Here is a 72,089-nt window from a genome sequence, read left to right as displayed (position 1 = left end):
ATTTGTTGTTGTTTAGTCACTAAATTGTGTCCGAGACCTTTATGACACTGTGGACTGTCACGCCTCTACACAGAGGAAAGACCGTGTGAAGACAGAGCGAGAAGGCAGCAGTCTGCAAACCAATGGACCTCTGGAGAGTGTATCACACACCTTCAGGGCCCCAACTCACACACTCTTGCTCCCTATTCATTTTTAACCACAGGGATAATGAAAATTTCCAGAGTGGGTTTCCAGTAGCTTACCCCAAGTGTCCACAACGGCCTTTGATTCCTACCCCCAGTGTTTCTCTGACACCCCTGACATCAGTGGGAACTGACTCATCAAACACGCATGCTCAGCACAGACGTGGGGCAACCCAACCAAGGGTTTAGGAGCCCATAGGTATGTGCTTCCACGTTGACCTCGGGTGGGCCATTCTGGGAGGTGTCTTACACACTCCTGAGTAGCTCCCGGATGGAACTGAGCCCCAGATGCACATGGCAGTGACCTCAATAATATGCCCATGGGTGGGTTTCTCCTCCTTCCCTCACCATCGTGGGCCCCTGACTGCTGCCCCCTGAGGTTCTCTTACAAGTCAGCTACCCACACCCCAGGCTCTGTCTTTTGGGGAACCCAAGCTAAGACAAGAGGTGACGGGATGCCCCGCAGTGGCCTCATCTCAGCTGTGTCTCAGGTTCAGCTTCACTCTGTTCTTTGGCAGTCACTGGGCACTTTACTGGGGATTGTCTGCTTCCCATTCTCGACTCCTGTGTCTCTTCCCCTGCATTAGACCCTGGTGGAGGTGGGGTAGAGTGTTGCCCTCCTGGTAATCTTTATCAGATACTAGGACTGGGAAGATTCATAGTGACCGAACCAGAGGGACAGCACCCCCTATAGAATTCTGACTTAATGATATTTGTTTCAGTTGAAGGATTTTTGTTCTATGTTATATATACATGGCCCCAAAGGCATTCCATGGCATTGAAACACCACACTGGACTTGAGTCACTGTGTTTTAACACTTTTGTATACAAAAAGATTTCATTTCGCTTAGGTTTATGGGAGATGGAGTTGTGGAGTCATACTGGGCGAGAACAGAGCCTGTCAATCTAGGTCTTTGGGATCCATATGGTGTACGTGGGTGTGTGTTCCTTTATTTTTTAAAATCCTCTTCCGTAATTAATTACAGTAAGAAAATGAACTTTCACCCCGTTATTGTCTATCATGTGCCTCTTGCCAATTAGCACGGTTGCACTTCACAGCTTCATTTAGTATCAGTCATGAAACTTGAAGAAAGATGGCACCGTTTCGGAATATTAATTCAAGTGCATTTCCCTGGGGCGTTAAACCTTCTGACATCCTGGACTCTTTCTATTTGGGAGAAAGTTTTTGGATTTTCAATTCAAATAAAGCTTAGCTTATAGAGACAATCTTCCCTCTTTTTGCTGGAAAAGAATCCCTGTTCTCATATTAGCCCATTTCCTGCCAAGGGCAAGAGGCTGTGTGTGCGTGTGTGTGTGTGTGTGTGTGTGTGTGTGACAGTCAGTCAGTCGTGTCTGACTCTTTGTGACCCCTATAGACTGTAGTCCTCCAGGCTCCTCTGTCCATGGGATTCTCCAGGACAGAGTGGGTTGTCATTTCCTTCTTCGGGGGATCTTCCTGACCCAGGGATCAAACTTGGGTCTCCTGCATCGCAGGAGATTTCTTTACTGTCTGAGCCACCAAGGAAGCTCCAGGAAAAGAGGCTACCAAATCTTTAAGAGATCACGATTCCTGAGCAGCCCAAGAGCTCCTTGGTATTCCTTCCCAGATCAGGCTTCCTGAGATTTCATTGAAGGTGAACTAATGCGTTTAGAAACTCATCAGCACAGGAAGGGCTTTTGGAGATTTAGCCCTCAGTCCTGTGCATGGTACGTGATGCAGGCTCAGTAAGTCTCTCTGTGGATATTGAGGGAATGATACCTCATAATTGCCAGATGAGGCATCTTTGAGTGAATTTCTGAGAAGTGCTGATGTGCTTGGGCTTGAGAGTGTGCCTGGTGCCCAGTGATGGGATTCCCCCTCTGCTCTGCATCCTGGGTGGGGGGGGACCCTGAGCATCCCCAGTGTTCTGTGATCAGACCCAGGGGCTCCTAGTGTGCCCAGGAAAGAGCCATGCATTTCCTGGGAGACCCAACAGTTCTTGCACACACAGTTTGCTCAGCCAGGAAATGCACTCCCTTCACAAGAATCCCAACATCTCTAGAGCAGGAGATGCTACCCTTCAGCAAGGCCCCTCCACTGGGTTGCAGGGAACCTGGCTCTTTTCCTCATTGGCAATTGCTGTTTCTTGCCCATTGGGACCTCTTGAAATAAGTCTCCTGGACACAGTTTTGGTTTAATCCTGTTCGTCCTTTTTGATTCATTTCATGCACAGCTTGAGCCAAACTTGGTTGATAGTTTTTCCATATTCCCTTAAGCCATGTTCCCAGCCAGCAGCCATAGTAATTGCTGGACCTGGAGGCAGGAGTCTGCACTTTGACCTGTTTCTTTCCACCAGTTCCTTATAAACATCTTAGTTTATTTACTGGGAAAAGTAAAACACCTCCAAGGCCCTTGCAGGCATACCACGTGCCCTGTTGCCCTAACTGAGGTTCTAGAACCAGCTTACCTGCCTATGGATTCCTCAGTCTCTCTCTCCCCCAATCCCTTCTTCCACAAGGATCAATTCACTCATTTGTTCATCAAGCATTTAGGGCCACTGGGCTTTGTGAAGCATGAGATGAATCAGGCAAATGTCATGCCCTTGAGAGGTTCACAGTCCAGGGAATAAGAAAGACACATATACTGAAAAATTATAAATCCATCAGTGTGATGGAGCTGTAAAAGTGGGAAGGCCAAGGGTCATGGAGCAGAGAAGGGGCTCTGAACTGGGGTGCTGGAAAGATCCCCTCTAGGAAGAGGGGTTTTTAGGGCAGAGAGTGAGCGGGAGTAAACTATCTGGAATAGTGGGGTAGGGGAGACTTCCTAGGACATTTCAAGCTTGTGAGATGTAGCTTGGGGAGATGATGGCAGTTGAGGTGTGGAAGGCTTAAACTTCATGAAAAGAGATTGTATTTCACAATCCGCTGTACTCTAGACCAGGGGTCCCCAGTCTCTGGGATCTAATGCCTTATGATCTGAGGCAGAGCTGATGTAATACTAATAGAAATCAAATAAAAGTGTTAGTTGCTCAGTTGTGTCCGACTCTTTGCAATCCCATGGACTATAGTCCACTGGGCTCCTCTCTCCATGGGATTTCCCAGGCAAGAATACTGGAGTAGGTTGCCATTTCCTTCTCTAGGGGATCTTCCCAAGCCAAGGACTGAACCTGGGTCTGGTGAATTGGAGGCAGATTCTTTAAAGTGCCCAATAGATGTAATGTGCATGAACCATCTTGAAACCATCCCCTCCACTGCCGGTCCATGGAAAAATTGTCTTCCATGAAATTGCTTCCAGGTGCCAAAAAGATTGGGGACCACCACTCTAGACAGGGGAACCACTGGAAAACTTCGTAGTAAGGGAGCGATTGTAAGTCTCTGGTTTGGAGTCTGGCTTGGAGGGGCTGAGACAGAATGTTGCTCGTCTCCTGATGGTGAGAGGGCAAACAGCATAAACTGTGAGCAGAGCAGGGCAGGGAGAGAAGGTGGGGAGAAGGTGCTGGTTGAGAGTGCTTGCTGGATGATAGTTGGCTCCATCAGGGGGTTGGGGGTGGTGGTGAAGACAGTGGCTGACTGTTCAGTGTCTCTGAATTCAGTGTCTGGACTCAGATGTCTCCCAGGTAGCCATGATGACTGCTGCTTCTAGTTCTTCCAAGACTCCCTCTAGGACCATTTTCCCTGTCCCCACCCTGTCTCAGCCCCTCTCAAAGGCAAGCCCACCTTCCCCTTGGGCCAGTCTCTGAACTTCTCCCAAGCAAGAACACTAGAGTAAGTAGACATTTCTTTCTCCAGGGGATCTTCCTGACCCAGGGATCAAACCCAGGTCTCCTGCATTGCAGGCAGGTTCTTTACCATCTGAGCCACCAGAGAAGCCCCCCACAAACTCTAGAGTGTCCTTTCTCTTAGACTCCAGAGCTTTCTTTCTATACAAGTATTGATCTTTGGCAGGGTTGAGATTGCTCTTTACATTAAGAATGAACTTGTTCACCAAAATATAATTAGCACAAGAAGACGGAATATTATTACGGGCCTCATTAATTTCACCAAGTTTATTTAAATCGCAGCAGGATGTCAAATCAATAATGATGGCTAATTAAGAAAAACCCATCTGATTTCCTTAAAGTACATGGAGGGGGCACCACAAAGGCTGCAGGGGGCAGCAGGGTGAGAAGTTTCTGGTAAACAGAGATGGTACCTCCTCTCTTAAATGGAGGGGACCAAAGGTAAGCTAGGTAGGTGTCCTTGCTGAACTAGGGAAAGGGTTGCCTGCAGTAGGTGCGAAATTTGAAGTGATTAACTCCAGAGACATTAGTGGCCTGAGACCCCATGTCATCATGAGACGTCCCCCTTCCCCTATCAGATTTCATTAGAAGACTGTGAATTAGGGTGAAAAATAAGGAATCAGAACCAGCTGGTTTTGAATCCTGGTCCTTCCACTTATCCCTGGGGCAGGAAGATCCCCTGGAGTAGGAAATGGCAACCCACTCCAGTATCCTTGCCTGGAAAATCCCATGGTCAGTGGAGCCTGGCAGGTAACAGTCTGTAGGGTTTCAAAGAGTCAGAGCACACCTGAGCACACATGCACCCTCTGCTTATATCTGTGCACCTTTGGGCAACACCTATAATAAGTCGGGGACCATAAGACTCACCTTCTAGGATACTGTGGATTTTAAAGGAGATGCCTTAGAAGGGCTTGGTTGCCTGATGTAGGATGCACTCAGGAAGTGTCCTGTCTTCCTACCTCTTCTTTTGATTCCATCCCTCCCCTGGAGAGGGACCAAATGTCCCGCTGCTGACTTTGCTCAGCAGGGGCGAGGCCATGTCCCCCCTCAGAGGGACCCCAAGTCTTCCCTTTACGTTTCTCTGCATGTTGAAGCTGTGGAAGAAGCCCTGAAAAGTGAAAGCGAAAGTTGCTGACTTTGTGTCTGACTCTTTGCGACCCCATGCACTATGCAGTCCATAAAATTCTCCCAGCCAGAATACTGGAGTGGGTACCTGCTCCCCTCTGCAGTGGATCTTCCCGATCCAGTAATTGAACCGGGGTCTCCTGCATTGCAGGCGAATTCTTTACCAGCCGAGCTACCAGGGAAGCCTGGAAGAAGCCCTGGGCATCCGCAATCATCTATTAGAGGTGATTTTATTACTTCCACCCTGTTCTCTGCTCAGTAACAGTGGCAAGCTTTGGGAGCTCCCATCATCAGGATGTTTGGGCAGAGTCCACCAGCTTCAAACAGAACAATTTGTTCTGAGCACACAGCCCCAAGTGATTGCAGAGGAAAGAGTGGGAGGCTTGATCTACAAAGGAGCATCCTTTCCTCTGCTCTCCGCCAGGGAGGGAGGGAGCTGTGAACCACATGAGCAATCCACCCATGGAGAAAATGCTAGTGTGGCTTTTCAGCTCAGCTTGTGTGTTTTGTTTGTATTGTTTTAAGGGAATTTTTTCTTTTGGATATTTGAACTGATTCTTTGGAAAGCCAGGTGCAAAACCAAGGAACACTTAGTGGCTCATTTTGAAGCAAATTAGAGGGTTTTCCTCCTTGGTATCAGGAACTTGAAGTGACTTTGTACATTGAGAGCACTCCCACATTAAAGATGGGTAAACTGAGACTTGGGGTTTCTCAAGGGACTCAGTGGTAAAGAACCTGCTAGCCAATGCAGGAGACACGGATTTGACCTCTGGTCCGGAAGATCCCCTGCCATCCAGGAAATGGTTACCCACCCCAGTATTCTTGTCTGGAAAATTCCATGGACAGAGGAGCCTGGCAGGCCACAGCCTATGAGGTTTCAGAGTCTGACAGGACTGAGCCATTGAGGATGAACACACACAGACTGAGACTCAGGATGTTCTTGCAGTTCTAAGTGGCAGAGGCAGGTGAGACCCAGAAGGAAGGCTGATGGGGTTGGCGACTGCTGACACGTGCTCCTCTTATGGCCTCTCATTGCTCTGTTCCCATGTCAGTCTCCCCCTGTCAGGCGGGTGCACTTGTCTAAGAATTAGGAGCGTGTCCCACCTATTTCTGGGTTGCTGGTGCCTCAGGGCATGCTCGGCACATGGCAGAGACCAGCCTGTGTCCATTGACTGAATAGAGGAATAATGGCCATAGGGGTCCATTCCCATTGGTGGGAAGATTTTTTTTTTTTACCACTGAGCCACCAGGGAAGCTCTGCTGATGGTTACCCAGGGAGAAAAAGAGGAAGTCAGGTTGCCCTCTTCAAATCCCATGTCCCAGTTGCCAGTTCTGCTGCAGAAATGGAATAGAATGATAAGGAAGGAACCATGGGACAAGGGAGGCAGTTTACAGACCTCTTAGGAAAGGGCTCTTCTCTCTGGGGCTAGTCGGGGAAGAGCTTTCCTAGTTAGGTTAGCTTCGTTAGGTGCAGGGTGCTGGCAGCTCTGATTTGGTGCAATAGAAGGGAAGGGAAGGGAAGTGAAAGTGAAAGGCGTTCAGTTGTGTCTGACTCTGCAACCCCATGGACTGTACAGTCCATGGAATTCTCTAGGCCAGAATACTGGAGTGGGTAGCCTTTCCCTTCTTCAGGGGATCTTCCCAATCCAGGGATCTAACCGGTGTCTCCTGCATTGCAGGTGGATTCTTTACCAGCTGAGTCACAAGGGAAGCTCAAGCATACTGGAGTGGACAGCCTATCCCTTCTCCAGTGGATCTTCTTGACCCAGGAATCGAGCTGAGGTCTCCTGCATTGCAGGCAGATTCTCTACCAGCTGAGCTATCAGGGAATCAGTGGTTAATTTCTAGCAGGAAATGCTGAGCTGAGAACCACAGTCAGGCTGGGAATGAGCTGGGTGTGATATTAGTATTGGGGCATCATCAAACAGTGTATGGGCAGGATGGTTTCAAAGGCAGCAAGATGGGGGTTCCAGAACAGGAGTAGGGGTGGGGGCTTCATTCCCTTGGCCGTGAGAGGTTGGAAACCAGAAGGAGCAAATGGATGGGCACTCTAGTGCTCACAGCTCTCGTACTTTGAATGATGCTATGGGACAAGCAGGGGCTCCATAAATATTTTTTAAGGAATAGATAAAGAATTGGCAACCCTCTAGTTATGAGTCTCATAGAGGGGTGTGGTTGGATCTCAGACACAGAGCAGGACACTGCAGGTGACCCAGAAAGTTGAGATTTGAAGGCCATTCTGGTAGGATCTGGGGCCTCAGACTGCTTGAGTTCTTCCTGGAAAACTTTCATTAGGTCTGGGGACTTGGAGGGAGTGGAGCCTGACACAAGGTCACCAGTCTGCTCAGGGGGACGGAGAGAGAGCAGGCAGGTACCAGGCGCCATCGACACCATTTTCTCTGGATCTTCTCTACTTTGCATCAGCTCTAGTGGACAGCTTGGTAGCAAGGTCTCTTTTCTTCTATGTTCTGTTTCCTTTCCCTAGGGGCACCTCTAGCTTTTAGCTTATGGTCAGAGTGGAGAAAAGTACCACCCAAAGAAGGTTCTCACAGCTCAGATGTCAGCTCCAGCTTCCGCTCCCTCATCCAGATGGATCTTACCTCCAGCATGCTGCCAGGAACCGCTCATCCCAGTTTTATTAAAGCAGACACTGACCAAAGGGATCACTTCTTCCAAGAGAAAAAAACATTAAGGAATTCTTTCCCAGACCCTTTGATTACAGAGACCTGGGACAGTCACCCTCAAGAGAGACTGAGCTCAGTTTTCTGGATGCTCCTCTTAATCAGTTTGAAAGATAATGCTGGCACAGAAGATCACACTTCTGTTTTAATAAAGATCACAGAAGGATGGCACAATCCTCCCCAAAGCCATTCCTTGTCCTGAGGCACCGATCCCCTAGACCCTGGCTGTCCTTCCAGATACGGGGACACCTGCCACCAACATAGCTAAGTTGGGGTGAAGTTCTGTTTCATAGGAAGGCAGTGCAAAGAGCTCTGGGGGTTTAAGTCTCCTGCCATTGGCTTTGCTCTGACTCTGCTCTTGCTTGTCCTTCAGAACCTGCAAAAAGCCCAGTTAATGAGCAGCCAATCTGTCCTCACCAATTGCAGCTCAAGTTTCTTCCTGCCTTTGGCAATTTCACCTGCTGTGTTCCCTTCAATGGGGCCCGGATAGAAACTGCAGCAAGTTGGGATAAGTTTAATTGGGCCCCAAATGTGATTAACCAAGACTGGCTCACATATGCTCTGCTGGTGTTTAGCATGCCACAAATTCTAGAATTACCCAGTGGGTCCTAAAAGCCATTCTCTTTTTAATGTTCCTTGCTTAGTTTACTCAAGTTGGAATTTAAATCAAAGGGTAACATCTATATTGGGGATAACTTTATAGTTTATCTTAATATAATGGCTAATAAATGTCATGTTTTAAAGGAGCTTTATAAAAACAATAGTTTTAACAATGTTATATACTTTTAAGGAAATCTGGTAAGCAGTTGACTGAATCTGGTACACTGTAATTTTACGCATTATAAGAACAGAACTATAAGAATAGCAGGTGATAGGCTCAAAGGTACCGAACCAGAGCCAACATGGATATTGGGATGTCCACAAAAATAGAAATGGAGCATCCTGCATCTCTCCAACTCAAGTCCAAATAGGTCTCCTTGGAAACAGGGTTTCTTCATCAGCTTCTTTTAAATTGGAAAGATGTAAGTATGGCTCAGAGGTAAGGCACCCTCCTGCCATTGCAGGAGATGTGGGCTCAACCCCTGGGTTGGGAAGATCTCCTGGAGAAGCACTGGGGTCCTCGGGCTGGGGTCCAGCCCCGGCTGATCCAGGGAGTTCGAAGCGGGGACGGCGTCGGCGAGGATCAGGATACAATAGCTTCAATTAGATATTAATTAGACATGTAAAGAGTAATAGAATGAGGATAGCTCAGTAGGAAAATTCAGTGGAGAAAAGAGGCTGAGTAGCTTGGTTTACGCGGGAGACCAATAAAACTTCAAGACAAGAAGCTTGCACCAATTATGTAGGCCACAGGTGTCCTTCTGTTCTCCTGAAGGAGAGGAGACACTGAGGCCTCCCCGGTCGGATCTTAGAAGCCCAGGCATAATTAGTAAGCATGGCGGGTTCTGCGCTCCAGATGGAGACTCAGCCAGAATTTGAGAGAGAGAGAGAGACATGGGGAGACCAGTCTTTCGAGGAACTGATCCCAATTCTTTATTTTCCATGGTCTACTTTTATACACTGAGATGTTATGCAAAAGTCATGCAGGGTCAGCAGTCCTGACTTTTATCAAAGTCAGGTGCTTCATACAAATGTATACAGAGGTCTTAGGGGTGTTACATCATCTTCTGGCCAGGGGGCCTGCTGACAATTTATGACCCTCTCCTTGTGACAGCGGTCAGTCAACCAGGACACTTATTTCTCCAGGGGTGATTATTCTCAAAACAGACGCCACCCAAATAAAGTTACATTCCTATAGGGTGAGGGTATAGTGGATTTTAGTTAAGGAAATAATTTACTTAGCCTAAGGTCTAATGTGATTTATATCAAAGGTTAATACTTATTTCTTCTATATATTCATTAATGTGTGTAAGGGCAGGGGATGTGGAGACTTAGCAACAAACATTGGCTCAACAAATGAAAAACCCTTCACCAATACAATTTCTAATCAGCCCATTATACCTATACTAATAGTTTTCTAACTTTTCTAAGGAACCTGTTTTTAGAAGGTTTAAAGCATCTCGTGCCTCTCACGGTTTGGAGGCTGTGAGCAATCACATGTGGCCGGACAAGCCCGTCAGGCAGGCTAGAGAACCTACAGAGGAGTTTGTAGGTTAAAACACTCTTGTCATGCCCAGGAATTTTTATTAACTGGAGCTCTAGGTTAACTCCTTCTCCGAAAGAGGTGGTGGGGGACAGCCCCCCGTAAAGTCAGAAGTGTAGGTGAGAGCACAAAGTAGTAAAGCAGGCAGGCTCTGGTTATGGGGGTAGATGCTCGAGGATTTCCAGGGGGACTCCCGAGGCTCGATCCCGCCTTTGCGTATGTCGAGCCTCCTTCCTCATGACCTTTGCCATGGGTGGAGTGCCTCACACCGGCCCCCAACAGACAACCTACTCCAGTATTTTTCCCTGGGATATCCCATGGACAGAGGAGCCTTGCCGGCCACAGGCCACAGGGTTGCAAAGGTTTGAAGACAACTTAGCTACTAAAACAACAACAAAGTATTAATGCATGTTTAGGGGACCTTCTTAGAATCAACATTTCTAATTCTAGAATGTAGGGAAAAACCCTTCACTGACTCCATCTTGGTCGAATGGGATCATGGGAGATCACGTGAAAGGATTTGATAGTTTTTATCTTGCCCTGGCCATGCTTCTGACATGACCTGCAGCTTTAGGTGGATCCCTTAATCTCACAGAAGTTCATGCTCTTCGTCTGTGAGATGAGGGATTTGGGCAAGGTCTCTGAGTCTGGCTCCATGCTTGTATGACTCTATCCCACGTTCTATTTGAAGAAGAAAGACTGTGGGACTTCTCCAAAGCCCATTCTATTTTCAGAAAGGAACAAAACACTCACCAAAAAGCATGTGTCATCCGGCTGACTGTACACAACATCCTGGGCAAAACAGGCGTGTTCTGGCAATTCTGTTAAATGTCATCTCAAAAGACGTGAGTTTCTGATGAGCTCATAAATACATCTTTTCTGTCTGTTCTAGAAAAGCTTACTGATTTTTTTATTTACTTACTTTTAACAAGTCAAGTTATATAAGCTGGCTGCTGCTGCTGCTGCTAAGTTGCTTCAGTCGTGTCCGACTCTGTGCGACCCCATAGACGGCAGCCCACCAGGTTCCCCCATCCCTGGGATTCTCCAGGCAAGAATACTGGAGTGGGTTGCCAGTTCTTTCTCCAATGCATGAAAGTGAAAAGTGAAAGTGAAGTTGCTCAGTCGGGTCCGTAGGCCACTCCAAATCAGCACCAGGATATATGGGACATGAGGGCATTGACAAATTTCCAGTACCTTTATATGATTTCTGAAATACCTATATTAATAATAGTGGCCCAGATAAATATAACCTAGGGAAGAATAAGCATTTCTTAGTTGACAGTGTTTTTTCTGCAATTGAACATAACAAATAAACCTAATTACTTTTTAACATTTTTCATTTTAAAAAGGGAAAGAACAAACTCTTTGAGATTTTCCAGGGACCCTCTGGGAAATATCAAACTCAGTTTGAGAGCAAGAAGATTTCATTTAGGACTTGATTTGGGAAAGGCAAAGTTGTCAAAAATGTCAAGAGGTTTGAACACTTGACTAAATAGAATCAAAGGTCACTGGGAACAATTCTTGGCTATCTATTTAGCCAAAGTAACAATAAAAGGTTTCCAAAGTGAAGGAAATAGCATCGTTATTTAAAAAAAAATAGTGCAAAACAAAACCAACAACACACCTTATTGTTGCTGTTGTTGTTCAGTCGCTAAGTCGTGTCTGACTCTTTGTGACCCTATGGACTGCAGCATGCCAGGCTTCCCTGTCCTTCACCATCTCCTGGAGTTTACTCAAACTCGTGTCCATTGAGTCGGTGATGCCATCCAACCATCTCATCCTCTGCCACCCTCTTCTGCTTTTGCCATCAATCTTTCCCAGCATCAGGGTCTTTTCCAGTGAGTTGGCTCTTCACATCAGGTGGCCAAAATATTGGAGCTTCAGCTTCAGCATCAGTCCTCCCCAAGAATATTCAGGGTTGATTTTCTTCAGGATTGACTGGTTTGATTTCCTAGCTGTCCAAGGGATTCTCAAGAGTCTTATCCAGCACCACAGTTTGAAAGCATCAATAAAGGTCCAGCTCGCACATCCATACATGACTACTGGAAAAACCATAGCTTTGACTATCTGGACTTTTGTAGGTGAAGTAATGTCTCTGCTTTTTAATATTCTGTCTAGGTTTGTCATAGCTTTTCTTCCAAGGAGCAAGAATCTTTTAATTTCACGGCTGCAGTTATAGTCTGCATGATTTTAGAGCCCAGGAAAATAAAATCTGCCACTGTTTCCAATTTTACCCCATCTGTTTGCCATGAAGTGATGGGACTGGATGCCATGACCTTAGTTTCTGAATGTTGAGTTTTAAGCCAGTCTTTTCACTCTCCTCTTTTACCTTCATTAAGAGGTTCTTTCTTTTAAAAGTAAGAAGACTGGATTCTCTTACATAATCAAAGACGTGATAAAGACAGCATAAATCACAAGAAATGGCTTTGATAAGACACAAAAGCTTTGTTTCCTAGGCAGATTACTTAAAAGGTAAAGAAAAAACTACAGTCTCTTGTTAGGAACATACTAATAGTCCAAGAAAACTTTGCTGTTCCAACAGAGAAAACTAAACTCTAGTTTTATGTAAGTATCAGTACTAAAGCTCATTAAAAAAGCCTCACATAAATAAATTTACCCAATCTAGCTAATTTTCACTTTATGCCATAAGATTTCATTTTCAAGATTTTCTGCAGACCTTTTACTATTTGATTGTGAATTACTGAAAAGACCCTGGAAACTGTTTTAAGGCAGTTATTATAAAACATAATTATTATTATTTATTATTTTTAACATACAATTTAATAAGAATTGTACCATTCCTCTCTTAAAATTGACTGCTTGAGAAGAAAAACAGAAAAGTCATGTTGGAAAAATGTTTTAGAAGGGTAGCACCTATGTATTTTTTAGGAAAATGTCCAAAGTATACAGAAGGCAGAAATCTTACTCAGACTGTTTTAGTTTATTGAATTTTCTCTGCCTTGAAAATCATAGCATAGTTCTCTCGAGACACTTCTAAGGGTGTATTACATCATAAAGTACACCAAGGATAGTAACCCATATAAAACATAATTATTATTTAAAAGTACATTCTTTAAGCTTTTATTCCACACATGGTAGGGCTTCCCTGGTGGCTCAGTGGTAAAGAATCCGCCTGCCCATGCAGGAGCCATGGGAGCCAATAGTTTGATTCCTGGGTTGGGAAGGTCCCCTGGAGGAGGAAGTGGCAACCCACTCCAGTGTTCTTGCCTGGAGAATCCCATGGACAGAGGAGCCTGGCGGGCTACAGTCCATGGGGTCACAAAAGAGTCAGATACGACTGAGCACTACATCTATCATCTAGGAAAGGAGTACAGATGTCAAGTCAGGGAAGGGAGAAGTGTGGATAAGTGGAAAAGGAGTCACTGAAGCAGTGGCGGGAAAACCAGGGAGATCAACTCAGAGAAGCCAAGAGAAGGAAGTGTGGTCCCAAAGGATGGAGAGAAATTTCTGCAAAGGGTCTCAGAAGGTAGGCTAGGAGACTAAGAATGTGACAATTAAGGTGTCATTGTGAACTTGTGGAGGAGCAGTTCTGGGAGAAGATGTGGAACCAGGATTGCCTGTGAAGCATGCTTGGGCAGCCCTCTTTCCCATACTCTACACCAGCCATTCACCATCTGACTCCCATGGAGCTAAAACACACATTGTATCAGTGCAGTTTGCCTGTGAGGACCAAATTGATTTATGCCTTGTTTCTGGGTCTTCTTCTTTAATTAAGGATATGAAAATAAAACATTTCTTACAAAGAAAAAAAAAGGTGTTTTATAGCAGCTTGGGGAATGGAACTGTTTATTAAGGAGAAGAAAAATGCAAAATAGAGGCTAAATACAATGAAATTACTCTTAACCAAACAAAGCTCTCAGACATATGAAAAAATGCTCAACTTGTAATAAAAGGAATACGAAGTAGTGAGATATTCTTTTTCTTTCATTGATTTGGCAAAGATTTAAAAAAACGTTTATGCATGATAATACCCTGTGATGGTGAGGCCAGATGTACTTGGGCATTTCAGCACAAATATGGGAGTAGAACCTTTGGGATGATATTTTGATGGGATATTTAAGAGCCTTAAAGATATGTATAGAATTTGGTGGTTCAGTGATTAAGAATCTGCCTACCAATGAAGGGGATATAGGTTCGATCCCTGGTCTGGGAAGACTCTACATGCCTTGGGGCTAAGACTGTAGATGCTTAGCCTGTGCACCCAAGAACTCATACTCTGCAACAAAAGAAGCCATCACAAGGAGAAACCCACGCGCTGCAGCTAGAGAGTAGCCCCCACTGGCAGTGACTAAATAAAGCCCCTGCCCAGCAATGAAGACCCAGTGCTGGCAAAAATAAATAAATAAAACTCATTAAAAAATATGTATAGATACTGATCCAGAATTCCATTTCTAGATTTTTCCTTTAAGGAGATAGTTAAACCTATATGCAAAGCTTCTATTATAGGAATGCACATTTCAGTGTTACTTATATTACCCCAAAATGAAAACAAATGAATATTCAATAATACAGACCTGGTTAAATAAGGTACAGTTATAAGATGAGACAATATAAAGTTATTAAATAATAATTCAGGAAACATTTAGAGACAGTGAAGATATTCAGAATGTATTAATTAGGGATAAAAAGTATCAAAGCAATATTTACGGAAGGAACCAATAAAAAATGTAAGTATCTGAAACAAAACTATACAAAATAATTAGCAATAGTTAACATGGAATCAGATCAGATCTGATCAGTTGCTCAGTCATGTCCAACTCTTTGCAACCCCATGAATCACAGCACACCAGGCCTCCCTGTCCATCACCATCTTCCAGAGTTCACTCAAACTCATGTCCATCGAGTCAGTGATGCCATCCAGCCATCTCATCCTCTGTCGTCCCCTTCTCCTCCTGCCCCCAATCCCTCCCAGCATCAGAGTCTTTTCCAATGAGTCAACACTTCACATGAGGTGGCCAAAGTACTGGAGTTTCAGCTTTAGCATGCATCCTTCCAAAGAACACCCAGGGCTGATCTCCTTTAGAATGGACTGGTTGGATCTCCTTGCAGTCCAAGGGACTCTCAAGAGTCTTCTCCAATACCACAGTTCAAAAGCATCAATTCTTCGGTGCTCAGCTTTCTTCACAGTCCAACTCTCGCATCCATATGTGACCACTGGAAAAACCATAGCCTTGACTAGACGGACATTTGTTGGCAAAGTAATGTCTCTGCTTTTCAGTATGCTAGCTAGGTTAGTCATAACTTTCCTTCCGAGGAGTAAGCGTCTTTTAATTTCATGGCTGCAGTCACCATCTGCAGTGATTTCGGAGCCCAGAAAAATAAAGTCTGACACTATTTCCACTGTTTCCCCATCTATTTCCCATGAAGTGATGGGACCAGATGCCATGATCTTTGTTTTCTGAATGTTGAGCTTTAAGCCAACTTTTTCACTTTCCTCTTTCACTTTCATCAAGAGGCTTTTTAGTTCCTCTTCACTTTCTGCCATAAGGGTGGTGTCATCTGCATATCTGAGGTTATTGATATTTCTCCCGGCAATCTTGATTCCAGCTTGTGCTTCTTCCAGCTCAGCGTTTCTCATGATGTACTCTGCATATAAGTTAAATAAGCAGGGTGACAATATACAGCCTTGACGTACTCCTTTTCCTATTTGGAACCAGTCTGTTGTTCCATGTCCAGTTCTAACTGTTGCTTCCTGACCTGCATATAGGTTTCTCAAGAGTCAGGTCCAGTGGTCTGGTATGCCCATCTCTTTCAGAATTTTCCACAGTTTATTGTGATCCACACAGTCAAAGGCTTTGGCATAGTCAATAAAGCAGAAATAGATGTTTTTTCTAGAACTCTCTTGCTTTTTCGATGATCCAGCAGATGTTGGCAATTTGATCTCTGGTTCCTCTGCCTTTTCTAGAATAGGGGGGGTAATGGCTGATTTAAAATTTTTGCTCATTTTTCTTCTTTGATTTTTCTTTTTTTCCTAAAATGAACATGCGTTGATTATGTGTTTGAGATGAATAAGTATTATAAACAAGAACGAGTCTATTCAAGACCATATTTAAAAGCAGAGACATTACTTTGCCAACATAGGTCCATCATCTAGTCAAGGCTATGGTTTTTCCAGTGGTCATGTATGGATGTGAGAGTTGGACTGTGAAGAAAGCTGAGCACCGAAGAATTGATACTTTTGAACTGTGGTGTTAGAGAAGACTCTTGAGAGTCCCTTGGACTGCAAGGAGATCCAACCAGTCCATTCTAAAAGAGATCAGCCCTGGGTGTTCTTTGGAAGGAATGATGCTAAAGCTGAAACTCCAGTACTTTGGCCACCTCATGTGAAGAGTTGACTCATTGGAAAAGACTCTGATGCTGGGAGGCATTGGGGGCAGGAGGAGAAGGGGACGACAGAGGATGAGATGGCTGGATGGCATTACCGACTTGATGGATGTGAGTTGGAATGAACTCCTGGAGTTGGTGATGGACAGGGAGGCCTGGTGTGCTGTGATTCATGGGGTCGCAAAGAGTTGGACACGACTGAGCGGCTGAACTGAACTGAAGACTGGGTCTGAGACAGAAATGTTCGATGCACTGAAATTTTATCAAAGGATTAACAGTGAGAGGCTCTCTTTCTCACCCACTTTATTGATGAAGAAATTTCAGCCCATTGAGGGGAGATACTTGCTAACATATGGATTTTTTAAATTCATTTTTCCTGGTGTGCAAGGTGGGATCACTCACTTGGGGAGATCCGAGGAAGCCACATGAAATAGTGGGAGAGAAGCATGAATCAAGTTCCTGATCCACAAACTGTCTGCTTTCCCCACCAATGTCCTCAACCATTCTATCTTTATATATATTTATATATCCCATGGACTGCAGCCTACCAGGCTCCTCTGTCCATGGGATTTTCCAGGCAAGAGTACTGGAGTGGGGTGCCATTGCCTTCTCCCATATATTGGAGAGTGAAGTAGAGATGGTTTTATTTAGGATATTTAGGATAGTTTTATTATTTTGCCAGGCAAAGGGAGACGCACTGGGCTTCTGCCTTGAAAAACTGCAGGTCCCTATTTATATATTTAAATTACACAGTGAAGCAGTGTATTTTTAAAGTCTTATTGAATGTGTCGCACTGTTGCTTCTGTTTTATGTTTTGATTTTTCGGCTGGGAGGCTTGTGGGAGTCTTAGCTCCCTGGCCAGGGATTGAATCCACACCTTCTGCGTTGGAAGGTGATGTCTTAACGACTGGACTGCCAGGAAGTCCCTGATTTAGTTCTTACATTTAGGATTTCCATTTTGAAAGGAGACTTCTTCCACTTCTCAGTTCATTTTTATCATTTTGGCCCAAACTAATTTCTCAGGACCTTTGAAGAATTTTCCTTCTGGAAACATTGAACATCATAGACTGCAGATGCTAAATGCTTCTTTTTGTAACCAAAGTTGTCCTCACCATTCAGGTGTAGTGATGAATCAGAACACTTCAATCCAACCAGCTACCCCACCCCAAAACAAGGGAGTCTCAAGATGAAACTTCAAAACACTGGGCAAAAGAGGAAATTTAAAAGTCCCTTATCAAAGGCAGTTAATTCCTTTACTGATGATAAGATCAATAAGAGTTGGAGAAAAACATGTAAATCTGAAGGATGAGGCAATTGTTAAAAGCCCTGGATGGACTACACCAAAAATGATCATGGTCACTGAGTGGACTGTTAACCACGATGTTTAGGAAGGAAAGCTCAACAGTAGGAAATGAACAAATGATGGAGTAGTTACATAGATCTCTCATCTGGCTAATATGCAATTAAGTTTGGCACGTAATATATAGGCACTGATTCATTTCCAACTGGCCACTTAATCTTCTGCAGCGGATCAGTTGGTTATAATTCTACTAATATCATCTTCCCTTTAGATCACCGTAATCAAATCCAGGAAAGGCTTTGAATTATGCGTTCTTTTAGCAGCTATTCAAAAAGTCCACCTTACTCTTTTTATGCCTGGAGGTAGAACTTTGTAAGCTTTGCTGTGGTTTGCGTCAAATTACAGAGCGGTGTTTTTTTTTTTTTGCTCCATAACAGGACATTTTTGTGGGTTGAAAATGTGTTGTAAATATTAACATGTACCAAGTGATGAGCTGTCTCTCCTATTTGAACTGAACTGTGGGCTGAAACTTAAAAAAAAAATAGAAATGGTAGGACTCCCCTGTGGTCCGGTGGTTGGAACTCCAAGCTTCCAATGTGAGGCATGTGAGTTCGATCCCTGGATGGGGAATGAAGATCCCACATGCCTCGAGGCACAGCCAAAAAATTGAAAAGGAAAAGAAATGGTAAATTCTAGGGTAACATGAGATAAATAAATTAACTTAAATCAATTAATTATTTAAATTAGCAAAGAGATCAATCAAAAGATTTGTTATTCTTTTATTTTCTGTAAATTATAATACCAAGTAATATCTAGATAATAGTTACATGCTAATATATTCATAAGCTTGAAGATGAGAGTCATTCATGATGTGCATGATTCAGGGTATCAGAATTGGTCTTTAAGAGAGGATGACAGAGGGATAACTGTCATCTGCATCCAGGCCTATGCAACACAGCCCGATGACCCCTGTGAGCTGGGAAGCTGCTTTGAGCCCTGTTGTTGATGCTCTCATGGCAGAAATTATGGGTCGTCAGTGACGTGCATTTGCAACACTCTTCCCTAGGGCTGCTGTGTGTGTAGGTACCCTCCGTAATGACATATGGCTGAGAGAGAGAGTGGGAGGTGAAATCAAAGCCATGCTCAGCCGTTACCCAGAGGAAGGGATCTCTTTTCCTAATTTAAATGAATTTATTCAAGAAATGTTTATTGAACACCTACAATGTGCAAAGTCTTGAGAAAACCACAAACAAATGCAAAAGCTAAAAATAGCAAAGGAGATCGAACCCTCATGAAGCACACAGCCCATTGCGAAGGGTTGGGGGCCTGTGGTTTCTCTCAGCGTGAGATTCCACATCTGTAGAATGTCAACAGTATTATGTATATGTACACACTTGACCCAAACCAGAGCTTGATGAGCAAGTATTCCTTCTGCTGTTGTTTCTGTTTTAGTTTTCCTTTGAGGGAAATTCTTCATGCTTGGTTCATCTATTTTCATCTTTATGAATTAATGTTGTTGTTGTTCAGTTGCCAAATTGTGTTCAACTCTTTGTGACCCCATGGACTGCGGCATGCCAGCCTGTCCTTCACTATCTCCCAGAGTTTGCGCAAACTCATGTCCATTGAGCTGGTGATGATGCCATCCAACCATCTCATCCTCTGTCATCGGCTTCTTCTCCGCCCTCAATCTTTCCCACCAGCAGGGTCTTTTCCAACGAGTCAGGTCCTTGCATTAGGTGGCCAAAGTATTGGAGCTTCAGCTTTGGCATCAGTCCTTCCAATGAGTATTTAGGGTTAATTTCCTTTAGGGTTGACTGATTTGATCTCCTTGCAATCCAAGGGACTCTCAAGAGTCATCTCCAACACCACAGTTTGAAAGCATCAATTCTTCAGAATTAATGGCTAAATCCAATTTGCGAGAGTTTTACTTCTTAGATGTCACACGGATCCAAGACATTTAGGCTTTGACTTTTGGAGTTGATGTATTCTGTATCTGAATTTATTCTTTGCCTGTATCATCACTGATCCTCTCTGTACACTACTGGCATTATTGAGATAGAAAAGACAGAGGAACAGAGAGTGTCAGGGATGGGCGGAGACTAGGAATTACTTATGAAGGAGGAGTCTGGGGCCTGGGCAGGGTGTGACATGCCTGTTGTTAGAAGCTAGACCGTGGCCAAGCTTGGACTGGAGACTGGTTCTCTGTTTCTCGCAAGAGTTCTCTGTGTTAACATATAACCTTGAGACTGCCTTCAGATGGTTAAGCGATGAATGTGCATTTGGAAATAACCTTGTTCTCACATATGAAACATGCTTCATGGAGCACATGCCATGTGTGTACCCAATCCTGCTTCTCCCCAGTCTAGAGAGTTCTCAAATTTCCTCTGTTCAACGATCAAGTGGCTGGGGACCTTTCCATGGTTCAATTCATTAGTTTGTGGTGGTTCCAAGCTGTAACAGAAATCTCCCCGGGGACCCATCCTGTGTCTTCTTCATTAAAGGAAGTCTTCCCTTGGTATTTCTCTCTGGCCCTGGTCCAGATATGGAGGAGAGGGATCAAGAGGCAATGGAGAGGGCTCCAGGCTTAAATGCCAGCAATCCAATTACAGGAATGTTTAACCTTTGTAAATAAAACCCCTGCTTGGCTCGCTTCTCAGATGGAGGGAGGAAAATGAACTGATTTAGTATGAAGCCCCATACTGAGCAGAGAGGACCAGAGTTTATAACATCCTTCCTGGCAGAGGGAGCTCAGCCTGCTGTTAAAAATTACTCTCCCTCGAAGGCCAACTGGCAGCAGAAACAAGAAAACATGCAGTGCAGTAAGCCACCTCCTCAGGTGCCCTTGCTGGTGACGGGGGCTCTTTACCTCTGCATTTGGGTCAAAAGAGCCATAGGAGGGTCCGGTCAGCGGCTTGGCTTCCATTAAGAACAGGAGAAATAAAACTAAATGTGAAACAGCAGACAGTGGAAAATGAGCAGAAAATAGAATTGAATATTTCACACACCCTTGGATAGGGAGGACCTCCATGGTTTAGAAGCAGTACGGGAAACCACGATGGGAAGATCAAAAAGATTCTATGTCTATGTACACACAAATATTGAAGGCAAATAAACTGAAAACTAGTTGCCACAAAGGCAGCATCAAAAGGCTGTTGGTTGTTATTATTTATAATAAATTCATTCATTTAACATTTATTGGTCTGGCTGCTCCAGAGATCAAAGGCTCAGAGCCCTACATGCCCCTTGCAGAGAGGGGATAGAATCCATCACCCTTGTTTCTACACTCGAGCTTGTGCGTGCTCAGTCATGTCCGAGTCTTTTGTGACCCCATGGGCTGTAGTCCATCAGGCCCCTCTGTCCATGGGATTACCCAGGCGAGAATCCTGGAATAGGTTGTCATTTCCTCCTCCAGGGAATCTCTCGGCCCAGGGATCAAACCTGCATCTCTTGCATCTCCTGCATTGGCAGGTGGCTTCTTTACCACTGAGCTACCTAGAAAGCCTCCTTGTTTCTAACTGTTTATTCATTCATCTGAAGTCATGGTGGGTCAGGGGACTTCTCTGTATCTATTTACACATACTTATGAGAAAAGCACTAGGATATTGTTAGGTAAATGGACAAATGTAAGAACTGACAATTTACAAAGAGGAAATATATTTAGTTAGGAAAAATATGTGAGTTCCCCATTTTGTTAATAATGATTGAAGTGCAAATTAAAATGAGGTAGCTTTAGACTACTAAGTGACCAAACTTATTTTTTAATAATACCCAAAGCTAGCACATATGTAGAGAAAAATAAGTAATATGCTCTTGTAAATAAATGGTCTTTAGACAGTATTTTGACAATATTTCAGTTCAATTCAGTTCAGTTCAGTTCAGTCGCTCTGTCGTGTCCGACTCTTTGCGACCCCATGAATCACAGCACGCCAGGCCTCCCTGTCCATCGCCAACTCCTGGAGTTCACTCAGACTCATGTCCATCGAGTCAGTGATGCCATTCAGCCATCTCATCCTCTGTCGTCCCCTTCTCCTCCTGCCCCCAATCCCTCCCAGCATCAGAGACTCTTACCGAGAGTCTAAAATGTCCTTATAATTTGAGAGTAATTGCACTTCTAGGAACTTGTGTAAAGGAAATCATCAAAGATGCAGGCAAAGATTCATATATAAGAATATTCATAAAATATTCTGGAAAACTAAAAAGCAGTTTTAATGTTCAACAATAGGCAAGCCATGGGGTCGCAGAGTCAGACATGACCAACCCACTAAGCACACAATAGGCAAGTGGACAATAAATTTATTATATAAATAATTTATTTATTATATAAATAATTTATTATATAAATAATAAATTTATAAATATAAATAAATATAAATATATCTATATATTTCCTGGTGCCTCAGATGGTAAGAATCTGCTGCAGTGTGGGAGACGTGAGCTCAATCCCTGGGGAGGGGAAATCCCCTGGAGGAGGGCATGGCAGCCCACTCCAGTATTCTTGCCTGGAGAATCCCCATGGACCAAGGAGCCTGGTGGGCTATAGTCCATGGTGTCGAAAAGAGTCAGACACGACTAAGCAACTAAGCATATATATATATACACATATGTGTGTGTGTATATATATAAGTGTGTATATAAAATAGTTTATTTTGAGTAAAACTCATATTGAAGAATATGTAACAATACTACATATGCTCAAGATATAGTAGAAAGTAAAATAAAAATAGAGATACAAACTCTACAGGAATAGAATCTAAAGAAAAATTAAACGAATGAATGTAACAAAACAGAAACAGACTCACAAACACAGAGAACAAGCTGGTGGTTACCAGTGGGGAAGCCGGTGGGGGTGGGACAAGTTAGGGGGAGGATTTTAAGAGGCACAACTGCTGCGTGCGAAATAAACAAGACACAAGGATTCACGTGGAGCATGGGAAATGTAGCCAATATTTTACAATACTTTTTTAAATTTATTTTTGGCTGTGCTGGGTCTTCCTTGCTACTTGAGGGCTCTTTCTAACTGCGGTGAGCAGGGGCTACTCTCTAGCTGTGGTGTGTGGGCTTCTCACTGCGATGGCCTCTCTTGTGGAACACGGGCTCTAGAATGCCGGCTCAGTAGTCGTGGCACACAGGCTTAGTTTTCCCACCTCACGGGGAATCTTCCTGGGCCAGAGATCGAACTTGTGTCCCTTGAATTGGTAGGCGCATTCTTAACCACTGGACCACTAGGGAAGTCCTGTAGTGAGCATATGATTTTATAAAGACAAAAATAGTAAACTTTAAACCACGCCACCCTCCCACGGTGATGGTTAAGCCATGTGTGAGATTGTCCCACGAGACTGAAACCCAACTTGCCTTGCAGGTAACCAGGAGGGTGTGTAAGTCCTTCGATCGGGTAGAGGTTCTCTCTTTAAGGATCTGAAAATGGGTGAGGGATGTTGCCCCACTCCTGGCAGACTCCCTGGCAGCTTGACCTGGATCTTAGGGGGCCATGTCAGCAGCTTCTGGGGTGTTGGGAAGGCCTGTCAGATGCCTGTCCCTCCCCCCGCCCCAACTGATATATATACAGGGTCAAAGTGTTTCTGATGTTCATGGGCTACCCCTGAGCTTCTGGATGGCTCTGCACAGAGAAATTTTAATCCCAAAGCAACATACACCCTTCTGTACCCCAGGCATTGAATAAATCAGTGGCGATCTCCAGCTCCATAATTCTAACAGAGCCATCTCTGATGGCTGTGGCAATTTGCTCTCTCGTGGGTTAGCGACCGGCTGTAATTGATGAGGAAACTGACAGCTCTTTGTCTTCCTTCACCACATTTGTCATTTGGCAGCTGGCTTATTCTTTATCTATTGCCTGTGACTCTCTCTCTCTGTGTCTCTCTCTCCCTGGGCACTTGTGGAGCAGATGTATCTCCTCCTCTCCCTACAGACAAAATCTATAAAGCCATAACATGTTTTTAATGCAATTCAGCTTTTTGAAACATGCATAATTGGAGAGTTCCAAAATAATTAGTTTATTATAGTGGGCCTGTAAAAATGAACTTGCATCTCATTTATGAGCCATTAGATCCCATGTTCTACCAGCCTGATTGCTATTAATGCCACCAGCATATAATTTAGCATACTTTATTAAAATGTGTCACAATTGACCGTCTCTTGCTCCCAGCCCCCACCACGTCTGGGGGCTGGGATAGGCTGTTATTCCCATAGCAGAATTCTTCCCACAGCAGTCCTGCAGCTTCATTAATGTATTGATTGATTTATTTAATTGTGGTGAAACATAGGTAACGTAAGGGCTTCCCTGGTGGCTCAGACGGTAAAGAATCTGCCTGCAAAGCTGGAGATGTGAGTTTGATCCCTGGGTCTGGAAGATCTGGAAGAAGGCAGGGCAACCCATTCCAGTATCCTTGCCTGGAGGATCCCATGGGCGGAGGAGCCTGGCTGGCTACAGTCTATGAGTTCACAAAGAGTCAAACACGACTGAGTGACTGCGTACACACATACATACATAACATAAAATATTATATGTTAACCGTTTTCAATTGTGTAGTTCAGGGGTATTAAGGATCTTCGGTGTGTTGCGTAACCATCACCACCAACCTTCTCCAGACAACCTTCCATCTTATAAAACTGAAACTCTGAACCCATTCGTCAAAAACTCCCCATGGTCTGTAGCTTTTGATACAAAGGCTCCTCCCCACCCCATGGTAAGCTGGGTTATGAGGTTCCTTTCCAGGAAAACATATGACATTCATTCTGTTTCTTTCAGGAGCAGTTAAGCAAAGAAAAGAACTTAAGCCATGGGGTGATAAGGAAGAAAGAAGAGAAAAAAATTCAGGATGTGTAATGTGTGGCACGGCCCATGGGTAGATGTCATTGTCCCAGGAGGTAAGAACAATTAGCTCCTTTAGGGAACAACTGGATTTTTTTTTCAGACAAATATAATGAAAGTAAAAAATATGATTGCATATCTGCTATATTCCACATGGGCCAGATGTAGAGCAGGAGGGAGATGAAAGAAAAACAAGTCACATCCTCTCCTTAAGGAGCTGTGGGTCTCATGGCAGAGAAGAGCAAGAAATGATGCAAATTTGTATAAGAGACTATCAATAATGACTCTGTGACAAAACCCTGAGAAAGGAATTGGAGTTGCCTGCAGTCCTGGAATGCCACAGGGCTGTGCTCAGGGCCAAGAACTGAGATGTGGGAGGAACAGGTAAGAATAATTCTTCATTATCTCCTTTACGTGCCCCACAGGTGGCTGCCCTGGGTGGGGAGAAGGGGAAAAGCTGCTCCCCACCCCCAGGGGGAATGCTGAAGAGGGGCGGTAGGCTGCAGCAGGACCTCTGTCCCAGGGTCTGGCACTTAATGTGCATGCCCCCAACCCAGAGATGCCGAGCATCAGCAGGACGTGATGTCCCTTTTCCCCACATGGATGTCATCAACGGACTGGCTGGAAGGTGACTGGGACCTTCAGGCAGAAACCCTAGAGTCTCGTGCAAAAAGTGAGATAGTAACTGTCTCAGTTTTTTGTGGTTTCATCACTGAAGGAAGAGAGGGCTTCCTTGCCCCCTTTTCCCTCTTAAGCGGGGAAGTTGAGCTTTGTGACTTGAGGTTCTCAGTCTGCAATCAGGGATAGGAGTTTTTCAGTTTTTGGCTTAGAGAAGAAAACCCATGGGTTGTCACAAAAATGGAGTCTCAATCTTTTCTTCCAACAAAATTTTACATAGAAGCCCAGTAAATTTGGGGTACAACATATACCAGCATGTGTGGGTGTAGGGATACATGGGGGAGGGTTGGATGCAAAACCATTAACTCTGCTTTGGAAGAAGATGGAATAGCTCTGTGTGACCAGGGAACCTCTCTCCAATTGAATGTTCTCTCATTGGTGCATAGAAGCATCTGGAAGGCATTTGGGAGAGGAGAGGGGAGAGGAGAGGAGGGTCTGCATGAGTGTTAAAAAATCCCCCACCTGGCACAGAGTCAAAACGCAGGAGTGGCATAAAAAAGGGCCAGACCCACGATGACATCAACTGGGACATCCGGTTAGATGAAATCCAAGGTGTCTAGCAAATTCGTGACGGGTCTGCCAGCATCATCTCCCAGAGGGTAGAAGAGACGGCAAGAGGAAGCTGCTACTCTGGGCTTAACTCCAACTAGCAGAGTAAATGTGGTTGGTGAAGCAGAATTGACCGAGGTCCTGAGAATAAATGAGGACACAGTGCAGAGCTTATGGTCACCACAGTGGGGAGGGGTCTCTACAGTGGGAGATGCTGTACAGCTCCTATGGGATATCAGAAGGCTCAGAATAATAATGTGAACCAGAGGATAAGAGGATGAGATGGTTGGATGGCATCATCGACTCAATGGACATGAGTTTGAGCAAACTCCAGGAGATAGTGAAGGATAGGGATGCCTGGCGTGCTGCAGTCCACGGGGTCACCAAGAGTCAGACATGACTGAGTGACCGAACAACAACAACTACTGTTCTTGGAGGCTGAATGGTTTGTATGAGGCACCCAAGCGCTGGATGCACAAATTTTCAAGGCCCCAAAGGAAAGGGAAATTTATAGGAACACTGTCTGCTGAGTTCGGGTGTAAATCACATCTGGATGAGAAAAATGGGGGCTTGTGGCCTGGGATGAATTTGCAGGAAGGTTATGTCACAAAAGTGGAAGCCACATGTATTGGGGGACTGCCAAACGCTCAGAGGAAAATGCAGCAAGTGTTTTCTGATCATAACTGGGCAGATGGAGGGTCAAATACGGGCAGGTGGGCAGGGCCCCTGTCTGCTCTGACAGGGTAGTGAAGACGAATGGAGGGGGCGGATCCTGTGGCCCCATTTGATTTCTGCCTCTTCTCTTTAGCAGGGTGGATTTTGGACAGACGATTCCATTTTTTTGCTGAGTGAGAAACAGGGAGGGAGCAGGGGTTTGAGGTAAGAGGCTTAGGACAGAGTCCTCACCCTCTGTGATCCTGAACTTCCAACTCCTCCTGCGTAAAATGGAGAGAATAACGCTCCCCAGCAGACCTCACGGTGTGGTCCTCAGCGTCAGCATCACCTGGGCACTTGTCACAAGTGCGTGTCCTCAGGTCTGACCCTGGACCTGCTGCATCAGAGTATCTGAGAGTGAAGCTCTTGGAAAGCTTCTCCGGAAGCTGTTGGAACAGAGCCTTCAGAGGTTCTCCTGCCCTCTCTGTCGTGGAACCCTGGTCCATATCACGTGGTTGCTAGGAGACGTAGACCAGGGGCAGTATGGGAAACACCCTTGCACGCTGAAAGACATCTTGAAATCATTAGTTTTCAGGAAGTGAGTCAAATGTCCTGGCTCGGACAAACCACATCCCAAACTCTTGACAAGACTGCAGATGAGAGCAGCAAAGTGCTGCCAGCTGGCAGAGCACGATTTGAAAAGAGCAACTTGCATACTTTCTAGTCTAACCAGATGGGAAGGTCGCAGGAGGAAGTTAAAAGAAACAGTCGGAGTAGCCAGACCGGTTCTCTTTCTCTCCAGGCCTCTCCATGCGAACACCTTCCTCCTTTTATTTAGTTGCTGTAATAAATAGAAGTGCACAGGGCTTCTTCATCCAGCGAAGCACACGTTATTTCTCTAGCATCAGAGCGCTAATTTGTAACATAGATTAAATTTGGCTTCAGACCGGGGAGGGATGGCACCTTTACGATTTGCCGCATCATTTGGGAAAATCACTCACTTCATACTTGAGAACGGATTAGAATGTGTCAGTACCAATACCAGGCATTTCCCTGTTGTCATGCGATGTTAGAGGGACAATTATTTCATGTCTGAGTAAAAAATCTTACTCGGTGGCTAAAGTTAATGTAGCAAATGGAACTGTGTCGAAACAGGGCTTGGATGTTTTGTGAACGCAGGCAATTGCCCGTTAACCGTGCTGGTGAACACATTTCTTCCTTTTCATCTCTTTTTACTGGATATAAGACGATTATTGTTTTGCTTAGAAGAGGCCTCGGCCCCTCTGAACTCGGAACGATGTAACATAGACTCACAGTTCAAAGGTTAAAAGAGGATTGATCTGTGAGCTCTCCCCAATTCCTTGCTTTGCTCCCTGCTCTCTGAAGGATAAACCTCTTCTTCCAGATAAATCCAGGTTGGTTTTCCAATAGATTGGCTTTTGGCCTCCCCGGCTGAATAGTACTTTGACGTAACCTGGGCAAACCTCCCTCTAGTTATGAAGAAATCATTTCCAACATCTGAGGTTAATTCACTAAATGAAGCATTGAATTTTCTTCCAGGGAAGCAAGAAAAATTGTTTGGATGAGGTTAGAAAAGGCTAGGCAAGCTCAGAGAACATTCCCTGGGGCTCCACTCCTGCACAGAGCTCTATTGGACATTTATGGTAGCATTCGATGAATAAGCAATTGGAAAAAACTCTTCATTTTTACACTGCTTTTTATGTTTTGAGTGACTTCTCATCCGTTATCCTAAAGGTCTTGTGAGATAAATAAGATGGGTGACTCTTTGCGACCCTATGAACTGAAGCCCACCAGATTCCTCTGTCCATGAGATTATCCCAGCAAGAATACCGGAATGGATTGCCATTTCCTCCTCCAGGGGATCTTCCCCACCCAGGGGTCGAACCTGTGTCTCCTGCATTGCAGGTCAATTCTTTACCATTTGGGAAGCCCAAGATGGGTGGAATTAGCCCTATTTGGTGAATAGGTTGATTGTGCCCAAGGAGTAGCTGAACATGCCTGGTCACTCAGCAGACATCCAGTTACATCATATTTGGCACAAGGGGTCTCTGGTCTCTTCCAATGGGCTGTGGTCCAAGTGCTTGCCGAAGGGAAAGGGCAAAGAAAGAGATGTGCAAATCCCATCATCCCAGCACTGGGGAATCCTGGCTGCTGTGATTTTGGGCTTCATCTCCCGGCAGGTCTCAGGATCCCTGTCATTATCATATTTCTTGTGTGTGTCTGCACGTTCAGTCGCTAAGTCATGTCTGACTCTTTGTGACTCCATGGACTGTAGCCCATCAGGCTCCTCTGTCCATGGGATTTCCCAGGAAAGAATACTGGAGTGGGTTGCCATTTCCTACTCCAGGGGATCTTCCCGACCTAGGGATTGAACCTGAGTCTCCTGCATCTCCTGCATTGCCAGGTGGGTTCTGTACCAATCAAGTGTAGGACCAAAGGGAATACTTCTTTTTGCCACCATGGCTTTTTAAGCCCAAGCTCAGCTCCAAGAAAAGAGAAAGGGGAGCTTCTAGAGGTGAGCTTTCCACTGAATACAGCAAATGTGTCAAAGTTATGCTTGTCCCTTGATTTGTGAATGCAGGTGATTTCATGTTAATGAAGCCTTTATATAAGTTAGTGTTAGTCACTCAGTCTTCTTCAACTCTATGTGACCCCACAGACTGTAGCTCACCAGGCCCCTTTGTCCATGGAATTCTCCAGGCAAGAATACTGGAGAGGGTTGCCATTTCCTCTTCAGGGGCTCTTTCCAACTCAGGAATTGAACTGCATCTGTTAGTTTCCTGCATTGGCAGGTGGGTTCTTTAACCACTCACGCCACCTTGGAAGCCCAAACTCTCCACTTAAAGGTACTTGACATTCTCGAAAGTAGCCGATTCCCTCCTGGCTTTGCAGAGGATGCTAATGAGTTATTGCTGATAGAACCATAAGGCTGTTATTTGTGTGAGTAAAATGGAGCTAATGTGTAGATAAAATGAAACTATAAAATGAAATATTGTTAAAACAAAATGGTGACTGAATTTAGATGTGTTATGGAATAGGTAAGTTTGGCGACTGACTGGAATGGATAATTATAATGAATCTCCTTGAATCAAAATCAGTGTTGGAAGTTGTATGGTGTATCAGAAACATACATCTCCTCCTTTTGTTACTATTTGGATCATTTCTGGCATAAATCCCAGGCCCTGTCTTATCAGTCCTAGTGGGTCAGGAGGCAGGGAGCAGGTCAGATCACTCTCTGCTCTTATGGAGGGCAGCTAATCAACCCTGAAGACCCAGAAGATTCTGCTTGATCTTCTCACAATGAACTTTCCAGAAATGTAGTGCAAAACTCGAGTGCCAGTCTTATCCTGCTCCAACTTCAGCCTTGGGAGGGAAATTAATAGCTGCATTTAGTCAGGAACCCTCCACGAAGAGGGTCTCAGATTTGTAATATTGGTGCATGAGAAGCAAAAGAGCAGAGATGGAAACACCCACTTCAACCTTCCCACAATTCAGCCCAGTGGAATCCTATGGATTCCATAGAACTATAATCCTATAGTTATATTGGGTTATACATCGCCTAAGAAGCCATGGGTGTGTCTGGGTCCCCTAGGTGGTATGCTTTCTTTCGGCATTGCCAGGAACACTGTGCACCAAACGCAAAGCACAGCTTGTAGGACCAAGTCCATTCCACAGTTTGTTTTTGTATTAGCTGAAAATAGTTTTGGGGCTTTCCAGGTGCCTCAGCAGTAAATAACCCACCTGCCAATGCAGGAGATGTGGGTTTAATCCCTGGGTCAGGAAGATCCCCTGGAGAAGGTAATGGCAACCCACTACAGTATTCTTGCCTGGGAAATCCCATGGACAGAGGGGTCTGGTGGGCTCAGTCCATGTGGTCCCTAAAGAATCAGATATGACTGAGTGACTAAACAACAACACAACAATACAAGAACAGATTTTACATTTTCAATGGTTAAAAAATATTTGAAGATAAGTAAGATTTCACAGGGAGGCCTGGCGTGCTGCAATTCATGGGGTTGCAAAGAGTCGGACACGACTGAGCGACTGAACTGAACTGAACTGACTGAAGATTTCAGGACACTTGGAACTATGTGCAATTTGAATAACAGAGTCCAAAAACAAAGTTTTGGAGAGCACAGCCACACTCATGAGTTTGTGTTATTTGTGGCTGCTTCCTTGGCATGATGGAGGAGTTGAGTGCTTACAACAGAGACTGTCTCCCCTAGTGGCTCAGTGGTAAAGCATTCACCTGCATTGCAGGAGATGTAAGAGACATGGGTGGGTTTGATCCCTGGGTTGGGAAGATGCCCTGGAGGAGGGCATGGCAACCCACTCTAGTAATCTTGCCTGGAGAATCCCATGGACAGAGGAGCCTGGAGGGCTATAGTCCATGGGGTTGCAGAGTCAGACATGACTGAAGCAACTTAGCACACACACAGGCAATAGAGACTGTATGGCTCACAGCCTAAAATGTTTACTCTCTGGTCGTTTATAGAAAAAGTTTGTTTTGCTTCAGCTAATTGCTGTCCTTTTAGGACTGGAGATGGGGATGGGGGAGCTGTATATATGAGGGCTAGATACTTGAACAAGGTCAGGATTTTATTAGCAAGAAACAGAAAGGAAGCTGACACTGCAGGAAATCAGAGGTATTTATTACATTTAGAATTCATCCAATTTCTCCGGACTCATTTTCTCCATCTGCAGACATGGGGTATGAGCAGAAAGGTTTATGGGGAGTTGGTGCAAATCCAGGGGAAGGCATGTAGGTGTATGCCTGGGTGGCTGAAGAATGAATGAGTAGGAGGTGGTCAAAGGTGAGGCTGGGGAGGTGAGCTGGCTCCTATCATGCCAAAGAATTCTGGCTTTATTCTGCCGACATACGGTGGCCTTTGAAATGCTTCAAGCAAATGACAATGTGACATTTGCATTGGAGGGAGAGAACATGGCATTTGGTGGGTGGCTAGAGCAGAAAGGTCATTTGGTCAGAAAGTAACAAGAATGGAATGCTTATTGAAAGGGAAACTCATCAAATTGCTTTCTCCTTAACCCTTCCTTCCATCTGCAAAGTGGGAGCCCCAGCTTTGATCTCTTGGTTGGGAAGATCCCCTGGAGAAGGGAATGGCTACCCACTCCAGTATTCTTCCCTGGAGAATTCCATGGATAGAGAAGCCTGGCAGGCGATAGTCCATGGGGTTGCAAGGAGTCGGACATGACTGAGTGACTAACACTTTCATTTTTACGAACCCTTCCTCCAGGAGAGGGAAGAGACAAGGAAGGGACAAGCAATGGGATTATATGCATGCAGCACACGCAGAATAACATTGTTAAAATGGGCATCAGCTCAGAAAGCCATGTGTCATCTAGGGATCTTCAGACTAGAAAGGTGATGGGGCCTCACGAGAGAATGTGGAGAAACCCTGTCTCAGAGGCCACGGGTTCTAGTCCTGACCCTACCAGGAACTTGCTGTGTGACCTGCAAGTGGAACCATCTTTCTGGTTTTCTGTTTTATCACCTGAAAAAGACAACTCTCCCATGAGATCCTTTCTTTGAAAACATAAATGTACTAGCAGGAACAGGTTCAGATTTTGAGAGACTGGAAGTTGCAACACTTGAGGACCTCTCTTTAAGGAAAAAGAAATACAAAATTGGATGAGAAAGTAAACATTTATGAGGAGACAAGAAATCTGACACAGAATGTATTTTAAAGTGATGAAAAAGATTCTAAACATCACAGAAATTCATAAACATTTAAAATATTATAAATGAATGGCTTGATAAATCCTCATATTTGTTTTTGTCTGCGTACCTTTGACTCACTTCTTCACAGGACAATGCTTTTATTGCATTTTCTTTTTTTAAAAAATATTTTGTCCATTTATTTATCTGCATCAGGTCTTAGTCGTGGCGTGCGGGATCTTTCGTTGTGGTGCACATGGGCTCAGTAGCTGTGGTGTGCGGGCTTAGTTGCTCAGAGGCATGTGGGATCTTATTTCTGTAACCAGGGATCGAACTTTTGTCCCCTGCACAGCATGGTGGCTTCTTAGCCACTGGACCACCAAGGAAGTCCCTACATTTTCTGAAGGCAGCATAAAGCAATAACTCAGCCTTTTTGATGAAAATTTGTTTTTAATGATAATCGGACAGCAGGATTATCCGGCTGACATGCGACTCTCCCTACAGCTGTATTTGTTGTTTGCAGTTTCTGTGACTTGCAAACACAGAGGTTCTAATATTTCCTATTTGCCATGACACCCATCAGAAAACTTAAGTGTGGAGTGTGTTTGTAACTGTATACCCTGTATCACCGTACCAGTTCTTAATGCCAGAGGGTTTACATTTTTGCCTGAATATCGAAGAACTGAATCCTCAGAGAACTGAACTCTCTATGCACACTGTTACATGTCTGATGTCAGAAAGACATGCGTTTCACACCTTGCTCCTGCTCCATTGCCCAGGATCTGATGCTGTGTCAGGATCCAGAGAGGCAGGATCCACACTGGCTGTGGGCAGTGAGGGGGTCTTCCTGAAAACCAGGATGGTTAGAACAAGAGATTTTAACTCATATATGCATCTTAGTGAACCTGAGACAAATGTGTCTATTGCCCGTTAGGTAGATCCAGATAGTCAGTAAATGATACTGGGACAAATTGCTCATCCCTAACGGGAAGATCATAATATTTCCCAACTACACACTACAGTAGTCTATATGGGTTAAAGATCAACTCATAGGAAACAAACCCATGAAACACTTAGAAGAATACCCAGAAGGATTTCTTTATGACATTGGCATAGAGGAGGATATCTTAAAAATCAGTTGGAAAAGGAAAACATCATAAAGGGAAACTTCAATAAAATTGGTTTCATCAAAATTTTGAATGTCTGTGATGATCACAGACACTGAAAACAACTGCTATTTTTGCATAGTCTCAATGCTGTTCCAAATGTTTTGCCCATATTATCTCATTTAATTTTAATATTGCATGTATTAGCATTAGATAATAACATATTTAATGCTATTGTCTCCATTTTAAAGATGAGGTAGAAAGAATCAAATAATTTCCCCAGTGCCATGTGGTTAGTTTATAAGTGGCTGAATTAAGAGACCCTACCCTTGTCCAGTCCCATCACTTCATGGCAAATAGATAGGGAAACAGTGGAAACAGTGTCAGACTTTATTTTTCTGGGCTCCAAAATCACTGCAGATGGTGACTGCAGCCATGAAATTAAAAGATGCTTACTCCTTGGAAGGAAAGTTATGACCAACCTAGATAGCATATTCAAAAGCAGAGACATTACTTTGCCAACAAAGGTCCGTCTAGTCAAGGCTATGGTTTTTCCTGTGGTCATGTATGGATGTGAGAGTTGGACTGTGAAGAAAGCTGAGCACTGCAGAATTGATGCTTTTGAACTGTGGTGTTGGAGAAGACTCTTCAGAGTCCCTTGGACTGCAAAGAGATCCAACCAGTCCATTCTGAAGGAGATCAGCTCTGGGATTTCTTTGGAAGGAATGATGCTAAAGCTGAAACTCCAGTACTTTGGCCACCTCATGCGAAGAGTTGACTTATTGGAAAAGACTCTGATGCTGGGAGGGATTGGGGGCAGGAGGAGAAGGGGACGACAGAGGATGAGATGGCTGGATGGCATCACTGACTCAATGGACGTGAGTCTCAGTGAACTCCGGGAGTTGGTGATCGACAGGGAGGCCTGGTGTGCTGGGATTCATGGGGTCGCAAAGAGTCGGACACGACTGAGCGACTGAACTGAACTGACCCTCTTACCTAAATGTGTTATCCCATCTTCCCTTCTTGCCATGTAATTTGTAATAAATGAAAAGACATGCCACAGATAAAGAGAAGATCCTTGCGATTCTTAAAATCATGAAAGGGTCAGCATTCAGAATATATAAAGAACTCCTACATGCCAATTGGAAAAAGAGAAACGACTCAGTTGAAAATGAGCCACGGATAAGAATCTGCCTGCCAATGATGGTGCTGCAGAAGACGTAGTTTCAATCTCTGGGTCAGGAAGATCCTCTGGAGGAGGAAATGGCATCCCACTCCAGCATCATACTGGGATAATCCCATGGCCAGAGGATCCTGGTGGGCCACAGTCCATGGGGTCTCAAAGAGTTGGACACAACTGAAGCGACTTAGCACAGCACAGCACAGCACATTTTCATACAAGGGCTCCCCAAGTGGCGCTAGTGGTAAAGAACCTGCCTGCCAATGCAGGAGACGTAAGCGATGCGGTTCAATCCCTGGGTCAGGAGGATCCCCTGGAGGAGGGCGTGGCAACCCACTCCAGTATTCTTGACCAGAGAATCCCATGGACAGCAGAGCCTGGCAGGAAGTTTGCAAAGAGTCAGATATGACTGAAGTGACTTAGCAAGGCATGCACATAGTTGTACAAAATTGCATAAGTTACAGGTGTACAATATAGTGATTAACAATTTTTAAAGGAGTTATACTGCATTGACAATTATTATAAAATATTGGCTGTATTCCCTCTGTTGTACAATTTATCCTTGTAGGTTGTTTTATACATAATAGCTTGTATCTCTTAATCCCTGACCCCTGTATTCTCCCCCCTCCTCCCCTTTCCCCACTGGTAACTACTAGTTCTTCTCTGTCTGTGACTTTGTTTCTTTTCTGTTATAGTCACTAGTTTGTTGTATTCCTTAGAATCCACATATAAGTGATATTCTAAGTATTTGTCTTTCTCATTTCTTATTACTTAGCATAATACCCTCAAAGTCCATCTACATTGCTGCAGTTGGCAAAATATAATTCTTTCTTTTAAGTCAATTTATGTTTTATTATTTTAAAATATCAGTATATATATATGTCTTGCAAAGAGATGCTAATAGCTATTTTTTTTTTTTTTGGTGATTTGGTGTTTTTTTTTTTTAATTTATTCTGTGGAGTAGGAAAATGCCATCCTTAAAGCTTAAATATATTCCCTGTTGTACAGAATTCAAGTGAAGACAGTGCACACTTATCTTCAGTTTCATATATTAATATGTATATACACGTAAATAATTACAGATAGGAGCTTCCCTGGTGGTCCAGTGGTTAAGAATCTGCCTTCCAATTCAGGGAGCATAGGTTTGATCTCTGTTGGGGAACTAGGATCCTGCATGCCTTGGGGCAATGACTCTTCAATAACTGAGCCCTTAGGCTCTAGAGCCCGCCCACTGCAACTAGAGAAGCCAGCACGCTACAACGAAGACGCAGCACAGCCAAAAAATATAAAAAATTTACAGCTATTCCACTGTGTGTATATACCACATCTTCATTATCTGTTCACCTGTTGATGGACATGTAGGTTGCTTCCACATCTTGGAAACTGTAAATAATGTTGCTATGAGCATTGGTGTGGACTTCCCAGGTGGCTCAGTGGTAAAGAATCCACCTGCAATTCAGGAGAGATAGGTTCAATCCCTGGGTTGGGAAGGTCTCTTGGGGAAAGAAATGACAACCCACTCCAGTATTCTTTTTTTTTCCCTCCAGTATTCTTGCCTGGGAAATCCCATAGAGAGAGTATCCTGTCAAGTTATAAATAGTCCACGGTGTCTCGAAAGAATCAGACACCACTTAGCACCTAAACAGAAACAACCATGAGCATTGGGGTACAAGTACGTTTTTGAGTTAGATTTTTTTTTTTGTATATATACCCAGAAGTAGAGTTGCTGGGTCATATGGCAGTTCTATATTTTTTTTGAGGAACATCCATAACAATAGGATTCTGACTCTCACCTGATAGAGGTGATGACTCTTAGCTCACAGGCGTATTTTAAGAATCAAGGGAGGCTAGTTTTAGACAGAGATTTGGAAGCAGCAAAGTACTGAGCTAATACCAGTGGTTTCTCTTCTTCTGAAACAAGCCCATGCCCCATTGGCCATGATAGATACTTCAACCTGCTCCACCAGCTGCCGCATTGATATAGTCCACATTCAGCTGGATCGCAACTGTAGCTGACATGCACAGGCCTTGAGGACAAGAAATGCACGCTAGCCTCTCTGTGCCCCCCACATTCATAAACCCATCATGTTGTACACGTGCACTGAATGCTTAATAAAATGTTAGTGATTCATTTATGGCAGTCATTGTGGACCTCCCTGACGTAGGCTAAGCTCACCCAGTTTCCCAAAGCTCCACTATCACTTGGACAGAATCCACTGTCATGCATGAAAATTGCCATGGAATGTAACTCATGAAGCAGCGAACAACCTTAAAAAAAAAAACAAAAAACGCACTGCTGTAACAGAATTCTAAATCCAGTTAAATTTGATAGTCCACCAAGAGATCTGGTACTAATCTACTGAAAATTTAGTCTCGGAGTGCTTTAGAAACTAGGGGATGTTTTCCTTTTGATTACGAAAGAAAAAGAAAGGAACGAGAAAAGGAGAGAAAGAATTACTGAAGGGATGTTTTTTGTTTGTTTTCACTTTCTACACACAAGTTTTGCAAGCCTAATTTGGTGATAACCTTGAGTGATTTCTATCATTTTTTCAGGGTTACCATGAAAGTGAAAGTGTTAGTTGCTCAGTTGTGTCTGATTCTTTGCAACCCCATGGACTGTAGTCCACCAGGCTCCTCTGTCCATGGAATTCTGCAGGCAAGAATACTGGAGTGGGTAGCCATTCCTTTCTCCAGGGAATCTTCCCAACCCAGGGATCGAACCCAGGTCTCCCATATTGCAGGCAGATTCTTTACCATCTGAGCCACCAGGGGACCCATCATTTTTTCAGGGTTACCATGATACCCTTAAAAAAGGATCAAAACAAAATAGATGCTAATTAATACACAGAATTCTATTTTACATTCTGAGTGTCTTCTTCTTTAAAAATTAAGAGTTAATTTTTATCAAAGGAATGCATGCATCTAGCTTTAAAAAAATCAAATAACATTGAAGTGTTTATAATAAGAAACAACATTCCTCTGCAGGGTGTCATCACCCCTAGTCTTGCTCTCTAGAGGCAATCACTACTCTCTTAGTTATTTCTTTCAGTATTTATCTCCATATTTCTGAATAACATGTGTAGCAGAACAATAAATAGATTTTGGCTTTGGTCTCAGAATTGCAGCTATAACTTCAAAGCAGAAAATAATAAGTGCTAAGAACTCCCACGTCTAAAGAGAATTGACAAGATGACAAGACTAATCTCTCAAGATCTTACTAATACATGACAGAAATAATAGGAAAAGATGGATAATGCTTGTCCCAAGTGCTATTGTCAACTCCTCGGATTCATTTACTTAACTATTATAGCAGCCCTGCGAAATCCCTCTATTTTATAGATGAGGTAACTAGTAATTCTTTTTTTTTTTTCAGCATTCTTCTTCTTAAATTATTATTTTTTTTGATGGTGTGGCATGGGGGATATTAGTTCCCTGACCAGGGATCAAACCCATGCCCCCTGCAGTGGAAGTGTGAGGTCTTAACCATTAGATAGCCGAGGAAGTCTGGGTAATTAGTAATTCTAAACTACAACAGAGGTAGGTTTCTATCATAGGTAGTCCGGCTCTTGACCATGACGTGAAACTGTCTCTAAGTGACCTTTCTGCCATCACCCATTCCTTCCACTCCAGCTTGCATGGGAAAAACATCAGCAGCTCTAGGATTTTGCCATTAGCCCGGTGGTGCAGTGATGAAGAATCTGCCTGGTCGCCTGCCAGTGCAGGAGATGCAGGCGACGCGGTTCAATCCCTGAGTCAGGAAGATCCCCTGGAACAGGAAATGGCAACTCACTCCGTTATTCTTGCCTGGAAAATCCCAAGGACAGAGGAGCTGGTGGGATACGGTCCATAGGGTCTCAAACATTTGGACATGACTGAGCTAGAGCTAAAGAGCTGTACGGGGGGAGAAATCAGTGTCTCCTCTCTTCACTTTCCCTTGCATCCTTCCACATTACAGCTGAAAGCCTAGCACCACTGTTGGGGGTGCGTTCCAAGTAAAGATTAGGGGTATCTATGAGAAGGTGAGAAGGCCGTCTCATTTCTCTAACGGATGTCTGTTTGCAGCCCATTGGCTGACCGCCCTTCGTGTCTGTCTCAGCAGGGAGGAAGGAGAAAGAACAAGGCAGGAATAAGGGCATGGAAAGGAGGCAGAATTCCTTGCAGAACAAAGAGGTGCTGGTGGAGCTAGCAAAGTCTCTGCCATCTCGGGGGTCCTCTGCAGGAAGGGAGAGTAGCAGCAGGAGGCCAGAGTGTGAGGCTGGGCCCTCAGAACACTCAGACAAATTCCACTTATACGAGGTGCCTAAAATAGTCCAATTCATAGAATCAGAAACTCTGTTGGTAGACACCAGGGTCTGCGGGGTGAGAATGGGGGTGGGGAGAGGGGATGGGGAGTTAGCATTGAAAGGGGACAGAGTTTCAGTTGAGGAGGGTGAAAAATTTGGGAGATGCATAATGGTGCGAGTTGTACAATGATGTGAATGTACTTAGTGCCACTGAACTGTACAGTTCAATATGGTTCAAATAGCGTACTTTATATTATGTGACTTTTACTACAATTAAAAAAAGAAAGCATTAAAAACTTCCTTGGTGGCCTGGTGGTTAAGATTCTATCTTCCAATGCAAGGGGTATGGATTTGATCCCTGATCGAAGAACTAAGGTCCCACGTGCCACAGGGAGAGGCCAAAATTTAAAGAAAAAAAAAATTGAAAAAAATTTCCCTATGAGTGCATCATCACCAGGATTCAGGTAAACTGGCCACCATCTAAGACCAGCCGGGGTTAACTAGGCGGCAACAGCAGCAGTGTCAGGTAAGCAGAAAGGCGTTTACACCTTCACTCTCCTCTCCACTTTCTCACCAACGTGGAAGCTGATGAAATTGCTGACATGTCTCCTCCAGGCTTTGAGTTCCCAGCTAAGGCTCAGCTGGAGATGGGAGGGGCAGGCGTTCAACAGGGTCTAAGGTTGCAGTTTTAGAATAAACAAAGAGAGACTGGGTATTTCACACCTTTCTTAAAATGACCAGCAAGCTATGGGATCTGGATGAGAAGTTATTAGGTGAAAGGCAAATGAAATTCAGTATAGCACAGTGGAAGGTAGAAATCATATGAGAAACTAAAATGATCTCATGTTTATACCCTCAGCTCAGACTGAGAGCATGCAGTTCTCTGAGTAGCAGACAGTTGCATTGACTGAATACATGCGTTTTTTCACTGCTTCTTGTTGATTTATCAGTTTAAGTATTTTCTATTGTGTTGTTTGTGTAGGTAAATGATGAATTAGCTCCTTTTCATGCTTCCTTTCTACACACAAACCTTTTCTTCCCTGTCATATCAACTCAGCTGTATGTTTAGAAAACCAACCATAAAATTTATGTTATGGTAGCTGTCTAAATATTGTTCACTTGTGGGCCATACTTTTACTTTGATTACATTTCCTTTCTCAGGAATGAATGGGGGATAAATAATTATTTTTCATTTACTTTGCTTTCTATGTATATGTCTTTGTATTTTACCAACAGACCTGTCACTTTCCTATACATGGTTATTTTCTCGCCAAACGCTCACACATATGAAATCTTCTTTCATTTCTACACCCCCGCCCCCCTGTCCCCCGCAGGGTAATCTCTCCTGAAAGTCCAATCTACCATTCTTGTTCTCTGAATCTGCGGCATGGCTGTTATCCTGAGACTTCCCTTGGTCAATTTATTGCATTGCATTTAGTTTTCTTAGATCCTGTCTTTATTTTTTCCTTTCTTGGCTGTCTGAATTCCACCCTCCCCCTTCTCTTTTCTTTCTTTCTTCATTGCGTGTCTAAAAATGTCTTTATTGTAGTTTCTTCTTTTTCGCTTGTGTAGCTGGATAAAATATTCTAGATTTTAATTAATTTGGATCCCCCTCCAAAAACAGAGCTTGTGACAAAAGACTTTTCATGTTCCTGTTGATCATCTCTATGTCTTCTTTGGAAAAATGTCTGTTCGGGTTCTCTGCCCATTTTTTAGTTGGATGTTTTTCTGAAACTGAGTTGTATGAGTTCTTTTTATACATCAGATATTAAACACTTATCAGATATATCATTTGCAAATATCTTCTCCCATTTAATAGGTTGCTTTTGTGTTTTGTTGGTGGTTTCCTTTGCTGTGCAAAGGCTTTTCGGTTTGATGTAGTCACATTTGTTTATTTTTGCATTTGTTGCCTTTGCCCAAGGTAACACATCCCCCCAAATATTGCTAAGACTGATGTCAAAGAGTTTACTACCTTCAGTTTTCTTCTCCCAAGAAGACCTTGTGGTTACAGGTCTTATATTTGTCTTTAATACATTTTGAATTTATTTTTGTATAGTGTGAGAAAGTGGTCCAGTTTCATTCTTTTGGACACAGCTGTCCAGTTTTCCCACCACTATTTATTGAAGAGATTGCCTTTTTCCTGTTGTATATTCTTGCCTCCTTTGTCGTAGATTAATTGACCTTATAAGAATGGGTTTATTTCTGGATTCTTTATTCTGTTCCATTGATTTTATGTATCTGTTTTTGTGCCAGTAGCCTACTATTTTGACTATTATAGGCTTGTTGTATAGTTTCAAATCTGGGAGAGTGATAGCTCCATAAAAAAAGAGTAAAATTTTGCCATTGTGACAACATGGATGAACCTAAAGAGCATTAGGTTACATGAAATGAGTCAGACAGAGAATGACAAATGACAAACGCCATATGACATCATTCATATGTGAAATCTAAAAGACAAAACACATGAAAAACGCAGAACAGAAATAGACTCATAGATACAAAGTCATTGAACAAAGGGGTGGTTGCAAAAGGGAGGAAGGCGGGGGCACAGATGAAGGTGGAGAGGATTAAGAGGTACGGACTTCCAGCTATCAGAAAAATAGGTCCAGGGGATGTAATGTACACACAGAAAATATAGTCAGTAATATTGTAACAACTTTGTATGGTGACAGATGGTAACTGGACTAATGCTGGTGATTATTTTATAACGTCTGCTGCTGCTGCTGCTGCTGCTAGGTCGCTTCAGTCGTGTCCGACTCTGTGCAACCCCAGAGACGGCAGCCCACCAGGCTCCCCCATCCCTGGGTAACGTCTAAAGATCTCGAATCACTGTGTTGTACACCTGAAACTAATTTCATTGTATTTCAAGTAAATTAAAAAATAATGATATGATAATACCAATTATGTTTTCTTTTTAAAAATGAGCTTGTGTTTTGGAACAGTAGAAGTACTGCAGACTTGGGACCCCCTAACATATGAACAACAAAGACTACCCTCTAAACAAGCCTACTGACACCCCACCCCCAGTCAGTAATTTCCGATCTGAAATCCTGATCAACCTCTAGAGTGTAGGTAGCACACTCTTTCCCCTTCCATTTTTTTGGAAAAATTATTTTATTGAAGTATAATTGATTTATAATGCTGTGTTAATTTCTGCTGTACAGCAAAGTGATTCAGTTGTATATATATATATATATAGTCCTTTTCATGTTCTTTTCCACTATGGTTTATCAGAGGATAGTAAATATATTTTCTTGTGCTATCCGGTAGGCCCTCATTGCTTATCCATCCTATATGTAATGGTTTCCATCTGCACATCCCAGACTCCCAATCCATCCCTCCCTCACCCCGCTTCCTCCTTGGCAACCACAAGTCTCTTGTCTATTCCTCTTCAGTTTAAACTGACTTCTTCTTGTTTAATCACTAAGTCATGTCTGACTCTGCAACCCCATGGACTGTGGCCCGCCAGGCTCCTCTGTCCATGGGATTTCCCAGGCAAGAACACTGGAGTGGGTTGCTGTTTCCTTCTGCATAAACTGACTTGGGGGCAGTGCTACTTAGCAAGCAGGAGAAGCTCCCATCCCTGCCCTCCTCACCGTGTATGTTGTTGCTCCTAATGGGGAAATGATCAGCTCCTGCCTTGCCCGTCTCTCTCGATCAGAATCAGCAGCGCCCTCCACACTGGCGACCAGGCTCAGCATGCTCCTGAGCCAACGCCGACCCGGGCAGAAGCTGATCAGCAAGCACAGCCCTGCCTGGAGGAGCAGGACCCGGGATGACACCAGCTGCCTATTTCTACCTGTCCTCTGGTATCACCTGACCTTGTCTGGCTCTGTTGGTTTATTCAAATTAAGCCTTTCTGCATGTTAACCTCCAGTCCACAATGGGGGTTGGGAAGATCCCTTGGAAGGGGACATAGCAACTCACTCCGGTATTCTTGCCTGGAAAAACTCCCATGGACAGCGGAGCCTGGCAGACTACAGTCCGTGGGGTTGCAAAGAGTCGGACACGACTAAACACACACACATGCTGCCTATGGAAGAAGTTTAGATATGCCCCAATATGCTATGCCTTCTGCAAAGCAGGATATAACCCAGGATGGGAGCAAGCATCAGGCTGAGGGCTGGGGGTGAGGGGCTCCACAATGTCACATTCAGCACAGAACCTAGAGAAACCCAAGAATTCTAAATTCTGACTTAAATTTTTAGGTTATCACGAAGGCCTGTTTGTCAAGGGAGAAATACACATCAGAACATATTTTATTTAGTGGTCTGTTAGCTTGACTTACAACCTGTTACTCTTTCTCTGCGTGGCACGCATCCCTCTGTTTATTCTCTTACCCTGGACCCAACTGAAGTCAGAAGTGGGTCTGGGCTCAAGCCTCATCCCATTTGGTCCCAGCGGCTTCCCAACCACAACCTCGTGTTCTTGAGACTCCATATGTTTCATACTCAGGTGGAGCCAAAGTGTGACATAAATAGCCCTGCAGCCTCACAGGAGGTAGAGAGAAGCCGAGTATGTTCAGAGGAATGAGAATATGCTGATAAAAATAACAGGGCCTTTAGAAACCAGCCAACCTAAATCCCAGCTCAACTAGCAAGAAATTTGACTTCCTCAAGCCCAAATTTCCTCATTTGGAGTAAGAGGGAAGGATTCTATACCTTAAGTTTGATGAGGAGTAAACAAATGTGTCCCTGGTGGCTCAGATGGTAAAGAATCTGCCTGCAAGGTAGGAGACCCATGTTCGATCTCTGGGTTGGGAAGATCCCCTGGAGAAAGAAATGGCAACCCACTCCAGTATTCTTGCCTGGAGAACCCCATGGACAGAGGAGCCTGGCGGGCTGTAGTCTATGGAGTTGCAAAGAGTCAGACATGACTGAGTGACTAACACTTGCACTTTTTTTTTTTTCTTCCAAACAAATGCCTCAGTCCAGGGCCTTTCACAATGCCTGGCTTCTAATCCACACTCAGTAAACAAGCCCCTCTCTCCTGCTAATTCTGGAAGGTTTCATTCTCTTAGAATGGGATGTACCAAGAGTCATCTGTGTCCTTCCCCAGCACGGTGTGTAGAAAGACGTTTGCCACCAGCACGTGAGGACTGTTGCAAGGGCTATCCTTTCTTGGACTGTTGACTCCATTCCAGGAGCCTTCATTCTGCCACCTCCCCGTCTCCAGCTTTGGGCTCTGGTCTTTTCAGCCATGTGGGCTGCTTCCATCTTGCTCCCCCACTGTTTGGAATGATTATCTGGGATTTTGTGTTTGTTCTTTGCCATGAGAGTTCCCCATAGCCATTCTGGAATGTATATTCTAATGTGTCCACATTGACCTCCCTCATTCCCGGGCTCTGGCTCTCATGGCAGGTATGGGTGTGGGCACCATCCATGGTTCAATTAGGGCCATGAATGTGGCTAATATGTCCCATCAACTCAGGAAATAGAAGGCAGATGGCGGGGTAATTGCCGGAACCCAGAAGCCTGGGAGAGATGGGTAAAGCCCTTTGTAGTGCTCAGAAGAGGAAGTAAGGAACTCCAGGCTTAGCAACCTGCCAGGCAGGCTAACCTGTAACTCTTCCAAGTCTTCATTATAAGATGGTTTGCTCTACGTTTCTTGGCAAAGTTGAATTTAAAAAAATTCCACCTTGTGTTACTTCAACTAAAAGAGAATATATTTTAACCTATAAATGGAGCTCTATAACCAAACACTCAGAGGAAACCAGATGGATATTTGAAGAGGCTATATAAAGAGGTGAACATTTGGTAGGGAGGGAATCAAGAATGATTAGAATTTCTATGACCTCCATTGGGAAACTCCCTCTTAGACTATGACCTGGCAAATGGTACCCCATTGACCCAGCTGCTCAAGGGAGAAGACTGGATCCACCCCTGCCTTTGTCTTTCCTGAGCCTTCCACAATCATTAAATCCTGTACTTCTGTCTCCTTGATACTTCTCAACTCCATATCTCTTTGTCTCCATCACCACCATCTTTTAAAAAAAAATGATTACCATGACTCTTATTTATTTTAATTTTTGGCCATTTCATGAGCCACACTATTAGTTCCCAGACCAGGGATTGAACCCACACTCCCTGCAGTTGGAAGCACGGAGTCTTAATCACTGAACTGCCAATGAAGTCCCCATCACCATCATCTTTTGACAGGCAACCCCGATTGGGTCCTAATTCTCCTACTACCTTCAGTCCAGAGAGAACCACTCATGGTTTCAAGGTGCAAGGAAAGTGTGTGCATGGTGCTTTCTAGGGACTTGGTCAAAAAGATGGATCCAAGGGCTGGAGAGAAGACAAATGAACTGTTTTCAGAGCACAGTGGTCAGAGAATAGCCAGGCATCCCAGTTGTTCCCAATGGCTTGTGAGGAGAGTGAGGGATGGGCTTCAAGTATGAGTTAGGAAGAACTTAACAGGCTCTGAAGTGGCTGGACTTTCTGGAAGTTTTGTCAAATCACTCTTGAGAACCAGTGCCCAATGGCTCAGACAGTAAAGAGTCTGCCTGAAATGCAGGAGACTTATGTTTGATCCCTGGGTTGGGAAAATCCTTGGAGAAGGGAATGCCTACCCACTCCAATATTCTTGCCTGGAGAATCCCATGGGCAGGGGAGCCTGGACGTCTGTCATGCATGGGATCACAAAGAGTTGGACATGACTGAGTGGCCAAAACTCTAGTTCAGGTTTTTCCATAACATCTTCCTGAAAAACCCAAAAGAATGTTTTGGCCAGCCCAATAGCTAAGGCACCCCCTTGACCTGAGAAGCAGGTTTTGAGACCTTGAATGGAGATAGTTTATCCCGGAAATGATGGCAGGGAACTGGAGAAATCTAGAAAACCAACACCAGGAGGAGTTCCAGGGTTGCCTACCATGGAAGACATTACCCGATTCCAGATCCACAGGCAGTAAAACTTGTACCTGTGTAAATAAATCCCTTACCCAGTTTGGTACCAGTTTCCTGCCTGTACTCTGACTTTTACAGACTAGATTGGACAGGGCATTTAGGGAGTGGTGGCCATCAGGTTTGGGAGTCTAAAATCTAGAGCAGGAGGTAGTATTATCTGCTGGGGCAAAGGGGCCCAAGGAACCAGGTGGAGATTGCATGTTCTGGGACCCAGTGGGTTGGAATTCAGAATCAGAATCCAGATCTTATATTTTTCTTTGATTGCTGTGTTTTATTTTATTATTTTTTAACTCAAGTATAGTTGATGTGCGATATTTTCAAACTTTCAGGTATACAACATAGTGATTCACAATTTTTAAAGGTTATCTTCCATTTATAGTTATAAAATAGTAGCTGTATTCCCCATATTGTTAAATATATCCTTGTAGCTTATTTATTTTACATATATTGTAGTTCATACCTCCTAACCCCTACCCCTAGCTTGCCCCTCTTACTACTGGTAACCCCTAGTTTGTTCCCTATATCTGTGAGTCTGCTCCTTTTTTGTTATGTTTACTAGTTTGTTTTATTTTTTAGATTCCACACATTAGTGATATAGTATTTCCTTTTCTCTTTCTGACTTACTTAGTATGATTATCTCTAGGTCCATCCATGTTCCTGCAGATAACAAAATTTCATTCTTTTTATGGCTGAATAGTATTCTATTATGTCCATGTCCATGGACATGAACTTGGGCAAACTCCAGGGGATAGTGAGGGACAGGGAGGCCTGGCGTGCTGCTGTCCATGGGGTCACAAAGAGTCGGACATGACTTAGCTAAACAAGTATGTATTCTATTATATATGTACACACACACACACACACACACACACACACATATATTCATCTTCTTTATCCACATAATCCAGACAGACCTTTTAAGGCCGCTTAGGCAATATGCCTCCGAATTGTTGTTGAGAGAAGGAGGAAGTGCATTTATGCCTTCATGGTCAAGCATAGCCCCAAGCTGTTAGTCCTCTTCATTTCTGGTTTTCCATGGGTGGAAGGCGAGGGATGCCTGCAAATACCCCATGCTGTGGCCTCGACTGTAGCCCACCAGGCTTCTCTGTCCATGGGATTCTCCAGGCGAGAATACTGGAATGGGTTGCCATTTCCTTCTCCAGGGGAAATCTTTCCAATCCAGGATTCGAACCTGGGTCTCCTGCATTGCAGGCAGATGATTTACTGACTGAGCTATGAGGGAAGCCCTGCTGTGGCCTCAGGCTGCTCAAAACTGCTTGTTGATGTAGCTGCTGGAGTCAGAGACGGGGCTGAGTGAGCTCACAGTGGCGCCTAAGAGGGGTCCAGTGTTTCTAAGAGGTCCTGGTGGCCTCAGGTTCAGTGTTATACAGCATCCATGTGGGACTGAGTGCTGGCCGCCTTCCCATCACTCCTCTTTCATCTCTGCCCATCACGGTCTATGCCCCAGAAGGCTGACCTGTTTGGACTCTGTCAACAGGGTTCCTCACCCTCTGGCTTCCGGTTGAGCTCAGCCCATGGGAGGAGAGAGGGTGGGCTCCAAGTTTATTCTCTCAGCTCCCTTCCTGCAAGGTTGCCCAGGTGTATGCCTCCATGAAATGCGTCAGCCAGTCTCTAGCCCTCCCTCTCTCTGGGCGGTGTTCAGCACTTCCCACTCTGTCCATGCAGGCTTAGGCTGGTAACAGCTTATGATTTTGTCACTGGCTCCTTTTATTCAACTTTCCCCCAGTGACCCAGTGTGAAGGCGCCAGCTAGATCCAGAGCCCCCATGGGTTGGAGTGGGTTTCACAATCTGGATCAGTCCCAGAGAGAAACTAAGAGTGATCCAGGAGACAGATGTGAACTCAGAGGAGAGCCAGCCAGCTTGACTGACCCCACTCAGTGGGGAAGATGAAGAGGTTGCCACCAGCTGGCAGATGAACACAAGGCTTAGTTCCCTCCAGAAATTCAGACCTGGGCCGGGGAGCAGCAGATGGTTCCAGACCCCACATTCTAGCAGGACAAACACCCCTGAGGAACTCCCAGGCTGGACCCCATGGCTCAGCATCCTGCCGGGTAGAGTTGAAGGAGCAGGTGCCTGCACCCAGCCATTTGGTCTCGTGGTTTTCCTTACAACTGGGTACCCAGGAAACTGGCACAGATCACATGGAAACCATGGAAGAAAATGCACACACAATGAACAAGCATCCTTGCAGGTCAGAGGCTTCACCTGTGTTTTCATTGACTCATAACTATGCTTGAGGCTGTTTATTTATGGCCGCGCTGGGTCTTGTTGCTGTGATCGGGCTCTCTGTAGTTGTAGTGAGCGTGGGCTACTCTTCATTGCAGTAAGCAGGCTTCTCATTGCGGTGGCTTCTCCTCTTGTGGCATGTGAGCCCTAGGGTCAGGGCTCAGTAATTGTGGTGCATGGGCTTAGTTACTCCACAGCATGTGGGATCTTCCCGGACCAAAGATCGAACCGAGGTCCCCTGCATTGGCAGGTGGGTTCTTATCCACTGGACCACCGGGGAAGTCCCCTTGAGGCTGCTTTTGGCATCCCCATTTTATGGATCAGGACCACGAGGCTTAAGAAGGTTCAATCAATTCCACTAAATCACACAAACAGGAACTTGGGCGGGAGGCTTCATCCTCACACTCTTTCCGCTTTATACACAAACCCACTCCTTCCAGACCTAGGAGGGCCTCGTGGCTGTCTGTGCAGATAACCCTGTGGAATGTTGTCCTCCACTCGCCTCCCCCACCCCACCCCATCCCGACAAGCCTCCACTAATGTTGATCCAAAGGGTAATTTTCTTGTCAACTGAATAATTAATGGGCCGCACACTACAGCGGCCCTCTGTTATTCTGCCTCTCGAAGATATATTTCAAAATGAATAGCTGTTTAACCAATCACTTGGCAGGCGTATTACCCTTAGGTGTTTCTGTCAATCAGCCTTTTCACACATCGAGTCTGAAGGAGGCAGAATCAATTTGGGTATCTGCTCTAGGAAAGTGAAGGCAGCCACGAATTAGACGTTCTTGGGCTATCAGAACTTGTCGCCTGTTAACACTGAATGGTGGTGAGGATTGCCCTTGCAAGCTCCTTGGCCCGGCGCTCGGGTGCTCTGGCATTGTCTGCCACTTTTAATAAGTGGGACGAGGTCTTTTGTAGTGGCTTTAAGATAATGTCTTGTACTGCAGGCATGTCTATTCTTTCTCAGCCATCAGAGCATTTATTCTGCTGTTTCCCTTCACATAGGCTTCAGGCAGCAGCCTTACAAGAGAATTTAAAAACTTCTGATAGCCCAGGAATGGGAAGACTGAAGAGGATGAGCATTTATTCAGAAATAAAACCCTGATGCATCTGAGGGGTGCTTCAGAAGTGCCTTTCATGGGAAGAAGGTTTACCAGATGCTGGCTAATGTTATTGTTTAGTCGCTAAGTCGTTCCAACTCTTTGCGACCCTATGGGCTATAGCCTGCCAAGCTCCTCTGTCCATGGGATATCCCAGGCAAGAATACTGGAGTGGGTTGCCATTTCCTTCTCCAGGGGATCTTCCTAACCCAGGGATTGAACCCACGTCTCCTGCATTGGCGCACATGTTCTGAGCCACCTGAGAAGCTCAGCATCCCAGAGCAACAAGCAATTAAGGCTTCCTGGAAGAGGTGGCACTGTGAGCTGAGTCTGGGTGGAATGGGAAGATATCAGGAGATTGGGGGATGGAAAAAGGCCAAGGAGAAAAGGAAAGATATACCCATTTGAATGCAGAGTTCCAAAGAATAGCAAGGAGAGATAAGAAAGCCTTCCTCAGTGATCAGTGCAAAGAAATAGAGGAAAACAATAGAATGGGAAAGACTAGAGATCTCTTTAAGAAAATTGGAGATACAAAGGGAACATTTCATGCAAAGCTGAGCACAATAAAGGACAGAAATGGTATGGACCTAACAGAGCAGAAGATATTAAGAAGAGGTGGCAAGAATACACAGAATAACTGTACAAAAAAGATCTTTATGACCCAGATAATCACGATGGTATGACCACTCAGCTAGAGCCAGACATCTTGGAATGCAAAGTCAAGTGGGCCTTAGAAAGCATCACTACGACCAAAGCTAGTGGAGGTGATGGCATTCCAGTTGAGCTATTTCAAATCCTAAAAGATGATGCTGTGAAAGTGCTGCACTCAATATGCCATCAAATCTGGAAAACTCAGCAGTGGCCACAGGACTAGAAAATGGTCATGATGCTTTTCATTTCAGTTCCAAAGAAAGACAATGCCAAAGAATGTTCAAACTACTGCACAATTGCACTCATCTCACATGCTAGCAAAAATAATGCTCAAAATTCTCCAAGCCAGGCTTCAACAGTTTGTGAACCATGAACTTCCAGATGTTTAAGCCGGTTTTAGAAAAGGCAGAGGAATAAGAGATCAAATTGCCAATATCCACTGGATCATCAAAAAAGCAAGAGCATTCTGGAAGAACATCTACTTCTGCTTTATTGACTATGCCAAAGACTTTGACTGTGTGGATCACAACAAACTGTGGAAATTCTTAAAGAGGTGGGAATACCAGACCACCTGACCTGCCTCCTGAGAAATCTGTATGCAGGTCAAGAAGCAACAGTTAGAACTGGACATGGAACAACAGACTGGCTCGAAATTGGGTAAGGAGTACGTCAAGGCTGTGTATCGTCACCCTGCTTATTTAACTTACATGCAGAGTACATCATGTGAAATGCCGGGCTGGATGAAACACAAGCTGGAATGAAGATTGCCGGGAGAAATATCAATAACCTCATACATGCAGATGACACCACCCTTATGGCAGAAAGTGAAGAAGAACTAAAGAGCCTCTTGATGAAAGTGAAAGAGGAGAGTGAAAAAGTTGGCTTAAAGCTCAACATTCAGAAAACTAAGATCATGGCATCCGGTCCCATCACTTCATGGGAAATAGATGGGGAAACAGTGGAAACAGTGGGAGACTATTCTTTGGGGCTCCGAAATCACTGCAGATGGTGACCGCAGCCATGCAATTAAAAGATGCTTGCTCCTTGGAAGAAAAACTATGACCAACCTAGATAGTGTATTAAAAGGCAGAGACATTACTTTACCAATAAAGGTCCATCTAGTCAAAGCTATGGTTTTTCCAGTAGTCATGTATGGATGTGAGAATTGGACTGTGAAGAAAACCGAGTGCCAAAGAATTGATGTTTTTGAACTGTGGTGTTGGAGAAGACTCTTGAGAGTCCCTTGGACTGCAAGGAGGTCCAACCAGTCCATCCTAAAGGAAATCAACCCTCAATATTCATTGGAAGGACTGATGCTAAAGCTGAAACTCCAATACTTTGGCCACCTATTGTGAAGAACTGACTCATTGGAAAAGACCCTGATGCTGGGAAAGATTGAAGGTGAGAGGGGAAGGGGACAACAGATGATGAGATGGTTGGATGGCATGGCCGATGCAATGGATGTGAGTTTGAGTAGGCTTCGGGGGTTGGTGATTGACAGGGAAGCCAGGCATGCTGCAGTCCATGGGGTCGCAAATAGTCAGACACGACTGTGTGACTGAACTGAACTGACTGAAAAAGGATTTGGAAGACATGTAAATTCATGGAACCAACCATTTCAATGGATCCAACCTCTGCCCAATAGTGGTTGAAGGGGCAAAAATACTTGTAGAAAACATTTCCGGTTTCAACAGTTGTTTGCCTGTCCTGAAGGTCACCTGCAGAGGTCCCCTCCCTCCTGATGGCCTCCTGCATCTCTCTGCCTGAGGGGCTTGACCCGTCATAAGACTGTGTTCATGTCTTGAGCTTGGGGGTCGGCTGGACTCATTGGGAGTTAGTTCCGTGGGAGTGACCTGCAGCCTATGAGCGACAGAAGTTGGTCAGTAAATACTTCAGCGTTCTCATCCCTCACTGGGAAAGTATTGAGGTGGATCCACACGGTTTTCCAAAGGACCCTGGGGAGACTGGGTGCCAGTTGCCCACAGGAGGAAGACATTGATGGACAGCCCGATTTTGCCTGTGTGAGAGCAGAGCCTGTGGAAAGATGAGCGGCCTTTCTTCCACACTCCTTCACACAGGGTGGGTGTGTCTCACCTCACCTCTCTTGGCCCGCTTCCACATCAGATTATGCTGACAAAAGCCAGCTTCACACAGGTGATGACAACACCTTGTCTCGTCTGAACCATGAATCACTCTCTTTCCATTTCAGATTTTCTCAGGGTCCATGTCTGAGGGATCTCCTCACTGCCACCCCACCCTCCCAGGATCAAACACACACAGATTCCAAACGTGAGGGAATTATTTTCCAATAGCCAACCTTGTCAATGGGAGACTTTTTAAAAAAATCAGTGTTGATACATTCAGACCTAGTTTATTTCTTTTTTTTTTTTAAATTTAAGTGTAGCTGATTGACAATGTCTATTTCAGGGGTACAGCACAGAGAGTCAGTTATACCCATGTGTGTATACATACATATTATTTTTCAGATTCTGTTCCCATTGGTTATTATGGAGTATTGAGAGTTCTCTGTGCTAAACAGCACGTCCCTGTTGATTATCTATTTTATATATGTGCTCGTGTGCTCAGCTGTGTCTGACCCTTTGTGACCCCATGGACTGTAGCCTGCCAGGCTCCTCTGTCCATGAAATTTTCCAGACAAGAATACTAGAGTGGGTTGCCATTTCCTCCTCCAGGGGATCTTCTCGTCCTGGGGATCAAACCCGTGTTTCCTGGGTTTCCTGCATTGGTAGGTGGATTCTTTACCCATATGCCACCCATGAAGCCAATATTTTATATATAGTAACATGTATATGTTAACCTCAAATCTGGGGTTAATGTCCTGGTTAAGGTCATTTGGAGCCAGTCTTACTCTACTGCTAAGAAGGCTTCTCGAAGCTTCCACAGGATGATGGCTCACAGTAAATAAGGTGAGGTTGCTAGCATTGTTTTGATAGAGGAATGAATTAGTGGTCAAAAGGTCAAGAGAGGTGGAATGTTAGAGTAATTTATTACAGGAAACCAGAAAATCCAGCTTCTTACTTGAAATGCTCTCCCATCTCACACCCTTCTCCCCACCTCCCCCAGTAGAATCTAGAAATGTGTTTTACACCTTTCTAAAACAGTCAGAAATGTGCTGGGTGAGGGGAGCACCAAATCCCTTGAGAGGTTAATTGGTAGCTGTTTTCTATAGGGTGGAGACACTGCCATGTGCTGAGCTCCCTGTTATCAGTGTGGGTAATAGGACCCCAGTGCTGCAAAGGCCACGTAGTGGCATTTAACTGACAAGGCAAAGCAGAAATAATTAATATAATGGGTAGCAAAGCTTGGATGGCAGCCAATGGACCCTGAACTTAAAGGAATTTATGGCAATGACCATGGGGACATGGCAATGACATTCTTGGGGACAAAGACACTGGAAGTTGTGGGTCAACCTTCTCCAAACAGCTGAAAGACCTTGAGAGCAAAAACTGAGGCTTCCCCCAAAAGAAGAAATTCGACTTTAAGACAGCAGCATCAACTCCTACCTAAGTTTCCAGGGTGTTGGCCTGCTCTGTGGTTTTCAGACTTGCCCACCCCCAAATTGCATGAGCCAATTCATTAAAATAACTCTCTTGACAGATTGATAGATTATGTCTCTGGAGACCCTGGATTGACACAACTTCCTTCTCTGACTTTAAAACCCCATGCCGGTTCCCTGGATACCACTTCCCCAAATAAACTGTTCATAACAAGTTCTTTCCCAGGCTTTATTCTACTGAGAAAACCCAGCCTAAGACAGCAGGTCTTTGAAAAGATGGCCACTTTTACATCGTTTCAGTAAAATTTTGTGATAAGCCAATTGTTGTCTCACAGTAAGGACTTGTTATTCGTAGAGAAGTTCAAAATATTGAAATGAAACTTGATTAATGCATATGTTCTTGAAGCTTTATTGGGAAATTTAAAATGCAAATGAAAGATGTCAAAGTCATGAGTTGGGAACTGAGTCACCAACATTTGTAACCATGGAAAGCTATTCATCTTCAAGGTTGTTTGGATTCTCAGTTATATGGAGACTAATAGGAAGGATTTACATCAGGGAATCTGTCCAACATCCCTCTCCTCTCTCTCCCAACAGAAGCTAGAATCTGGTCACTTTTCATCATCTGCAAAGCTACTACCTGGCACCATCCATCATCATTTCTTACCTGGGCTATCACAGACTCCTGTCTCCCTGTTTCGATTCTTACTCCTCTTCCATCTACCCTCTTTCCAGAAGTTGGAGGAATCCTGGTAAAACTCAAACTCAGATCATGCCATTCCTCTGCTCACAATTACTCCAGACTTCCTATTTTGTGCAGCAAAAAAGCCAACATACAAGAGCTTTTGGGGCCCAGTGTGATCTGGCCTCAGTGTCTTTCTTGGTCTCATCTGTTGTTCTTTCCTTCATTCACTCCAGAGCCTATGGTTTCCTCACTCTTCCTCAAGTGTACTTGACACGCTCCTGTCTTGAGACCTTGCTGCTTACCCCTCCTGTAATTTTCCTCCCCTCCACATCTCCCTAGGGCTTCCCTAGTAGCTCAGTTGGTAAAGAATCTGCCTGCAATTCAGGAGACCCCGGTTTGATTTCTGGGTTGGGCAGATCCCCTGGAGAAGGCCTGGGTTACCCACTCCATTATTCTTGGGTTTCCTTGGTGGTTCAGCTGGTAAAGAATCCGCTTGCAATGCAGGAGACTTGGGTTTGATCCCTGGGTTGGGAAGATCCCCTGGAGAAGGGAACGGCTACCTACTCCAGTATTCTGGCCTGGAGAATTCCATGGCCTGTATAATCCACAGGGTCCCAAAGAGTCAGACACGACTGAGTGACTTTCACTTTCCATGTCTCCCGGGCTCACTCCACATGGCTGCCCCATTCATAGCTCCAAGGGCCACATTGTGGCATAGACACATGCTGGAGATCGGCTAGCCAATCCTCTGTCAAGTTGGGAAAATTGAGAAACACAGGTTGAATGGCTTCCCAGGTGGCACAGTGGTGAAGAATCTGCCTGCCAATGCAGGAGATGCAAGAGACTCAGGTTCAGTCCCTGGGTCAGGATGATCCCCTGGAGTAGGAAATGGCAACCCACTCCAGTATTCTTGCCTGGAGAATCCCATGGACAGAGGAGCCTGGCGGGCTACAGTCCATGGGGTCACAAAGAGTCAGACATGACTGAGTGACTGAGCACGCAGGCACGCAGGTTGAACGAGTTCCCGGATCTCACATAAGACAGAAGGTTGGCAAAAAAAGCCATGTTTCACAGACTCTCCATTCTGAGAGATGTTTCTCAGAATAATTTTGTTTCGAGAAAGAGGATTTGGCAACGGATCATTCAGAGAACACTTTCATCCGTGTTTCTAGGCGTAACATGGGGTGGATCTACTAGAATGGTGATGCCTAGAATGATGGATGGGTGTTTAATCCCACACTGTGTGGAAGAGGAGCTGGAAAGCTCAACACTCCCCCCACCCCCATCAACCCCTGCTAACAGGGGGCTCCGTGGTGGTAAACCCCATGGGAGACGACTAGGGGGAGAGGCAGAGCAGGCTTGTACTTTGTGACTATGTCACAGTCAATATTCCCTGGCAGGTGCAGAGAATGACTCACTCCCCCCTACTCCTCTGAAAATGTCCCTTCATGTTTCATAAACAACAGCTTTGCTGTGCCATTGTCTCCCTTAGTTATTTTCATAATTCATAATTATCTTAGTTCTTAAAATGTAGACGTACATTTAAAAGCATGATCCAATCGTGCTTGATTGCCGCCACATTGTGTTCAAAGTAATTACCATTCATTTGGCTTTTGAGGCTGTTGAATGAATTTTCCACATGAGATTCCTTAATTTGTACATATTTTATTGCTATAAAATAGGTATTGGCAAGCTGCCTAAACTCTAGCGAAGGCCTTTAATTCCTATCACTATGTGAGAAAACAAATTGAGTGCAAACTGAGAGGCTTAAGATAGAACACTTGAAATGGATTCTTCTCTCTTTTTTTGTCTAAACCAAGTTTCCCCAGGTGTGAGACACAGGTAAGATTAAGGTAGCTTCGTTTGGGCTGAGAGCTCAGGATTATTTTAGCATTTGTATAATAATTATAATGTTCCCTCTGTGATGGCAAAACCTCTCTTCCCCAAACCATTATTCCTTGGGGGAAATGGATATTTGGAGAGAGAAGGTTATTGCTATTTTTCATGAATAGTAAGAGAAATCACATGGGCTTCCCTGGTGGCTTAGCTGATAAAGAATCCGCCTATGGTGCAGGAGACCTGGGTTCAATCCTTGGGTCAGGAAGATTCCCCTGGAGAAGTGAATGGCATCCCAGTCCAGTATTCTTGCCTGGAGAATTCCATGGACAGAGGAGCCTGGCAGGCAGCAGTCTATGGGGTCGCAAAGAGTCAGATAGGACTGAGAGGCTAAAAAAAAAAATAGAGAGAGAAATCACATACTCACAAAATAGAGGCAGGAAATTCTGGGTCAAGGTAGAGACCTGGGCTACATGTTTAAACCAGGGTGGGCTCTGCCAAACTCTATAGCCTTCAGAAGTTGTTCTACTTCTTTAGACCCAGTTGACTCACTTGTAAAATTAAAGTGTTGAGATAAGTGATTTCTAAATTTAATACGTAATTTGTTTTTCTGAGGTTATCAGGGTATCTTGGATTTATGTAAGATCTTTTTACGGAAGCCTTCTATAGGGTTTTAAAAATCACATGTACCCTCTTCTGCCCACTAGTAAGTGAGATGAGAGATAAAGTTGTAGAAAGCATTCAAGTGTTGGGTAGATGGCCTTCAAGGTCTCTCCAGGTTTCTCATAATCCCGAGATTCCTTGATTCCTTGTGGGCAGTGGAAGTCTTCCTGGTTTGTTCAGTTGGGTTTCCCACTACCCTCCAACCCAAATCCTTCCCACCAGCTCTGAGTCTCCCAGAAAAAAAAAAAAAAGACAAAAACAAGCAAACAAAAAACCGCCCACACATGAGTCCATGCTTATGCATTTATTGTCCTTTAAATGCCTCCTGTTTTATTGACTATGCCAGAGCCTTTGACTGTGTGGATCACAATAAACTGTGGACAATTCTGAAAGAGATGGGAATACCAGACCACCTGATCTGCCTCTTGAGAAATTTGTATGCAGGTCAGGAAGCAACAGTTAGAACTGGACATGGAACAACAGACTGGTTCCGAACAGGAAAAGGAGTTCGTCAAGGCTGTATATTGTCACCCTGCTTATTTAACTTATATGCAGAGTACATCATGAGAAACACTGGACTGGAAGAAACACAAGCTGGAATCAAGATTGCCGGGAGAAATATCAATAACCTCAGATATGCAGATGACACCACCCTTATGGCAGAAAGTGAAGAGGAACTAAAAAGCCTCTTGATGAAAGTGAAAGTGGAGAGTGAAAAAGTTGGCTTAAAGCTCAACATTCAGAAAACGAAGATGATGGCATCCAGTCCCATCACTTTATGGGAAATAGATGGGGAAACAGTGGAAACAGTGTCAGACTTTATTTTTTTGGGCTCCAAAATCACTGCAGATGGTGACTGCAGCCATGAAATTAAAAGACGCTTACTCCTTGGAAGGAAAGTTATGACCAACCTAGATAGCATATTGAAAAGCAGAGACATTACTTTGCCAACAAAGGTCTGTCTAGTCAAGGCTATGGTTTTTCCTGTGGTCATGTATGGATGTGAGAGTTGGACTGTGAAGAAGGTTGAGCACCGAAGAATTGATGCTTTTGAACTGTGGTGTTGGAGAAGACTCTTGAGAGTCCCTTGGACTGCAAGGAGATCCAACCAGTCCATTCTGAAGGAGATCAGCCCTGGGATTTCTTTGGAAGGAATGATGCTAAAGCTGAAACTCCAGTACTTTGGCCACCTCATGCAAAGAGTTGACTCATTGGAAAAGACTCTGATGCTGGGAGGGATTGGGGGCAGGAGGAGAAGGGGATGACAGAGGATGAGATGGCTGGATGGCATCACTGACTCAATGGATGTGAGTCTGGGTGAACTCCGGGAGTTGGTGATGGACAGGGAGGCCTGGTGTGCTGTGATTCATGGGGTCTCAAAGAGTTGGACACGATTGAGCAACTGAACTGAAATGCCTCCCACTTTGCTCTGCTTCCACCCAGGTTTAGAGCTATTGGCATTTACTTGGTTCCATAGCATCATATATTGGTTTTTAGTGTTTAATACCTATTTCCCTTCTTTCTAAAACTAATTGTATTAATATATTCCTTGCAAAAAGAGTTGATGTTGTTTTCTTCCATCTTTGATTTCACCCACAGTGAGAAGTGTTGTTGTTTTATCATTCTGTTGTGTCCAACTGTTTGCGACCGCATGGACTGTAGCCTGCAAGGCTCCTCTGTCTGTGGGATTCTCCAGGTAAGAATACTGGAGTGGGTTGCCATTTCCTCCTCCAGGGGCTCTTCCCGACCGAGGGATCGAGCCCATGTCTTGTATGTCTCCTGCACTGGCAGGTGGGTTCTTTACCACTAGTGCCACCTTGAAAGCCCAGATTAAACCATGGAAAAAATGAAAATGTTAGCCGCTCAGTTGAGAATACTGGAGAGAATAGCCATTCCCTTCTCCAGGGGATCTTCCTGACCCAGGGATCAAATCAGGGTCTCCTGCATTGCAGGCAGATTCTTTACCCTTTGAACCACCAGGGAAGCCCTTGTAAGATTAGACCATAGCCTCTGACAAATCATATGCCTCCTCGGAGCCATGCTTATGCTATGGCCAGCAGTACCCTTTCTGCATCTGAATTGCCAGTAGACCAAATGGACCAGAATCCTGGAGTGAGGGAAGTGGGAGAAGCAGATGCAAATTGGCAGGAATCTGCACTATTGAATTTTTTTAAACATTTTATCTTTTTTGGAAATAAATTTAGATGTACAGGAAGTTGCAAAGATAATTCAGAGAGGTCCCAGCTAGCCTTCACTTGGCTACTCCAATAATTCTATCTTAATAATTATAGTAATTATTAAGTAGCTATTTACTTAACTAGTAACTATTTACTTTAAAAATTACTAAAAAATTAAATAAAGATACTGCACTGCTGAAACCAAATGTTTGGGGCTTCCCTCCTGGTCCAATGGTTAACAATGCACCTTGCATTTCAGGGAATATGGGTTCGATCCCTGGTTGAGGAACTAAGATCCCACATGTCTTGGAGCCACTAAACGTGGGTGCCACAACTAGAAAATCCATGCCAAAATGAAGAGTCCTGCATACTGCAACTAAGACCCAATGCAGCCAAAACAAACAAATAAATGTTTTAAAAATTGTATAAATATTGAAAAAAGGAACCAAATGTGTGATGTTGGTATTATGTACCAGCTTCCCAGGCAATTGTCAGGCAATATGGAATTTGAAAGTGAAATTTGCTCAGTCGTGTCAGATTCTTCGTGACCCCATGAACTATACAGTCCATGGAATTCTCCAGGCCAGAATACTGGAATGGGTAGCCTTTCCCTTCTATGGGGGATCTTTCTAACCCAGAGATAGAACCCAGGTCTCCCGCATTGCATGCAGATTCTTTACCTGCTGAGCCACAAGGGAAGCCCAGGAGCATGGATAATCAATGGGTGCTTCTGAGGGTCAATGTGACATTACCCAGCCATCCCTCTGAACAATGAAGAGAGAAGTGTGTCCTGGCTGCCTCAAGTGTCAGGAGCTTTCTATCCCCTGTCCAGCTCAGAGTCTATGTATGACTTGCATTTCATACCTCCACATGCACGAGTGGGCAGGTGTCTGAGGATCTGTGTCTCTGGCAAACTCCTAAATGATGCTAGTGCTTCGGGTTCATGACATATGCTTCAGGGAAGGAGGTTCTAGAGCTGGATCACCGACTCTGAGCTTCACTGACTGTATGACCCTAGGAACGCTGTCAAGCCCAAATTTCCTCATTTATATGATGAGGGTAGTTAAGAGGGTAATGCTCTCACAAGAATACTGTGAGAGTAGGTGGCATCATACTATAGCATGCCTAGCATGGGTCTGGTCCCAGTCGTCACTCATTAAATCCTTTCTTTTTCCCCACCACCAAATGGAGATGACCTTCCCATGGGATCGTGACGAAAAGCTAATCTGAATATGTCCAGAAAGAACAGGGCTTTCGAGCTCCTTCCAGAACCTACTAAGAGATTAGACCTTGTCCATTCTGCAATGATTTTGGTTAGGCCATAGTCATTTTTGGCAACCCACTCAAGTATTCATGCCTGGAAAATCCCATGGACAGAGGAGCCTGGCAGGCTATGGTCCACAGGGCTGCAAAGTGTCGGGCATGACTGAAGCGACTAAGCACGCAGGCATAGTCATTTTTGCTTTGGAGTCTGTTTTATCATCTATCCCTAGTTCAAACTGACCTTTAATGTATAACCGCTTGAAAAATGAGTGTTCTTAAGGGAATAATTCTCTAAAAAGGGCAACTCCACCTCGTCGCTCATCTTCTTGGAGACTAGGATCCCAGAATCTGGCTTGGAATCATCCTTCTGACCGTGCATTTTCTACTGGGGAGAGAGGTCCTGAAACTCAATTCATTGTAAAACACACAGTGGTTACAAGCTACCACAGTCAATGATATTCCTTTTATTACCACTCAGATGAGAACAGAAAATGACATTGGAAGGCAGTGAACTCACCAGAAGGGCAGAGAAAGTCATTAAATTCAACATGCATCATATTTCATAATCAGAACCCTGCAGTCAGCACTGACACCACAGAACGAGCTTGTTGCCATCACAATAATATAAAACCCATTGCATCTGCTTCCTTTGGCTCTTTCTCTTTGGACCTCGCTGGGGCCAGGCCATTAATCACTGGAGACAGGGCATGGTGCAGACCACTGCACACCGGATTGCATAAATTGAAAATACATCAGTATTAGGGAGGAGCACTGACTTTAGTTTATCTCTGTTCGAGACTGTGGCTTCTGAAAGCCTGTGGTGTTTGTACAGTTGGACCACCTCATTAGAGCAACTGCCCCAGCTTGGAGAAGGTGTGTGGCCCCTCAAGGTTTCTGTGGAATGAATGAAGAAGCAGCCTTTTCTACAATCAGAGGAGCCCACCCTGAGACTTTGCTGGAGAGCTGATGGATTCTCTTAACAGCATCTCAGATAGCACGTAGGATATGTGTACCCCCATGTGTCAGGGTGGGTCCCCAGAGGCAACATATGCTTGTATAGGATCGAGGCTGATCTTAGAATTTTATTTTGATTTTGTGTTCCATGCCAAAGTGTATGAGTTTGTTTTAATTTAAAATATGCTTATTTACATGTTTAATTTAAAATATGTAATGTTTTCCTTATATCCCTTAATATTGACAATCCAAGGATATGTGGCAAGAATCTCCTGAGTCTTTGGGGGCCCCTGACATACTTGGTTTCAAAGTTCTAGGAATGTTTACTTAAGAAGTGTGTGTCTATGGGATAAAATTCTGAAATTTGATTCAATGATATAAGAGCCTTCATGAACGAACTTCTAATCTCATGTCTGAGCACACAAACCCAGCAACCCTCATTTCCAGCATGCTGAATATCTGTATGGTTTCCTCACTGTCTCTAGCCCTTCAAATGCAATGTACCAGTTTCTTTCTGCTACTATGGAACAGCTTCCATAGTAGCTATTTATCTATTGATAAACACCAGTTTATCTATGGTGAAAAGGTCACACCGGTTTTAAATGGCAGAGTCAGGAATCAAAACTTAGAAATACTAGCCCACTTAATAGACCTTTCACTTATAATTCAAGAAGTGCTTGAATTACAGCAACATGGATGGACCTCAAAAACAACATACTAAGTGAAGAAAGCTGGGCAGAGAAAGACAAATATCATATGATATTGCTTCTATGTGGAATATTAAAAAAAGATATAGAGGAACTTAGTTACAAAACAGAAATAGACACAGTTCAGTTCAGTTCAGTCGCTCAGTCGTTACTGACTCTTTGCGACCCCGTGAACCGCAGCACGCCAGGCCTCCCTGTCCATCACCAACTCCCAGAGTTTACTCAAACTCATGTCCGTCATGTCAGTCCTGCCATCCAACCATCTCATCCTCTGTTGTCCCCTTTCCCTCCCACCTTCAATCTTTCCCAGAATCAGGGTCTTTTCCAATGACTCAGTTCTTCCCATTGGATGGCCAAAGTATTGGAGCTTCAGCTTCAGCATCAGTCCTTCCAGTGAATATTCATGGTTGATTTCCTTTAGGATTGACTGGTTGGATCTCCTTGCACTCCAAGGGACTCTCAAGAGTCTTTTCCAACACCACAGTTCAAAAGCATCAATTCTTCAGTGTTCGGCTTTCTTTATAGTCCAACTCTCACATCCATACATGACTACTGGAAAAAGCATAGCTTTGACTAGATGGACCTTTGTTGGCAAAGTAATCTCTCTGCTTTTTAATATGCTGTCTAGGTTTGTCATAGCTTTCCTTCCAAGGAGCAAACATCTTTTAGTCTCATGGCTGCAGTCACCATCTGCAGTGATTTTGGAGCCCAAGAAAATAAAGTCTCTCACTGTTTCCATTGTTTCCCCATCTATTTGCCATGAAGTGATGGGACCGGATGCCATGATCTTAGTTTTCTGAATGTTGAGTTTTAAGCCAACTTTTTCACTCTCCTCTTTCACTTTCATCAAGAGGCTCTTTAGTTCTTCTTTGCTTTCTGCCATAAGGGTGGTGTCATCTGTGTATCTGAAGTTATTGATATTTCTCTGGGAAATCTTGATTCCAGCTTGTGCTTCATCCAGCCTGGCATTTCACATGATGTACTCTGCTTAGAAGTTAAATAAGCAGGGTGACAATATACAGCCTTGACATACTCCTTTCCCGATTTCGAACCAGTCTGTTGTTTCATGTCCAGTTCTAACTGTTGCTTCTTGGCCTGCATACAGATTTCTCAGGAGGCGGTCAGGTGATCTGGTATTCCCATCTCTTGAAGAATTTTCCACAGTTTGTTGTGATCCACACAGTCAAAGGCTTTGGCATAGTCAGTAAAGTAGAAGTACACATTTTTCTGGAACTCTCTTGCTTTTTTGATGATCCAGTGGATGTTGGCAATTTGATATCTGGTTCCTCTGCTTTTTCTAATCCAGCTTGAACATCTGGAAGTTCATGGTTCATGTACTGTTGAAGCCTGGCTTGGAGAATTTTGAGCATTACTTTGTTAACATATGAGATGAGTGCAATTGTGCATTAGTTTGAACAGTTTTTGACTTTGCCTTTCTTTGGGATTGGAATGAAAACTGACCTTTTCTAGTCCTGTGGCCACTGCTGAGTTTTCCAGATTTTCTGGCATATTGAGTGCAGCACTTTCACAGCATCATCTTTCAGGATTTGAAATAGCTCAACTGGAATGCCATCACTTCCACTAGCTTTGGCTGTAGTGATGCTTCCTAAGGCCCACTTGACTTCACATTCCAGGATGTTTGGCTCTGGATGAGTGATCACACCATCGTGATTGTCTAGGTCATGAAGATCTTTTTTGTATAGTTCTTTCCACCTCTTCTTAATATCTTCTGCTTCTGTTAGGTCCATACGATTTCTGTCCTTTATTGTGCTCAGCTTTGCATGAAATATTCCCTTGGTATCTCTAATTTTCTTGAAGAGATCTCTAGTCTTTCCCATTCTATTGTTTTCCTCTATTTCTTTGCAGTGATCACTGAGGAAGGCTTTCTTATCTCTCCTTGCTAGTCTTTGGAACTCTGCATTCAAATGGGTATATCTTTCCTTTTCTCCTTTGCCTTTCACTTTTCATCTTTTCTCAGCTATTTGTAAGGCCTTCTCAGACAACCATTTTGCCTTTTTGCATTTCTTTTTCTTGGGGATGGTCTTAATTACTGCATCCTGTACAATGTCATGGACCTCTGTCCATAGTTCTTCAGGCGCTCTATCAGATCTATTTTGTTGAATCTATTTGTCATTTCCACTGTATAATCATAAGGGATTTGATTTAGATCATACCTGAATGGTCTAGCAGTTTTCCCTATTTTCTTCAATTGAAGTCTGAATTTGGCAATAAGGAGTTCATGATCTGAGCCACAGTCAGCTCCTGGTCTTGTTTTTGCTGACTGTATAGAGCTTCTCCATCTTTGGCTGCTAAAAATATAGACACACAGACATAGAAAATAAAGTTGTGGTTACCCAAGGGGAAAGGAGTAAATTAGGAGGTTGAAATTAACATATACACACTATTATATATAAAATATATAAAATAGATACAACAAGGACTACTGTAACACAGTATAGCACAGGGGACTGTACTCAATATATTGTAGAAACCTATAAGGAAAAAGAATCTTAAAAAATATAAAAATTAATCACTGTGCTGTACACCTAAAACAACATTGTAAATCAACTCTACTTTAATTGTATGTGTATTTACATATATATATCTATCAAAAAGAATTTTAAAAGAAGTGCTTTAAATGTTCAGGAAGATACCAGACATGTTGCAGTTAATATACAAAACCAATCTGTGATGAAAAGTGCAATAACTAAATCAGATCATTATTGAAGCAGTAAATGACTGAACTGATGTGGCAGAAAATCAAATTAACCAAATAAGAGTCAGAATCAAGAAAAAGACACTATATACAAAATTAACAGGAAATGAGTGAAAGTGATGGGCATAGGAGATAGAGCATAGAACTCCCATCTGTCATGAAAGGAATTATAAAAAGAGGAAAAGACAAAGCAAATGGGGCAGAATTCACAATCAAGGATAGAAGTGAAGAACCCTCAAAACTTAAAAAAATAGTAAACCTGAAAAAATTAAATGGTTACCCAACTCCAGGTAAAATGAACAAACAGCATCACCAATATATAGCTTTCTAACTGTTAAATTCAAAAAAGTAATTTACCTTTACTTAACTGGAAGACTTAGCACGTAAGCACACACAACTGGAAGATATGCAGATGATGCCACCCTAATGGCAGAAAGTGAAGAGCCTTTTGATGAGGGTGAAAAAGGAGAGTAGAAAAGCTGCTTTGAAACTCAGCATTAAAAAAACTAAGATCATGTTATCCACTTCCATCACTTCATGGTAAATAGATGGGGAAAAAATGGAAGAAGTGAAAGATTTTATTTTCTTGGGCTCCAATATCACTGCAGACAGTAACTGCAGCCATGAAATTAAAAGATGTTTGCTCCTTGTAAGGAAAGCTATGACAAACCTAGACAGCATATTAAAAAGCAGAGACATCACTTTGACAACAAAGGTTCATATAGTCAAAGCTATGATTTTTCCAGTACTCATGTACAGAGTGAGAATTGGACCATCAAGAAGGTTGAGCACCAAGGAATTACTGCTTTTGAACTGTGGTGTTGGAGAAGACTCTTGAGAGTCCCTTGGACTGTAAGGGGATCAAACTAGTCAATCCTAAAGGAAATCAACCCTGAATACTCATTGGAAGGACTGATGCTGAAGCTGAAGCTCCAATACTTTGGCCACCTGATGCAAAGAGCAGACTCATTAGAAAAGATCAGTGCTAGGAAAGATTGAAGGAAAAAGGAGAAGGAGGCAGCAGAGGATGAGATGGTTAGATAACATCAGTGACTCAGTGGACTTGAGTTTGAACAAACTCTGGGAGATGGAGGACAGAGGAACCTGGCATGCTGCAGGCCATGGGTTTGCAAAGAGTTGGACATGACTCAATGACTAAACAACAACAATTGTAGAGGGGGTGTGATCAGTGGGGTTCAGCGATGAACTGTTCCATTGTTTTAATCAACCATGAGCTGTCAAATTACCCACTCTTGCCTTTCAAGGGTTTCTCAGGCAGATCCAATAACTTCTTAGTCACTTCTGATTACTAAACATCTAGTATTCTTGAATACTTTGATCTCAAACTTGATTTTACTATCATATTTAATTCTAAGCTCTACTCTCCGTGCTTAGAGGGCCTGAGTAGCCCAAAGTGGTGAGAGGATTGCAGAGCATGTCTGGCCATGACACCAGCCACTCCATTAATCTCCCTTCACATCCGGACCCTCTGGTTGGTTGGGAAAGGTGATCAGGATTGAGGAAGTCATTGCCATATTTCAGTGGTTTCTTGGGCCTCTTCTGATTTCAGCTGCTGGTTGCCTCTGCTGGTGTATCCATTGGTGTTTTCATAGGTGGGACATGAAGTTTTCTTGAGGTGAAGTTCAACTTCACCCTAACCCATCTTTCACCATGGACACCCTAGCCCATCTTTCACCATGGACACCCAAACGGGCATCTTCTTTTGCCCTTCAGCCATCTGGGCACCCAACTGAGACAGGCTGGGGCTTGGGACCCTCTGCTGCAGTGCCTGTACCTGGACAAGGTCCTCTCCTCTCCTCAAGCAACAAAGACACCTTGTGTTTTTGTGTTTGAAAAGCAGGGCCAGGGCTATGCATGAAGGCCAGGGTAGAGGAATATCCATAATTAATGAAGCTGAATTGCAAGGGGCTGGACTGAGAAAGTAGGTATTAAACTTAGTATCTTCTTCTACAATAGGCCTAAGTACTTGAACATGACTATTTTTTTTTGTATCCATAGGTACATTGATATGGGAATTACTGCCATAAATCCCACGGATCTCATTTGTCAAACATCTGGACTGCTGGGGGGGGGGGTGGGGTGTGTCAGGATATGTCAATGGTGGCGGTAAGGACAGCTGCACATTGAAGCTTCATGAAGATTAAGGTACTACTTTCCCCAAGTCAAGGGCTGTCCTTTTTCAAAAAAATTAATTAAGCTGCGATTCATGGGGTCGCAAAGAGTCGGACACAACTGAGCGACTGAACTGAACTGAACTGAAGTTGCACCAGCCTAAGTTGCAGCATGCGGGATCTTCGATCTTCGTTTCCATGTGGAATCTTTTATGCAGCACATGAACTCTTAGTTGTGGGATCTAGTTCCCCGACCAGGGACTGAACCCAGGCCCCATGTATTGGGAGTGCAAAGTGTTAGCTACCGGATCAGCAGGGAAGTCCCAAGGCCTCTCCTTCTTTGCAGAAGTTGTGGAAAGTTTCAACCAAAATTCTATATCCACATGGTAGATTTAGCTGGTGAGTTTATCTTCCTTTCCTTGGCAAGAATACTGGAGTAGCTTGCCATGCCCTCCTCCAGGGAATCTTCCTGACACAGGGCTCTAGCCTGCATCTCCTGTGGCTCCTGCACTATAGGCAGATTCTTCATTGTTGAGCTACCAGGGAAGCCCATTCTTTCCCCAAACCTATCTAAACTATATTAAAGATGTGCAATGTGCAAGAATGTTATTTTTTTGTGTATTATATGTGTTGGGGAAGGGAGAATTTCCCCATCTATCCCTCTCGAGTCCTTGTGACTGAAGTTATAATCAAGTTTACACAAGACAGATTAACAGGAAAAATGTGTGTGTGTGTATGTGGGAGAGGTATAGGTTATTTTTTTTAAATCCCAAGTAATTTGTCAAATATTCTTTTCCTTCTCCATTAATTTGTATGATTTGTTGAATAATTATGTCATCTCTCCATAACATGGTTCCATTTGGGAACTTTATCCTAGTTCACTCATCTATTTGTCTATTCTTGAGACCTCACCTCTTAATTGTTATAGCTTATAGAATATGTTGATAAGTAGAAGGGAAATTCCCTTCTTGATTATTCTCCAATTTTGAAGAATAATGTATTTATCACTTAACATTAGTATTCATTCATTAAGTTTCCAAAGTTACCTTTTCTGAAAGTTCATTGAAATTGTGTGGAATTATTATCAGTGATATATACAAATAAAGTTTATCAGGACTTCAAAAAAGGACTAAGCTTGGAAATTCTTAAAGGATAAGTTTTCCTAGTTACTGTTAGTAGGTGCAAACCATCCACATGTTACACTTCTTGGGGAACGATTTTCCAAGCAAGGGGAGGGGGAAGAGAGAGCTCTCTACTCCACGGTCAATTCCAGAAGTCGCTGGATTGACATCTGGAGGATTCTCAAGGGGTCAGGGTCTGACCCGAGCTGCTGCATCCAGTCAAGCTGTCATTCATTTGTAAAAGCTGCACAAAGACATACTTAGATCTACAAACTCTGGCATTTTTTCACCGAGAACCCTTTCTGCTGAAAGGCTTGGAGGGCATAATTCAGAACACCGTTGACTAGGTAGGAGTGGGAACTCTTGAAAAGGAATATTATTTTTGAAAAGTAATAGGAAAAAAAGTACATGTGACAGTGAGTAAAGCAACCAATCCTTAGAGAAGTCATTCAAAATACAGAGGGTGTGTGTCTGCTGTGGTGGGGAGGGGTGGCGGCTAAAGACAGGTACAGAAGCATGCACACAGAGGGCGGTGGGTTGCCAAGTCTAGCTTCTTACTGTAATCATTATTAGACAAAGATCCAAAGACTATAAAGCAAGTCAATATTTCTTTCTCTGTTTTCTTTAGGAAGGTGTGCTCTGGTAAGGCTGATAAGAATGTGAAGCTCAAGTGGGAATCTGATGTATGACACACAGAGCCCAGCCTGGTGCTCTGTGATGACCTAGAGGAGCAGGACTGGGGGGCGGGGGTAGGAGGGAGGTCCACGAGGGAGGGGATATATGTATACATATAGCTGATTCACTTGGTACAGCACAAACTAACATAACACGGTAAAACAATTATACTCCAATAAAGAAAAAATGTGAGGTTCATCATTACATTTCATTCTCTGTAAATTAGCGAATTGGTGTCTGGGCTTCCTATGTCAATCTCTGAATTTTGTTAATTTCTAAACAGATATCTCCTCTTCAAAATGTTAATATAATAATTCCTGTTTAACCACAGATTTTGAAAGTGAACGTGAAAGTGAAGTCGCTCAGTCGTGTCCAAATCTTTGTGACCCCATGGACTGTAGCCTACCAGGCTTCTCCATCCATGGGATTCTCCAGGCAAGAATACCGGAGTGGGTTACCATTTCCTTCTCCAGGGGATCTTCCCGACCCAGGGATCGAACCCAGGTCTCCCGCATTGGAGGCAGACGCTTTAACCTCTGAGCCACCAGGGAAGCCCAATCTCAGAGCTTAGGACCATGTAAATTATGGTATAGAAGTTCATGATCAAATAAACTTGTCCTCATTAGAAAAATGAAGATGTAGGAAAGGGGACCTCTGTGAAGCTTTGTAGTATTTTTCCATTACTGAAGTATTAGTAGTAAATATTGATCAGTAAATAAGCATAGCATTAATAACATTTTACCAATATTTAGTGATAATGAGATGCCATATTTATTAATGTCTGTGTTTTATCTCTCAAAGACTTTCAGGATGTTCTCTGTGTATTGTTTCACTGTGTGTGTGTGTGTGTGTGTGTGCGCGCGCGCGTGCGCACACGCACACACATGCGTGCTCAATCATGTCTGACTCTTGCAACCCATTGGACTGTAGCCCGCCAGGCTCGTCTGTCCATAGAATTTTCCAGGCAAGAATACTGGAGTGGATTGCCATTTCCTACTGCAATCATTTCACTGATTTGCCCCAAATTCATTTTTTTGCATCTGCATTTGGAAATAAGCCTTTTGATTACACAGTATAGAGAACATAAAAAATCATTAGGTGAAGTATATTTACACCATTAAACACTTTTTCTGTTTGATAACAGATTAAGGCTGAGAAAGAATGACCTGTCATGGTTCTCTGGCTGTGGAGATAAGACCAGTCACTGATAGATAATGAGAGTGACAAAAATTTCAACCACGAAAAGTCATTCTCTCCTATATGCTAAGCTCAATGCCACTCAGACATTATCTGCTTTAATCCTCAATAAGAAGCATGAAAGCCTTTCACAGTTCAGGAGACTGAGGCTCAGAGATGTTTAAGAATTTACCCAAGATCCCTAGAGGTATAACTTTAATTTTCTTAATTTTTGGATTCACTCAACACATTTCTTGAGCACGTACAAGGTACCACTTGGAAATCAACAGTCAACAGCAACTACAACAGCATTTGTATAGGAAGAGACATTACAAGTGTCAACTAAAAAAGATGTATAACTTGAGAGTTGTAAGTTAAGTTTTATTTGGGGCAAAATGAGGACTGCAGCCCAAGAGGCAGCATCTCAGATAGCTCTGAGAGCCTGCTCCAAAGCGGCATTGGGAGAAAGTCAGTATGTAAGGTTCTGGTGAAGTGGGAAGTTCAGTACCATGAAGCACTCATTTTACAAAAGGTTTTTTGTTAGTCATGTGGATTTGATGTCATCATGAGGGGATTTAGTGCTTCTCTAGATATGGGGAGGTGCAAGGATTGAGATCATAAAATCTGTTCCTAAAAACATCAAACTATCTAAAGACGTGTCCCATCAGATTCCCTGGAGCACAGAATGCCTCAACTCCACCCTGAACTCCCTCAGGGGTTGTTGAAGGTCAACAGCTATAACAGTTGTTGGGGTTGAATCTCCATGGCAAATGGCAAATGCTTTTGTTGTTCAGTTGTTGGCAATGCTCTTGCTGCTGCTGCTAAGTCACTTCAGTCGTGTCCGACTCTGTGCAACCCCATAGACGGCAGCCAACCAGGCTCCCCTGTCCCTGGGATTCTCCAGGCAAGAACACTGGAGTGGGTTGCCATTTCCTTCTCCAATGCATGAAAGTGAAAAGGGAAAGTGAAGTCGCTCAGTTGCGTCCAACTCTAGCGACTCCATGGACTGCAGCGTACCAGGCTCCTCCGTCCATGGGATTTAAGTGCCAATTTGTAGTTGACATAAGGAATTGACTCACACAGTTATGGGGGTTGGGAAGCCCCATGATCTGTGAGCTGAGACCCAGGAAAGCCGGTGGGATAATTCAGAGTCCGAAGGCCAGAGAAGCAGGACCACCAACGATGGACAGCTCATCAGAATCTTTAATGGATGATGCCAGCCCAGTCCCAGGCTAGACAGTCTTTTCGCAGTGACCCCCATGTTTACTATTTGTACCTTGGGAGGACCCTCTTACTCTCTAAAATTCGTGGTGATGGTGAATGACCCTAGAATATAATAGCTTCTGGAGAAAACACTGCACTGCTGTCTAGAGATTCGTCCAGATCTTTCCCTGCCCGTGGAACTGCTTGTCTGCAGTGTCCCCTGGCTCTGTTTTCTCCTGTATAAGATGAAAAATTGTCGGGAGCCGGCATGAGGACCTCCACCCATGGCAAAGGTCATGAGGAAGGAGGCTCAACATACGCAAAGGCGGGATTGAGCCTCAGGAGTCCCCCTGGAAATTCTCGAGCATCTACCCCCAAAACCAGAGTCTGCCTACTTTACTACTTTGTGCTCTCACCTACACCTCTGACTTTACGGGGGGCTGTCCCCCACCACTTCTTTCAGAAAAGGAGTTAACTTAGAGCTCCAGTTAATAATAATTTCTGGGCCTGATAGGAGTGTTTCAACCTACAAACTCCTCTGAAGGTTCTCTAGCCTGCCTGACAGGCTTGTCCGGCCACATGTGATTGCTCACAGCCTCCCAACCATGAGAGGCACAAGATGTTTTAAACCTTCTAAAAACAGGTTCTTTAAAGAAGTTAGAAAACTATTAGCATAAGTATAGTGGGCTGATTAGAAATTGTATTGGTGAAGGGTTTTTCATTTGTTGAGCCAATGTTTGTTGCTAAGTCTCCACATCCCCTGCCCTATACACATTAATGAATATATAGAAGAAATAAGTATTAATCTTTGATATTAATCACGTTAGACCTTAGGCTAAGCAAATTCTTTCCTTAATTAAAACCCACTACACCCTCACCCTATAGGAATGTAACTTTATCGGGTACCTTCGGAAGGTGGCGTCTGTTTCAAAAATAATCACCCCTGGAGAAATAAGTGTTCTGGTTGACTGACCGCTGTCACAAGGAGAGGGTCATAAATTGTCAGCAGGGCCCCCTGGCCAGAAGATGATGTAACACCCCTAAGACCTCTGTATACATTTGTATGAAGCACCTGACTTTAATACAAGTCAGGACTGCTGACCCCACGTGACTTTTGTATAACATCTCAGTGTATAAAAACAGACCCTGGAAAAATAAAAAATGGGATCAGTTCCTCGAAAGACTGGTCTCCCCATGTCATTCTCTCTCTCAAACTCTGGCTGAGTTTCCATCTGGAGCGCGGAGCCCACCAAGCTTATTAATTTTGCCTGGGCTTCTAAGATCCAACCGGGGAGGCCTCAGTGTCTCCTCTCCTTCGGGAGAACGGAAGGACGCCTTTGGCCTACATAAGTGGTGCAAACTTCTTGTCTTGAAATTTTATTGGTTTCCCGCGTAAACCAAGCTACTCAGCCTCTTTTCTCCACTGAATTTTCTTGCTGAGCTATCCTCATTCTATTACTCTTTATATCTCTAATTAATATTTAATTAAAGCTATCGTATCCTGATCGCCGAAACCGTCTCCCGTTCGAACTCCCTGGATCAGCCGGGGCTGGACCTCGGCAGGTGGAGCCCGAGACAGGCGATTCGAAGATAGGTCCCCAACCCTATTGTTCCCCCAGTGTTGAGTTTTCAGGATGGCTAGGACCCCACTCAGGGTGCTGCAGACCCCCCTGTAGGATAGACAGGGTGAGTAGGAGTGGGCAAGTTTTAAAGCCTCTTGCTATAGTAAATGTGTTTCTTTTATCTTTGCTTCCACTAGTAATTTTGATCATTTTATCCCAAAACTCAAGACCTGAAAAATGAGCGCTATTATAACTCAGAGTTTACACTCAGCAAGCGTGATTGT

At 43.9% G+C, this 72,089-nt stretch overlaps 1 long non-coding RNA gene across 1 annotated transcript; it reads left to right on the top strand.

Annotated features, from left to right (window-relative positions):
* The first annotated feature begins 24,348 nt into the window (after window positions 1-24,348).
* LOC129637866 (uncharacterized) lies at window positions 24,349-66,654 on the top strand. Its single transcript, XR_008707609.1, has 3 exons — window positions 24,349-24,419; window positions 57,719-57,815; window positions 65,956-66,654. It is a non-coding gene; the product is annotated as an uncharacterized LOC129637866 (long non-coding RNA).
* Window positions 66,655-72,089: the final 5,435 nt, after the last annotated feature.

The sequence above is a fragment of the Bubalus kerabau genome, chromosome 23 (assembly GCF_029407905.1).
Source record: "Bubalus kerabau isolate K-KA32 ecotype Philippines breed swamp buffalo chromosome 23, PCC_UOA_SB_1v2, whole genome shotgun sequence".
Taxonomy (NCBI): Eukaryota; Metazoa; Chordata; class Mammalia; order Artiodactyla; family Bovidae; genus Bubalus; species Bubalus kerabau.
This window is presented reverse-complemented; position numbering and strand designations above follow the sequence as displayed.